This window comes from Crotalus tigris, unplaced genomic scaffold (genome assembly GCF_016545835.1).
Source record: "Crotalus tigris isolate CLP2741 ecotype Arizona unplaced genomic scaffold, ASM1654583v1 scf7180000024364.846960, whole genome shotgun sequence".
Lineage (NCBI taxonomy): Eukaryota > Metazoa > Chordata > Lepidosauria > Squamata > Viperidae > Crotalus > Crotalus tigris.
Window position 1 is genome coordinate 106,588 of NW_024100532.1, and position 72,089 is coordinate 178,676.

Sequence of the window (72,089 nt, forward strand, 5' to 3'; positions counted from 1 at the left end):
GGGCTGTGCTATTGAATTCAAGCCTGGGGCAAAGCTCCTGAAGCCCAGATTATACTCCATGAGCCCAAAGGAGAAGGAGGAAGTGGAAAGATTCATAAAGAAAAACCTAGAAAGGGGGGTCATTGAGCCAGCCAAGCCTAAAGTGGCCGCCCCGATCCCCTTTAGAGAGAAGAAGGATGGCTCTTTACGCTTATGCATGGATTATAGGCTCCTGAATACAATCAGTGAAAGCAACCTATGCCCCCTGCCCCTTATGAAGGACATGTTGTCACACCTCTCGAAAGGGATTTTTTTTTATTAAACTAGACCTAAGAGAAGCTTACTATCATGTGAGAATTAAGGAAGGAGATGAATGGAAGACCGCATTTAACTGCCCAATGGGGTGCTACGAATTCAAAGTCTTGCCATTTGGATTACAAGGGGGGCCTGCAGTATTTATGCAATTAATCAATGACATTCTAAGGGAGCACCTATTTAAGGAGGTCCTAGTTTACTTAGATGACATTCTTATCTTTCACCGAATCAAAAGAGGAACATGTCAACCTAGTCAGAGCGGTCTTAAAGAAACTGCAAGCCGCCCACCTATATGCCAAACTCTCGAAATGCAAATTCCACCAGGAAAGGATAGACTATCTAGGTTATTGCATATCCCCACAGGGCATTGAAATAGACCCAGAGAAGATCAGAGCAGTATTAGAATAGGAACCACCCTGCACAAGAAAGCAACTGCAAAGTTTCCTGGGCTTTGCAAACTTTTACTGCCAATTCATCCCCTCATTTGCCCAGATAGCCCTGCCCCTTATAAACTTACTAAAAATGAAGGGAGCATCCTCAGTAAAACCTAGCCAGCCACTAACATGGACAATGGAGTGCCAAGCGGCGTTTGAGAGATTAAAAAGACTTTTTTCTGCCGAACCAGTACTGAGGCACCCAGACATGGATAAGCCCTTTGTAATACAGGCGAATGCAAGTGATGTGGCAGTGAGGACTGTACTATTACAAGAAAACAATGAAGGGGTATTGCAACCCTGTGTGTATACATCCAAGAAACTCACCAAAATAGAACAGTGCTGGCCCATGTGGGAGAAAGAGGCATATGGGATACATTGGTCATTATTCACGTGGCGCCAGTTCCTTGAAGGCAACAAAATCCCTTTCCAGGTGTGGACAGACCACATAAATTTGGAAGCATTGAAAATACCCAGGAAGCTCAACCCCAAACAAGCCTGCTGGTCCCAGCATTTTCACCAATTCCACTTTATGCTCAAGCATTTGCCAGGGGAAAAGAACTTCCTGGCAGATGCATATAACAGCACGTGAGCCACTGACTCTAAACCATGATGGTAAAATCACAATTGGCAGTGCCAGTAACCAGCAGAGCCCAAGCTAAATTAAAACCACAGCTGGGCAGCCAAACCAGAATTCTGGGAAAGTTTGGAAACAGATGAATGGTTCCAGAAAAATAAACATGTGTGCACAATGAAAGACGGGCTGCCTTAGGTGGGGGAAAAGTTATAAATACCAACAACCCAAAGAGTCACATTCATGCAGCATTGCCATAACACAAAATCAGCAGGGCATTTTGGATTTGTAAAAATATTGCACTTAATTAAACGGCAATTTTGGTGGCCATCCATGAAAAAGGACATAGAAAGTTACGTGGCCAGCTGCCCAAAGTGTGCAACTGCAAAGAGGCTGCAAGGGAAATCGCCAGGACTGTTACAAACAGTGGCAAATCCCTCAGCCCCCTGGAGAGACATAGCCATGGATTTTATAGTGGAATTACCAAAAAGCAATGGGAATACTGTTGTCTGGACGGTTACGGACTTGTTTTCCAAACAGGTGCACTTTATCCCTTGCCTAAAGATTCCCACTGCAAAAACCTTAGCGAAAATTTTCATCCAGCATATTTACAGATTGCATGGGGCACCCCAACACATCATATCTGATAGAAGAGTGCAATTTATGTCTGCATTTTGGAAGGAATTTTTATCCCTCTTAGGGACCACTCAGGGACTGACATCTAGCCATCATCCACAAGGGGATGGACAAGCAGAATGTTGTAACTCAGTACTTGAGCAATACTTAAGATGCTTTATTAATTTCCAGCAGTCCAATTGGATGGACCTACTCCCTTTTGCAGAAGTTGCCTACAATAATGCAGTCCACTCCAGCACAGGTTACACTCCTTTTCAAATAGTACCAGTCAAAGTTTCAATCCCATGCCAGAACTAACCCCAAATGAACCGGCAATCCCATCACTGAAAGAATGGAAGGAACAATTACAAAACATCTGGCCAATAGTTAGAAAAGCACTAGATGAAAGCACAAGCCGATAAAAAAAGGCTTGAGCCTACACCATTCATTATAGGAGAGATGGTGTACTTATCTACAAAATCCCTAAAATCCCTACACCCTGTAAAAAACTTGGACCAAAATATATAGGGCCTTTTCCAATTAAAAGAGTCATAAACCCAGTAACAGTAGAATTAGAATTACCGAAAAATCTCAGGCAAATGCACCCAATTTTTCATTGCAGTTTGCTGAAAAGAGAGCATCAGTCACCTTTACAGCCAAAAATCCCCCCACCCCCACCTCCAATCATGGTGGAGGGCGAACAACACTTTGAGATAAAGGAAATCCTAGATTCTAGGAGATATCATGGAGCAACTCAGTACCTAGTAGCATAGAAACACCTCCTGCCTCACAAAACAAGTGGGTCAATAAACGTCATGTCAGAGCCTCGAAGCTATTAAAGAAGTTTTATACAGAGTATCCTATCAAGCCAGACTAACTTTTATACCTGTTTTGTTTTCTTTTCAGGTGGATCTCTCTTATTTTTAAGTGGGCAGGATGTCAGAATCCAATTATATTTCATTTCTAGTTATCGACTATGGAAAACCCCATTTCTGCCCTCTCTGGATTCTGTCATACTATGAAGGGGAAGGGGAATGAGCAAAGGGGTTTTATGGCTCTCAGTTCCTTCATTAAAACTTCAAAGGGACTGAATGTGGATCTCACCAAGAGGACTGACCATAACAATATGGCCATCACCTTTCATCTACTACTCTTTGAAGTCTCCATTCCGCCGGCCGTGAAGAAAAGGGGGTGAAAATGTAACACCTGGGATTGTTGTTAGAAGGATGGTGGGGTGGGGGGCTGCTTGGGAACACTTACAACCTCGAATGGTAGGGGTTGGCCCCTTAGATCCTGTCTAGAATACTTGCAACCATCTTTTCTTAATAAAGATGCCTGTTGGAAGAGATATTCCAAGAGTTCTGTCTTCTTAAGATGTAAAGTGGGGTGGGTCCTTACAGTTAGTGACTGGATGATTCCAGACTAATTTTGGGAGCTTCTCTAAATAGAAGAGCTGGGACGTAGGAAATAAAACTGATCATCTTAAACTTTCTCTTTTGAGAAAGCAGTACTACAAGAGGCTTGAGATATGGCTTGAAATATGGCATCGCATGTATTCTGAGCCAATGTTCCCATTCACTCAGAAACTGTCAACCCTTTTATATGATTGCCATTTCCTTTAATACAATAAAGATATATGAACTTGGCTGAAAGTTAGTTCTAAGAACAGACCGTTTTGTCTAAAATCATTTCTGTGTGTGTGTATGTGTGTGTGTGCACGTGCATGCACATATGCATGGAAAGTTGATTTGAATTAAGCTCATGATAGTAGAGTGATTAATAGCTGATTGGGGAGAAGAATTTATATAGAATATAAAACCTCAATTGTTTGGATTCAGTGGACGTTGGATATAACAGAAACATTTTCTTTTGGATTTCATCCTTATACAACTTAAGTCCATTATTTCTGAAGTACTCCAGACTTAATTTTCTAATTTATATTTATGTTATTTGCATCAATTTATATCATTTGCATAAATTGCTATAGATAACTTACAATCATAGTTACCCAAATAACAAAAATGGCATGAACAATAATAAACACTCCAATTTAATGGAACCCTTTTAGCAATTGGGCTGAAGGCATTTTCATGGGTATAAAGCAGATGGTTGGGTTGGATGGTTGCAGCAAGGTAAAGGCTGTGTCAGTGAAATTGTCAAGCAGAGGATCAAGGCAAAGTATGGGCATCTATTTCTACAAAGACAGAAAGCTAATATTTATGCCGTTTACAGAAAGCATACGCAATAGGGCAAAATAAGTACAATTCTAAGTTAAAAAGATCTTTTTTGTTGTCAGGAAAATTACATAGACATATCCATAAAATAAACAGAAATTTTATTCATTTGGAGGAGACATAACCTTCCTACTACCTCTATTACAATTGGCTCTGGGATTAGCTGGTTAGAGTATTCTGATGCTGTACTGTACATATAAGTCATTTTGTTGACCAATCTGAATCAGAACTGTGACCAGCAGGCAGGGCAGAGCTGAGGGTTGGGGGTTAGGGGTTAGCTAGGAGAGGTCCTGAAAGGCAGTTGGTTTCTACCTCCCTCTCCTTTCCACCCTTCATTCAATTAATTGTTATATATTAACCCTGCTGTTTTTACTTGGCAATGTTTTTTCTTTGACCTCCCAGGGTATCACTGTGCCCTTGACATTTTTCATTCTCAATCGATTATTATTTCCGAAGAAATATGTTACATGCTACATGGGGATGCTGGCCAGATACCTTATTGATCTAACCTTCATGACTCTGTCATCCTCATTTAGTCAGTTCAATGTTTGTAGCTCTTCTCCTACAATTTTCCATATTGTAGAAAGATAAAGTTTTAGAAGAGGAATATGTATTGTTATTACCATATATACTGGGTATATTTCCTAAAGATTAGTCAACCATAAATCCTCAGATTTTGTTGCAAGTAAATCTCATACATTCTCTAGCTATGCTCTTCAACATCTTCATCAATGATTTGGATGAGGGGATAGATGGGGAACTCATCAAATTTGCAGACGACACCAAGCTGGCAGGAATAACCAACACTCCAGTAGAAGGATCTGGACAGACTTGAACATTGGGTGCTATCTAACAAAATGAAATTCAATGGTGAAAGATTTTAGCCTGGAATTATAGTATAATAAACTAATCACTTTTGTGCATCTTAATGGAGATTTCAAAAATCAGTATATTTCTATGACCAGGGCTTTTTTTCTCATAGAACGCTCAGAACGGAGTTCCAGCACCTTTTTTGGATGGAACCTTATACAGTAGGCAAGGCAGGTTGTACAACGTGTGTGAGTTCCGGCACCTTTTTTTTTTTTTTTTTTTAAGAAAAAAAGCACTGTCTATGACCATTTGAAAGCATTTAGTGCATTCTAATTATCATTTAACTGAGCAAGTCCTTGCTGGATTCTGTCTTTGATATGCAAGACAAATGATATCCTGGCTCAATTTAGATCCCGACTAATTTTCCATAAGATGAAAACTTATACATGCTGGAATATTTAGAACATCAGGTAATGACAACCATAGAGAAGGAACACATAGTTGCCTAATATAATATAGACATAATGTATAAAAAGAGTGAAGCATCTGTCAGCTGAAAGCAGAAATTCTCCATTGAGTTAGTGTAAAAAAATCCCAGCCTCAAAGTGAAAACACTGAGAGGTGATCAAAAGTAAGGGACAGAATAGACAGAATAAAAATTTGGAACAAGGAGTGCTCAAGCCAGCCATCCTTTAGCTTTTACATTAAAAAAAAGTTAAACCATAATATAAATGTAGATTCTTCTTGTCATGGACTTGTTAAGTTCTCAAAGCCATTGTAAGTGAAAGGAGGTAGACTGGGAAAGCATGTGACTTTTTGTTGCAAGCAGGCAATTTGGTTGATCTCACATTTCTCTGCATCTTCATCATCTCTGAAGTAGATGCTGTCAAGGGAGCTGCTAGAAGGATCAACATCGAAATAGTTATAGGGCCGAAGTAAAAAGCCCACTCCATTGCCAACTGTCACTGTAGTGGGAATGTCCTCAGCATGTGGCACATGTAAAAATCCAACTGAGATCCAGGCCACAAGATCCTGGGAAAAGAAAAATTAGCAAGATTAATGATTAGCAAACCCCCCATTTGGTCATGATACTTTTCTGATAATATAGAATGCAGTTATATTTCATGGAGCAACATCCTTTGTAAATGATGCTCTTCTTGAAAACTGGCTGCATGTAAATGAAGCTCAATTCATATTGTTTGTTGAGATGGTCTGCAACCACATTGTAATTCATTCATGCATCAGACATGCAAATACACTGTCAACAGAACAATATTGTAAGATTTTGTGTTATTTTTCTTCATTTCCTCTACTGTATACATCTTAAAATTATTTGATTCCTTTCTTGATTACTTGCATTACTTTTCCATCTATTTAGCTCAACTTTTTGGTTTTCATTTGCAAATTGTGCAAATTTCAATTTTTTTAAAAGAAGTCTTTTTGTCTTGAGGGAAGTTAGCCCCCCCAGAAGGAAATATTAAAAAGGAAAATATATTTTTCACCAAAAGTATTTTTTGAAAAGCAGAAACCAAACCTGCCCCCAAATTTCTTTGCCCCAAGCAAGAGCTAACCTCATAGAAATGCAGATATAAGACCATTAGGAAGGTTGGAGCCAGGGAACTCAAGACAAAGAAACTCTTAAGAGTCATTAGCCCAGCCCCAGGGAAGCAGGAGATGACTTTTGGAATATAACCCATTACCATCAAGTATACCATAGAGGCACACCTAAAACAGGTCAAAATACGTGACACAGGAAATAGCCTCAAAGTTCATGCCACAGGAACAGGAAACTATTCCAAACAAAAGGCTAGAGGGGATATAAAAACCTACAACACCATGTGCTCAACCTTTCTCTCTTCTGCTCTTTCCTGAAGAACCATCTTTCTGCAATAAACTGTAACCTTCTTCCCAAAGCAGTCGCCATGTTTGCTTATTTGTTCCCGGCTTGGATGAGCCAGGATGAAGACTTTACTTCTAACAGTCTTGAATGGCTTTTCTGATCACATAGAACTCTCTCTCTCTCTCTCTCTCTCTCTCTCTCTCTCTCTCTCTCTCTCTCTCTCTCTCTCTCTCTCTCTCTCTCTCTCTCTCTCTCTCTCTCTCTGAAAAGCTGCAAGATGGTCAGTGTACAATCACCCCTTTGCCTACAGAGGGGACAAGGCTTAGCCTTAGATTGTGACGTTGTGCCTTCCATCTTCCAAATTTGGCTGAGCTTTGAAGATGTTCCTAGGTCTCACATTAAGCAAATTCTTCAGTGGAGTACCACCTTTCCTAGTCTGGGATATATTTACTAGCTGGACAACTGTTATCACAGTTTTGAATAACCTCAAAGCATTCTGAAGGAATGTAACCAATTTTCCCTTTGAATTTATTCTTTAATTTTCCTTTTCTAGTCAAATGAGCTTTTCTTCATACATCAATACCTCTCCCCCCTCTCCCCCTCCCTCCCTCCCTCCCCCCTCCATATCTTCATAATGTTGCTTTCATCTGAATCCTGATCCATATTTGTGGCAGCTTTAGGATAACCCTGGCTTTTCCAAGGCTAAAATAGGGGCTGTTTCTTAGTCTGACCCATTTGGTTTGACCATCTTTCAACTACCTCTCAAGACTCTCTTCTCTTGAAAATTTGGTAGTGCTGATGCATAGCAGACTTCTTCTTGTTCATGTTTCAGCTCCTCCTCCATGTAAAGCAAGGCTGGGTCATCTCAGTACTTACCTCATTGACTATGGTCTCATTATCTATGAAGTTTGAAAAGGTCACCAGAGGTTCCCATGGATCATTCTGGTTATAAATGCAGGTGCTTGTCAATTCTTCCTCTTTTTGCTTAGTGACAGACAACTTGTACCTAAAGTGGACAGAAAATAGGGAAAATAAGAAAGAAAATGGGAGGAGAAAAAAACAAGGTTTTATTGTGTTCCTGTGAGGGAAGTTAGCCCCCCCCCCAGAAGGAAATATTAAAAAGGAAAATATATTTTTCACCAAAAGTATTTTTTGAAAAGCAGAAACCAAACCTGCCCCCAAATTTCTTTGCCCCAAGCAAGAGCTAACCTCATAGAAATGCAGATATAAGACCATTAGGAAGGTTGGAGCCAGGGAACTCAAGACAAAGAAACTCTTAAGAGTCATTAGCCCAGGCCCAGGAAAGCAGGAGATGACTTTTGGGATATAACCCATTACCATCAAGTATACCATAGAGGCACACCTAAAACAGGTCAAAATACGTGACACAGGAAATAGCCTCAAAGTTCATGCCACAGGAACAGGAAACTATTCCAAACAAAAGGCTAGAGGGGATATAAAAACCTACAACACCATGTGCTCAACCTTTCTCTCTTCTGCTCTTTCCTGAAGAACCATCTTTCTGCAATAAACGGTAACCTTCTTCCCAAAGCAGTCGCCATGTTTGCTTATTTGTTCCCAGCTTGGATGAACCAGGATGAAGACTTTACTTCTAACAATTTGGCACCCCAGATGGGACTCCAAGCTAACCTCTCCAATAGACTGAGACTGGTAAGCCCCATCTTGCCGGCAGCAGACCCCCTTGTATCTGGGTTTCCCAGGCCTTGCCCATATGGAACTAGGGTAGTAAAGGGAGTTTTGAGAGTTTGAGCTCAAGGGCTGCTTTGGAAAGAAGGTGAAGGTGAGTACCTCTAAATTTTAAGTTTAAAGCCCAGGGGAACAAAGAAAATGTGTGTATGTCTGTGTGTGTGAGTGAGAACACCCTTTTTCCCCAATCACAGTTGGATTTTGCTCCTTCTGGTCTTTCCTAGCAACAGAAAGGATCTGTTTAATTGGCAGAACCTGGAAAGCATGGGGGTAGGTCAGAGTGTAGGACCTTTTGTTAAGGAAAAGGGAGAGGCTGTGTGAAAATGGAATGGAATGAGTGAATGAAAGAATTGGATTTGGGCAACCAGCTGGTAAGGCCTTGTAAGCAAAGCCCACCTATATGAGGGGCCCATACTCAAGTGCACAAAGCACAGGTCCTCAGCAGACTTCTAAGTCTGTAAAACTGATAGGCGGTGTGGAAACAGAGGTCGGGTACCTGTGCGCAGGTCCTCCTCAGACAACATATTTTTGAGGCCCGCAAAACCACGAGAGTCCCTAAATTGGAAGGGCCACTTACTCTGTGTGTAGGGACCGGAGTCCTTCCTGGGCAATTTTTTTAGTGCCCAGAAACTGAGGCGGGGCGGCAGGGTTGTTGTCACTGAGAGCGGATAAGAAGTGCTGCTAAGGAGAAAAACCCAACTGAGCCAATTTGAACCCCACATCGGAAGGGGAACATGGGTAGCTGCAGTTTGAGGGTTGGAATTAGGACACTTATTGGAGATGTGCTTGAGGTGTGGGACGAGAGGCTGAGTGCCTGTCCTGGATGGTAAGAAAAAGAAAAAGGGAGCAAGACAAATTTGTGAGGATGAGCTTTGCTTAGGGCTTTGCTGAAGGATGAAATTGGGAAACCAATTTGGCTAAATAAAGATACTTAAAAGGGAAAATAAGATAGTGATTCTCTCTATCTATCTCTCTCTTCTCTATGCAACCACGTGGTATGTTTAAAATGTGTGCCTTTCCTTGAGTTATCTGAAATCTATGGTGGGAATGACTAAAATGTGTAAAACTAAACTTCTGTTTCTTTCTCTGTTTTCCTTGTCTTTGTGTATATGTTTGTCAAAGTCTTTGTGTGTGAGGTAAATGTGACTGCTAATTGTTTCAGATCCAAAGAGAAAAGAATTTTAAAATTCTGCTAGAAAATTTGCTTAAAATAAGCCACAAAAAAGGAAACACCTCATTCTGTTTGTCTGGCCAACAAACAGAGTGGAGAAAAATGTGTTTGTTTGTCTTCCTCTTTCTCTCTGTGTACTCTTAAGAATAGCCTTAAGTTAGCAGGAGGGAATGTTTTAAGTTCATCTGCTAGAGGGACCCTGGAGGTAATCTAGTCCAACCCCCTGCTCAGGCAGGAAACCCTATACAAACTTTATCAAATGCCTTACTGAAGTTCAAGAAAATTATATCCACAGCATTCCTCTAGTCCACTAATTTTGTAACTGGGCCAAAGAATGCAATAAGATTTGTCTAGCATGATCTGTTTAACAAACCCATGTTGGCTTTTAGTAATGACTTTGTTTGCCTCTAGGTGCTCACTGATTATCTTTTCCAGGATCTTCCCAGGTATTGAGGTCAGGCTGATAGGTCTATTGTTTCCTAGATCTATTCTTTCTTTCTTTTTTTTTTTGAAGAGGGAAACTACATCAGCTCTTTTCCAGTCCTCTGGTAATTCCCCAGTGCTCCAGGATCTTTGAAAAATATAGTTCAGTGGTTCTGAGATCACATCTGCCAGTTCCCTGAGAACCTTGGGTTGTAATCCATCTGATCCTGGTGATTTCAACTCTGCTAGGCTGGATAAGTGCTCACTTACCATTTTTTCTTGCCTATCTTAACTTGTGTTTCTAATCTATTTTTCTTATATAGTACTGTTTTTGATAAGTTGGACTGTTTGCTTTTTTAAATTCTTTTTGACTGTGGTCACAAGCCTTAGTTCATTTTGAGCCTTAGCTTTCTTCACAGGCTAATCTTTGCAGGCTCAGACTATTTGCTAATATTCTGCTTTAGTTACGTGTTCCTCTTTCCACTTTTTAAGTTTATTGAAATTAGCTCTCTTAAAGTCCAAGACTCTAGTTTGACTGTGTTCTATTTTCATGTGCTTCCTATGCACCTTAGTTAGCTGACTAGCAAAAAGTTCATCTATTTCTCCTTTTTATAGTGATCCAAATGCATTCAAGACAGTTTCCACACTGTTGTGCCCTAATTCTGTAGATATGTAGTTATTTCTTATATATAGAAAAACTCTGCCTCCTCTTTTATTTGGTCTGTTCCTTTTAAACAATTGAAATCCCTCTAGTTGAGTTTTCATTTGTGGGTTTTATCCCACCATGTTTCTATAATGACAACTATATTATATTTGCCCTCATTCTTTATGACTGACACTTATGTGTTAATCCACTTTGTGTGACACTCGCTATTAAAAGCTTGATTTTGCTTGATAGCAAGGTTGATATTCTTGTCCACACACATCTATGTTACTTGCACTGCTAACCCTGTAATTTTTTGATCTCAATTAACTCACTGTCCCTTGTTTAAATATTCCTCCAGAAAATTTGTGAGTTTATTGCCAAGTAACTCAGTCCCTTTCTTTGATGAATGCAAACCATTTTTTGTACATTTGTTTCATTGGAATGCCTTTCATGGTTTCCAAAATTGTCATTTCTGATTTTTTGGTCAGTGTCTGTTGTTGGGTTAATTTCCTTCTCAATTCTGTCTAAAAGGTGTTAATTTTGTTCCAGGGAGAATCCAGTGTTTTATTTCATTGTTGTGTACCTTTTGGTGTTTTATTCTAATCCTGTCAATCTTAATTGCTGTTACCCAGTGTGTGCATTCCTTATAGCCAGTGTGTGTTAAGTGTTTGTGAGTCAGACTAGTTTGTATTGGGTCCTCCTTATATTTGCCAAGATATATTCTCTTTGGAGTGAGGAGGGAGTGTCCTGCCTGTTGGGTGCCCGTCCCAAGCTCTGGAAAATCATTCTGCAATGTGTTATAAATGAGTTTGTGTCCTAAATGGGTTTTATCTGTCTATCCTTTTCCTGAAAAATGTGTGTCTATCTACAAGAGCCTTTTGAAATTCAAGTCTGCATGTGTGGGGAAATAATTTTCTTAAATTACTTTTCTTATCCTATCACTAATTGATGAAGCTACTATGAAACTTTTCTTATCTCAAATATATAAGCATTTCTCAATCTCTAAAATGATGTGGTCTATTTTAGAATAAATGTTCCCCTACCCTTGGCAAGTTGCACATCTTAAAATATTAGGCTTTTAAAATTATTTGGAGTTTTCAGCATTCTCAAGCTGCCTAGCATTTTTTTTCCTTTCCCTCTTCCTTTCAAGTTGCAAGTTCTTGTCCTTAATATGTTGCAAATGGTCAAGTTCAAAGGTGAAACATTTCATTTTGTTGTTCCCCATTTGTCTATGTTTAATAACTGCAGTATTAATGCCCTTTTCAAACTGCCTGCAAGCTACCTCCCTTCCAATTCTTTTCCTGCCCTTTGTTCTCCATACCTTTTGTCTGCCTCTCCTGGTAGAGTCCACCCAGAAAGGGGGGGGAGACCTTGTTCTTGTATCTTTCAGCCCTGCAATCCTCTCCCAAACCTTTGGAAGCAGAACATGCAGACCCAGATGCTGTCTCCATCCATTTGAGCCATGGAATTGGGTTTGAATCCAGCCATCCACTAAAAAGCCACCGTGCAATCTGAGTGGAAAATCTTCCCAAGTTCTACCATTCCCCAGATGCCTGTGAGAGCTTCAGAAGGAAGGATTCCTGGTGCCATGTAAAACCTCAGAAGAGAAAATTAGACTCTGGAGGGGAGGGTGGAAAGTAATTGTAAACTTTTCTTTCTTGCCCCATTTGTATTGTAACAAGCCAATTGAATGTATTAATGGAGAGATGGCATTTGGGAATAGGTGGCAGAACAAGTACTGAACACCTTGGACTTCTATCTGGTGGGAGGGAAAATTTATCCAGAATGTTTGTATTTACTATTTTGTAAAAGTAGCTGCACATACATGCACACACACACACACCATTCAGAATCACACTTGAGTCTATCCCCTCCACCTACCTTTAGTAAAGTTCCCCAGGCTGGTTTTTGCTCTATTGCACCAAAGCTTTGTAGGAACAACTTCCAACAAATTCCAAGGGGGAGGGAACCAGCCCCTCTCAGGTGATTTGCAATTCATATGCACTGACTAAGGAAGCAACAGGAAAGATCCCCAAACCTCAGCCCTGAATATCTTGCACTGTTGGACTCAGATTGGCATTCCTAGAGCTCATTATGTGCAATTTAAAGAAAAATTTAATAGCCTGGCATATTAGCTAACCTCAATTGTACTAACCTGGATGCACTGAACTAAGAGCTAAGGCAGGAAACAACCCCTGAAAATGGGCAGCCATGTACTGAGGAAAATCATGGCTGTGAAGAAGCAAACCTGACTGGAAGCTAAAGGTGACATCAATATTTGAAAATGATTGGCATAGAATATTGGACACTATAAATTTCTTTTACACCTAACAATTTTTGCCTTGACTTTTAGAACCTTATGAGTTGCAAGCTCTCCTTTTGGGAGCAGGGATCTTTTTCTGCTGCCTCTATTAGTGTCTTATTTTTTGGCTTAATGGTTTAAAAGATTGTTTACCAAGTTTCCCTGGCCAGATCAATTTTAATCTTGTGCCATTTAAGAGTGTCAAACACACACTTAAGGCACAAAGTGGGGATTGAGGGAAGTTAGCCCCCCCCAAAGGAAATATTAAAAAGGAAAATATATTTTTCACCAAAAGTATTTTTTGAAAAGCAGAAACCAAACCTGCCCCCAAATTTCTTTGCCCCAAACAAGAGCTAACCTCATAGAAATGTAGATATAAGACCATTAGGAAGGTTGGAGCCAGGGAACTCAAGACAAAGAAACTCTTAAGAGTCATTAGCCCCCTCAAGACAAAGAAACTCTTAAGAGTCATTAGCCCGGCCCCAGGAAAGCAGGAGATGACTTTTGGGATATAACCCATTACCATCAAGTATACCATAGAGGCACACCTAAAACAGGTCAGAATACGTGACACAGGAAATAGCCTCAAAGTTCATGCCACAGGAACAGGAAACTATTCCAAACAAAAGGCTAGAGGGGATATAAAAACCTACAACACCATGTGCTCAACCTTTCTCTCCTCTGCTCTTTCCTGAAGAACCATCTTTCTGCAATAAACTGTAACCTTCTTCCCAAAGCAGTCACCATATTCGCTTATTTGTTTCCGGCTTGGATGAACCAGGATGAAGACTTTACTTCTAACAATTGAGCAGTGCAAACTACTTCTCTAATTTCTTTAATTCTTTTAAAAATATAATACAATGATGAGTCTATGACCAGATGATTCTGGTTATAGATTTTGTTAATTCAATTGTATTGCTTTTTAAAGTTTTAAATTTTTAAAAATATATTTGGATTGTTTTTCTTTAGTTTTTAAATTGTTAAGCCATTAGAATCATCCAGCTGATCAATAAACATCAGACAAATGAATAACTTTTCCCCTGGCATCTTCCTTTAATTTAAACAAAATGCTATTTCTCTAAAAGACAAACATAGGGACCTACCTGCCCCAGCTGATGGCCTTCTCCATGGAGCTACTTTGTGGTAAGTGCTTGCCTGCAAAGCTGATGATCTGGATGCGATAGCTCTGTTTGTGACCCCACTGGTTTTCATTGTTAGAACTGAAAAGCAGGTACCGTGGGATTTTACCATCAAGTGGGAAAGCAGCTTTTTCTTCCGTATCCAGGACTTGCTGGGTGAGGATTGGTCGCTGGATTGTGTGCTCTGTGCTCCAAGGGGCCTGCACAGATTCATAGGCCATATCAAGGTCCACCAAAGAGTTCTTGACTCCTAACAATAAAAAAGAATGAGAGAAACACTTCCTGTTTGGACTCCTGCCTAAGGATACACCTACTTAGAAACAATGGATTAAACACCAAAGTCAGTTTAAGACTGTGGACAGAATGGCTTATCTTATATATGGGAGAGTTTCTCATAGATTCACCATACAACCTTGTTCAATTATTATTTTTCAGCATCTGTGGCTCAACTTTACATTAGGAACAATGGAAGCCTACTCAGAGAATTGTTATAATATCTTACATTACATTATAGATCTCCTTCTTCCTTGCAAAGAAGAGTCAACCAATAAAATCTTTGTCACAGGGACCAGTTCTATTTGGAAGATAACACGAGAGATCTTTTCAGAGGCTGCTTTGAAATTTCCTTCCCCCAATGAAGATAAAACTGAGATTTATTGGGTTTTTTTGTGGTCTAACATAATAAAATATTATATGTGAAATAATTATTTATATTGTACAATCTTTTTGTTCTTATTTTCATAATAACTCCCATATGATATGGATTGACTTCAGCTGGTGGGATCCAGGTGAGGAAAATAAATTATATCAGTGATACAAAATGCTTCCTGGGTAACACGGCAGGATATGTTATTATATTTATTATTCCATGGCTGGTTACATACTGTATGTACAAATGGGTTTAAATTGCCATAGGTTCTAACAACTTGAAGTATAATAATAAACAGGATTTTGGTTTGGTTCATATTTTAAGAAAATATATTCTTTGACCATAATCCAAAATCATACAAAAAGGGTGTTACCAGGAAAAGTGCATACAGTATTATGCTTATTAATAAAAAGCAAGGTATAAAAGTGCACTGTCGGGCCGTAGCGGAGGCCGCCCGAGATACCTGTACGCGCGAAGCCTCTCCTTCCTAGAACGGCGTCCGAACGGCCTGACATCCAGATGACTGGCGCGCATGCGCAGGAGCCGCTCCGACGCTCAGCTGGCCCAGCCGAAGCCGCACATGCGCGAAAGGCTGGTATTCCCAACAGACCTTGCCGCTCCGACGCTCAGCTGGTCCTGCTGAAGCCGCACATGCGCGAAAGGCAGGAAATCTCATTGGACACCGGACGGAGGCTGTTTGCCTTAATTAAGACTATGAGGCTGTCGGAGCATCGGGAAGCGGCCAAAGCGTCGGGAAGCGTTGGGAGGCGGTAGTTACAGCTTTAATTAATTGGATGCATGGCCATATAGGGGGTGGTGAGTGGTCCGGAAGAGGGCGGTGGTGCATGGGTGGTAGCATGGGTGTGGGCTAGGCGGGGTCGTTGTAAACTGTATAAAGAAGCCATGAATGTAATGGTTATCAGTGCTGACTTTAATTTGTTACTTTACTGGAATAAATCTGAAAGTTCTTCGTTCCTGATGTGGTGGTTTTTGTATCAGCTGATTGTGTAGTCAAGACGAGGCAACAGTAAGTCAGCACTCACTCTAAACTCGTTCACTAGAGCAATCTTGGAGCAGACGGGAAACAGCATGGCAGAAGGTGTGCAGGACGCTGTCTTGGCTGCGGATGCTCCTGAATTGGTGGAGGACCAGGGCTCGTCAGTGGATCCAGGTGCAGTGGTGGAGGGTCCGGTAGTATGCCTGAAGGAACGGATTATACCGCCAGCTGTGGCAGTGGGTCCTGAGACTAAACAGGGGCCGGCGGCGGCCGAGCTGGCTGAATGGTGGGGGAGTCCCGCATTACAACGTGTGGACACTGGTCAGTGGTCTATGCTGGGCGACAGAGACTATCATGCAGGTTGGAAGGAGAGGAGAGTGGTTGGTGACGAGGAGGGTGATTGGAGTTACTCCACCGCTCCTGGACAGTACACCCTTGACGTGTTAAGGGATAGATTTGGGGAGACAGGTTTCCTTCCCAAACAGGGGGTTGCCTCCCAGCATCCCATCGATACATCTGGATTCCATTTGACTAGCCCGCACTTGCGGGTGGCACCAGCACCACTGGAACAAGGGGGGCAGGGAGGTGTGAGAATGGGACCCACACATGCCAGTCATACTACCCCTATTTCCCTACCTTTGGGGTCTGGGGATCTTGGCCGACATTCCACTGTCATTGGGGGACAACAGGGTGGCCAATCGGCTTTAGTATGGCCCACGGGTATAGCATGGACCCCTCCGCCTCTTGGAATTACATTTGACGGTGACCCGGACAAATTAGCCATGTTTTTGGGTCATGTGTTGAATCATCTGGATCGCTTCGCGGCCCATTACACCTCCCAGTGGGCCATCGTGGTAGCAGTGACTGCCAATTTGCAGGGTGAGGCGGCCACCTGGGCAGCGGACTTGTTTGGAGATCACGCCAGCGAGTTGGCTGATATAGGCTTTTTTCTGGAGGCCTTGAGGATTCGGTTCGAGGATCCTACTAGGGTCCAGAGAGCGGAGGCAGAAATAGTATGCTTAAAACAAGGGGGGAGGCCAGTAAGGGAATTCATTAGGGAATTCCAGCGTGTGGCAGGCCGGTTAAGATCATGGCCTGAGAAATTACTGGTACATCACTTCCGGCATGGGCTAGATGTGGAGTTCCGTCAGGCTTGTCTAGTGCGGGGGGTTCCAGCCTGTTTACATGAGTGGTATAAGACGGTTACTGAGCTCTATGCTGGACTGCAGGAAATAACTCCAAGGGTGCCCACCTCTCTCCCCGCGTCCACGCAGCTACCAACCAGTATACCGAAGGCCGTGGGAGTTCCAGCACAACCAGCCCTACAGGGGGCGCCAAGGGGGGTATTCCGCTGTTTCAGATGCAATAAACCAGGTCACAGGGTGGCCCAGTGTCCCATATCTCCAGGAAGGGGCGTGTCTTTGGGACAGTCTGGACTTACGACGAGAGGACAGGAAGTCACGCCATTTCGGGGTGCGGATCAAATGAGGGCTTTACAGCAAAATGAGGACAGCACACCCTATGGGCCTTCACCAGGAGTGGTGGTTTCAACCCCGGAGGTGGTGGCCGACAAGTACGATCGGGAGGATCCGGAACAGGATCCTATGGTAAGTAGTTCAGTAGTACCATTCACCATACCAATCTTCCTGGCCAATTGCAAATCTGGTCAACGCATGGAATGTAAAGCGCTGATAGATTCGGGGTGCACACGATGTCTAATCAGTAGGAGAGTAGCGGATGCGCTGGGACTCCAACTGATAGATTTGTCTCGGCCAATCAATTTTGAACAGGTGGATGGGTCCTTGTTGGGAGGGGCACCGGTGAAACAAGTAACTGAACTGGTACGGTTAGAGATCAGGGATCATTGGGAATTAGTACGTTTTATTGTGATTCCTGCAATGACCGAAGAAGTGATCCTGGGGTTGGCCTGGCTTGACAAATGGCAACCAGTCATATGGTGGGCGGGTGGATGTCGCCGTATGAGATTAGTGGTGGGACCCAGGCCTCCAGAGGTTCGTAAGGATGATAGGGAGAATCCATATGTGCAATCATCACCTGTCAAACAACTAGGTAAGGAAAGGATTAGAGTGGCGGTGGAGGCTAGTACAGGGAAACATTTGTTCCCTGTGGAGTATGAGGACCTACGAGAAGTGTTTAGCGAGCAGGAATGTGATGTGTTGCCGCCACATCGCCCTACAGATTATGCAATAGATATCATACCGGGGGCAAAACTGCCCAAACCCCGGATGTATCCCATGTCTCCCAAGGAATTGGAGGAACTAAGGAGGTACATCGATAAGAACTTGGCGCATGGCTTTACACAGCCAGCCCGGTCTCGGATTGCGGCTCCTGTGATATTTCAGGGAAAGAAAGATGGAGGATTGAGGCTTTGCGTGGATTTTAGGGGATTGAATGCGGTATGCACTGAAAATATGTATCTATTACCTTTATTGAAAGACATGCTAACTCATTTATCCCAAGGGAGGATTTTTACTAAACTCGATCTTCGGGAAGCATACTATCGCATCCGTATAAGATCAGGAGATGAATGGAAGACCGCGTTTAATTGCCCTTTAGGGAGTTTCCAATTCACTGTCATGCCTTTTGGATTAAAAGGAGTGCCTGCAGTATTTATGCAAACCATTAATGCGGTGTTGCATGAACATTTATATCGCGGGGTATTGGTGTACCTTGATGATATTTTGATATATTCCAAGACAATAGAAGAGCATATACGGATGGTTAGGGAGGTTTTACACAAACTCCTCCAGGCCCAATTATTCGTGAAACTCTCAAAGTGTGAGTTTCACAAAACCTGTATTGAATATTTGGGATACAGAATATCAGCCTCAGGGATAGAAATGGATCCGGCAAAAGTGAAAGCAGTACTTGAGTGGCAGGCTCCTAGGACGAGACGCCAATTACAGAGCTTCCTGGGGTTCGCGAATTTTTACAGGCAGTTCCTGATTTCGCACAGGTGGCTTTGCTACTTACGGAATTGCTGAAAACACGGAACTCCCCTGTAAAGGCACGGCCTAGCCAGCCATTGGTCTAGTCCAAGGAAAGTCAGGCTGCGTTTGAACATTTAAAGGCTTTGTTTGCCAAGGAGCCCATTCTGCTGCATCCAGATCCTGATAAACAGTACATCGTCCAAGCAGATGCGAGTGATGTTGCGGTGGGGGCTGTGTTATTGCAGCGGAATAACGACGGCGAGTTACAGCCTTGCGCATATACCTCACGCAAATTAACAGAGACGGAGAGGAGATGGGCGATATGGGAGAAAGAGGCCTTTGCTATTAAATGGGCTCTGGTAACGTGGCGGCATCTTTTGGAAGGGGCTAAACGGGAGGTAGAAATATGGACGGACCATAAAAACCTAGCAGTATTGCAATCGCCCCAACGTTTAGCCCCGAAACATGTGAGATGGGCGCAATACTTTAAACGATTTACATTCCAGCTTAAATATGTCCCTGGGGGCCGTAATTTCTTGGCAGACGCATTATCCAGATTACCCCAGTATGAGAGCCAAAGGGAGGAGATGGTGCAGGCTATATTACCGCCATATACACAAGGAGTAGGTAGGGTAAGTACCCGTTCCGATAGCAGAAATATCGAATCAGAGTTAAGGGCGGCAATATCACAGGACCCGTGGTACAGGGAACATAGTAATCTATTCACTCATAGAGACGGGTTCTTGTGGTACGGGGTGAAATTGTATGTACCACTTGTGTTGCGGTCAAAGGTCCTTCAGCGGTGTCATGATGCAAAACTGGTGGGACATTTCGGATTTGTTAAAACGTTACACCTGACCAGGCGCCAATTTTGGTGGCCTACATTACGAAAGGATGTAGAACACCATGTAAGATCATGTTCTGTATGTGCCACATGCAAATCTCGGCCAGGAAAGCCAGTGGGGTATTTACAGTCGGTGGCTGACCCGGAAAATCCATGGCAGGATATTGCCATGGATTTCATTGTGGATCTCCCGAAGAGTAAGGGATATACGGTAATATGGACGGTGATCGATTTGTTCTCAAAACAAGCACATTTCGTTCCATGTAGGAAGTTGACAACTGCTCAAAAATTGGCCCACATGTTCATGACACATATATACCGTATTCATGGAGCCCCTCAGCGGATAATATCAGATCGGGGGGTTCAGTTTACCGCACGATTCTGGAAGGGCTTCACCGCCTTACTAGGGGCGTTGCAGGGGCTTAGCACTGCATACCATCCTGCCACCAATGGAGCCGTGGAACGGGCTAATGCTGCTGTTGAACGGTATTTGAGAAGCTATATGTCTTACCAGCAAGCTAATTGGGCAGACCTGCTGGTGTTTGCGGAAGTTGCGTACAATAACGCGATGCACGCCAGTACAGGGTATGCACCATTTAAGGAAGTTTCTGGGAAAGATTTTGTCCCCATACCGGAATGTCGAAATCTGGAGGCGCAATCATATATTCCACAAGAGTGGGCCCAAAGAGTTTCCGGGGCGTGGGCGGCTGTAAAAACAGCGTTGGTAGAATATGGACGAAAAATGAAGGAGCAGGCGGACAAAAAACGGCAGCCCTGTAAGCCGTTCGTCGTGGGTCAATTTGTTTACTTGTCCACCAAATATTTGAAACTGAAAATTCCATGCAAAAAATTGGGACCTAAATACATTGGCCCGTTTAAAATTGTCAAAATCGTTAATCCAGTTACTGTACAGTTGCAATTACCCAGGATGTTGGGGAAAGTGCATCCGGTGTTTCATTGCAGTCTAGTAAAGCCAGTCTATATGTACAAAAAGGGAACTGAACCAGGCCCTGTCGCTGACGGTGACTATGAAGTACAGGAAATACTCGACTCCCGTATTAAGAACAGTAAATTGTACTATTTAATTAGGTGGAAAGGCTATCCTTTATCTGAAGCTACATGGGTACGGGTAGATGATGTAAGTGCCCCTCGATTGGTTAAACAATTCCATGATCACAATCCTGGGAAACCGAAATCCAGTAGCGTAGTGGGGGTCGGAAAGGTGGGGGATAAGGAATCGATGTAACATGTCTTCTCTTTTCCTCAGGGGGAGCCTTGGTAAAGGGGGGCAGTATGTCGGGTCGTAGCGGAGGCCGCCCGAGATACCTGTACGCGCGAAGCCTCTCCTTCCTAGAACGGCATCCGAACGGCCCGACATCCAGATGGCTGGCGCGCATGCACAGGAGCCGCTCCGACGCTCAGCTGGCCCAGCCGAAGCCGCACATGCGCGAAAGGCCAGTATTCCCAACAGACCTTGCCGCTCCGACGCTCAGCTGGTCCTGCTGAAGCCGCACATGCGCGAAAGGCAGGAAATCTCATTGGACACCGGACGGAGGCTGTTTGCCTTAATTAAGACTATGAGGCTGTTGAAGCATCGGGAAGCGGCCGAAGCGTCGGGAAGCATTGGGAGGCGGTAGTTACAGCTTTAATTAATCGGATGCATGGCCATATAGGGGGTGGTGGGTGGTCCGGAAGAGGGCGGTGGTGCATGGGTGGTAGCGTGGGTGTGGGCTAGGCGGGGTCGTTGTAAACTGTATAAAGAAACCATGAATGTAATGGTTATCAGTGCTGACTTTAATTCGTTACTTTACTGGAATAAATCTGAAAGTTCTTCGTTCCTGACGTGGTGGTTTTTGTATCAGCTGATTGTGTAGTCAAGACGAGGCAACATGCACTCACCTGGAGAAAATGGCTTGCAAAAATCTGCACAATAAAACTGTATTCACATGGTTTATTAGCAGGATGGTCACTGTAATGTATTGAGTTAAAATCTGAGAATTGAGGTGCTGAGAACTCTGAAAAATAGTTAGCAGGCCATGTGACCAACAAGCCAGACAGAGTTTTGCAGCAGTTAAATCACTGTTGTCATCAAATGCAGTGTTGACCCATTTTAATGAACAGCTGCCAATTAACATTGCATTGATGCATCCCCGTATAGGATCGAAGCTGTGTTAAGCCATCTTAAGGCTGACGGGACACAGGTTCCCATAGCCTATTATTCTAGAACCCTCTCTTCAGTGGAACACAATTACGCACAAATTGATAGGGAGGCATTGACCATCGTGGCAGGTATAAAAAAGTTGCATGACTATTTGTATGGCTGCCATTTCACAGTCTTCACAGACCATAGCCACTTCTGGAGTTGTTCATTATGAACAAGCAAACACCCCAGATTATTTCTCCTAGGATGTTGAGGTGGTCAATATTCCTGTCCGCTTATAGTTATTATCTGATTCATAAACCAGGCAAAGAAATGGGCCATGCAGACGGCCTTAGTAGGTTACCCCTACCGCACTTAGAGCCAGACCCTGCTCCAGCTGATCGCATCCTGGCTATCCAGGATTTGCCGGAGTCTCCCCTTAACACAGGGGATGTAGCTTCTGAGACAGCTTCAGACAACACGCTGAGTCGTGTGTTGAACTGTGTGCTCACAGGATGGCCATAAACGTGCCCAGAGCCTAACTTTCAGAGTTTTTGGAGAAGGAAGAATGAGTTATCCGCTCATAAGGGTTGCATTTTGTGGGGCAGTCGGGTCGTAATCCCGACCTCACTGATGGCTAGAATCCTTGAATCTCTGCATGAGGGAATCCGGGAATAGTCCGGATGAAGGCACTCATGCAAAGCTACCTTTGGTGGCCTGGGCTCAATAAAGATATTGAGGCCCAGGTCCATAGCTGCATTATTTGCTAGCAGTCAAGGCCAGAAATGCCACATGCCCTGGTCCACAGATGGGAAACCACACAAACCCTGTGGTCAAGGATTCATATTGATTTTGCAGGCCCCTTTCAGGGGCAACTCTTCCTCATAGCAGTGGACAGCCACTCCAAGTGGTTAGAGGTCGCTCCTGTATCCACTATGACTACTGCTAGGACCATCCAGGTTCTGCGCAGCATCTTTGCAACGCATGGGCTCCCTGATATCATATTTTCAGACAATGGAGCTCAATTTACTTCTGCAGAATTTCAGTTCTTTTTAAGGGCTAATATGATTAGGCACGCCATCTCGGCTCCTTTTCACCCGGCCTCTAACAGCCAAGCAGAACGCATGGTCAGAACAACCAAGGAATCCTTGAAGAGGATTGCAACTGGTAACTGGCACCATAGGCTGGCAGATTTCTTACTCTGCCAACACACAATGCCCTGCACTTCTACAGGAAGAAGCCCAGCAGAATTAAGATGGAGGTGGCGCTTGATCACAAAGCTGGATCACTTACATCCAGACAGGGTTGCTTCATAAGCACAGCAGCAAAAGGCTCCAAGGCACTTGCAAGTTGGCAAACTGGTGTGGGCATGAAACTATGGGCAAGGAACACTGTGGGTGGTAGCTGTGGTTGGTAAAGTGTCAGGGCCGTTCTCATACGAAGTGGTCCTGGAAAACGGTCATGTGCTTTGCAGGCACATTGAACAGCTGTGACAGAGGCTAGCAACCCAGCTGTTAGCTCATGATTCTGTTCAGGGGGAGGGGGAATGTGATTGTGTATCCGAGTCCCCAAGCGAGGGTGAGACTTTTTGATTGCCAAACGGAGGGTTTGCAAACAGTGAATCTGCCCCTAACTCAGGCACTTTGGCTACGGGACAATGCTGACAATCGACTCCACATGTTAGTTCGGTGAGTCCTACTCCACTGCGGGACACTGGCTCAGGTCTACCAGGACAGACCAGCCACAGAGAGATGGACCCAAGCTCGGGTCTACCTGGTCAGACCAGCTTCCAAGAATCGGCTCTACCCATGACGAACGGACACACAGCCCCGGTCTACCAAGCTTGGCAGGCGAGCTTCTAGACTGGGAGCTAACGGCAGCTCTGAGACGTTCGGAGCGGGAAAAAGGGCCACCGAAGTACTTAAATGACTACATAAGATTTCTGTCATTGTAAAATTGAATGCTTATGTATTTTTGCCATTGGAACAGTGTAATGTTTATGCACAAAGATATAACATTTTGCCATTGGAACAATTGTAATTTTTTTGCACAATTTGGTAAGTGTAATGATCTAGGGAGAAGGGGTGTAATGTATTGAGTTAAAATCTGAGAATTGAGATGCTGAGAACTGTGACAGACAGTTAGCAGGCCACATGGCCAACAAGCCAGACTTTCTGTCTGCAGACTACTTATTATGCATTTAAGTGGGAGAATACTGTGTTCCTATTGGCTGCTGCCTTTAGGCTGAGTTTATAAGTATGGGTAAAGCATTGGTTGTTAGTTTCTGTTTTGACTTTAAAAATAAAGAGAGTTGTTCTTCACCTACTGCCTCTTCAATGCCGCATCCGACAGAAAACTTAACAGTCACAATTTTGAACATTTTGTTTTGAAAACTACAAACTTACACAAATGGATTACAATGAGTTCAAGTATTGAAAAATGCAAAATTGAACAAAATTAAATTTATGTGTCCTTGATTTAAAAGAGAACACTAGCCAGGCTTTGCCAGGAAACTTTTGCCAGTGTATAGTTAATCATACATAGAGATCTCTGGAATTGATCAGTGTTATTTTCTGCACAGAGTGAGAAAGAGATGAGATGTACCTTCCCAAGTAAATTCTACTCAGGGAAAAGGTAAAACTTTCTCAGATTTAAAGAATAATCTGCATATTAGTTCTGCCTCTTACAAGAAGGGAACTATAGTTGAAATGCAGCTTTTGGAGAGAAAAGACTTTCCTGTTTACAGGATGAAACTAATGATGCCATCTGTATATAAACATATATAATAATGACACTTCTCTTCATGGTATCCAGTTGTTAAAATTAGCTCTCTGTTGCTTATCTAAAGTTCACATATTTTGCTGGCCCAGAGCAACTCCTTAGTACTGAATGACAAAAGCCATTGAATACCAAATCCATTGCAGCTTCTTGGCACATGCATGCAGAAAGGCATCCAAATTTAGAACATGGGAGAAAATTCATATGGTGATGGTGGTGGAAGCATTTGTCATACATACAGGGATGCACAATTATTTTCAGGCTGAGGACCATGCTGGGTTTTATCTTCTGGAGCCTTCATTCCAAAGAAATATGTAGAACCAAGACAAAATAAGCTTGACACAAATTAAATTTGACTTCACTACATTTCCATTTAAATATAAATGTAATTTACAGAAGATTAGAGTACAAGCAGTTAATATTATTACATCCCAAGCACTGAATAATGCATCATTTCTTCACAATAAACGTTTACAACTTCTGAGGCCATAATTAAGGCTTTCAGACAAAGACATCTGGCCCTGCAGTTGAGGTATAAAAACAATTGCTGTAGAAAGAAATCCACATATTTGATAATCTTCTGGAGTCTTATCTGCTTTTATGACAAAGGCATATCCACAGGCCCCAGATTTACAAACTGTTACTCTCTCTTGCCTAATTCTTAGCATATCAACATTCCAGGTGTCAATATTCAAAGTAAAGGTGATATCACCTTATTACAGGTAATCCTCAACTTAAAACACAATTGAGCCCAAAATTTCTGTTGCCAAGCAAGACAGTTGTTAAGTGAGTTTTGCCTCATTTTATAACTTTTCTTGCCACAGTTGTTAATTGAATCACTGCAGTTGTTAAGTTAGCAATTTGGTTGTTAAGTGAATCTGACTTCACCATTGACTTTGCTTGATAGAAGGTCGTAAAAGGTGATCATGTGATCCTGGGACACTGCAACCCTCATAAATATGAGTCAGTTGCCAAGCATCTGAACTTTGATCACATGACCATTGGGATTCTGCAACAGTCGTTAAGTGTGAAAAACGTTCATAAATCACTTGTTTCAGTGCCGTTGTAATTTCAAACAGTCCCTAAAGAAGAAATGGGATATACAGGTAGTCTGTTGTAAGTCGAGGACTACCTGTATTTCACTCTTTCAACTGCAGTCTCTCATAACTTTCTTTGTTCAGGAGCTGAAGACAATATGCATAGAGCCTTTTCCTCCATTTCCCTCTGTTCCTTCCCCCACCAAAAAATAGTCCTCATAGTTTAGGGCAGGGGTAGGCAACCTTGGCTCTTTTACGGCTTGTGGACTTCAACTCCCAGAATTCCTGAGCCAGCCATGCTGAGGGGAAAGGGAGAGGGTTCCAAGCTGAGCAATGCTTGCTCAGGAATTCTGGGAGTTGAAGTCCACGAGTCATAAAAGAGCCAAGGTTGCCTACCCCTGGTTTAGGGTGAACTTAGCTTAAACTTATCCACTTCCAGTTCAACTGTTTAACCACTAAACCACACTAGTTCCATGAATGAACATAATTTGAATTTCTAAATCATACATGATTAGTTGTTTCTAGCCTCCATCTACTCACACTAAAACACAGTCATGTATAAGACACACAGTCTATGTTTACATTTTAACCCTAAAGTATAAATATTTATAATGTACAGTATTTTTACACACACATATGCATTTCTCTCCCTCTCCCTCCCCCCCCCTCATCATTTATCTATAGTATCTTCTGTGTGTAAAGTCACAGAAAGCTCAGGATTTACTTGAATTTCCAAACAAGCCAACCTAGACCTGTTGCAGGAGAAGGCTGACCAAATCACCAGCTCTTATATAACTCTAGTAAGTTTTAATAGAATGGCAGTTTGTGGGAGTTAGGGAAATATAAGAACCTACCTTCTACATCCAAGTCAACTTTGTAGTTTATCAGATGGTTGTGCATGGTTCCAAGTGTGTACTCCCCAACCTTGTTTCCATACTTAGTCCCACCGTCCATAAAAAATGAAGAGCTGATGTATCCTGTAGCATGGACCTTGACTTCTATGGCACCATTTTGATAGAATACAAAATCCCAGACATAATCATAGTTAATGAGGGTAGAAACAGTCCTTAAGACCAAAGCATATTTGGGTAACCCCTCATAGTAAAAAGAACCTAAATTAGAAAAGTGGCGACGCAGAGGGACACCCATGTCATGTTCAAAGATGCAGAAGGAGTTCTTGTTTAGTTTGGGAGTGTCAGAGTCTATTAGATAATGCCGATTCACATAGGTGGCCATGTAGGGGCAGTCCACACCCTGGACTAGTTCATAAGAAAACTTTCCAATGCCAAGGCTACCATCCATGTATCTGGTCACCATTCCTCCAGGACAATTGGAACCATAAATGGCAAGAGCTTCTTGCAGACTCAACTCATAGACAATTCTCTTATCATTAAATCTGATATTGAAAAGACGTGGCCCTGTGTTCACATTCATCCCAAAGGTAAATTTCCATAGCTGATAGGTAACATGGTTGTCAGTTACAGCGTAGCGCTTTCCTTGGGTCTCAAACTGAAATGGGCCTAGAGGAGCTGCGGGTTCAAATCGCTTCCTGGAAGCAAATTCCATCTGCAGCTGACTACTCTTTATTCTTGCCTCCTTCACCTGTCCATTCTTGAACTCTTTTTCCAGATGGGCCATATCCTGAAAATAGTGTCCATTATAGAATACTTTCTTCAGCTTCCATTCAGAGATGTTCAGACTGCTGTGATCCACCAGCATCTCCAAGCCAATAGGATGAATGTAATATCCACTGCCAATCACATTCTGAAAGAGGACAAACCAGGTGGCTCTTTCACCAGATACAAATCCTCTAGGAGCTGTGGTTAGAGTAGCTAAATCAGACCTCTCATAATTGCAGCATATTTTGAGGAAGTTGGAGGTGTTGAAGAGCTTATGGAAAATGAACAAATCAATATCTTTATATTCTCTCTCAGTCACCGGTCTGCTGTGATATGGAATCTTCTTGCCAAATTTCCGCATTGTAATGTCTCGATGGTACATTGGATTTGGAAGTGGACCTACTACAAATTCTGTAATGTTTGGATCTAACTGACTTCCAAAGTATACCACAGCCAATGCCTGCCGGGGTAGCTGTTCCCTTCCACGATCAAGAAAGCCCAGAACTTTGGCTTTAGGTGGGAAGTACACATCCATATAGTAAATGCAATTATCTGATGGTTTTGCATGAAATGCATCTTCCAGGTACACCCCGAGATTCTTCCTGAGATACTTCACCACCTGAGTCATTTCATCAGCTGTCAGATCAGCAAAGACCTCACTTTGTTCTCTGTTGGGCCTCTCAGAAGAAATTGGTAGTTCAGAGTAGACACAGCTGGTGACTTTTTTTTCCTTCATTGTCAGCAAAACACAGACTAGAGAAAAAACAGTAGCCAGAGCTAGCACCAAAACAATAACTAGCACTTTCATGTTCATGTCAGCACAGTAAAAGAAGCAGTGATAGCACACAGCTTGTCTGTGCTTTTCTTACAGGAAAGTGTCCGGATGGGTGGATGGGAGGAAGAAAAATTATTGCTCCATTCAGAGTAAGAGGAGGGACCTGAGCTACGAATGCCTGTGGGGACTTTACAAGGGACCATAAAAAGGCAGATTTTGATTTGGTTTCTTCTTCTCCCCCCCCCCTCCCTTCCTCCCACTGTTTCTTCTGTATCTGCTTTGATACTAATCTTATAAGCTGTTCTGGACCAAGGGTGCTGGGGAACGAACTGGGCTTGGGTCCAGAAAGGTTAAAATGAAGATAAGTTAGTGCACAGAAGCTTCCCAAGAGCACTATGAATGTCCCACTAACTGGGAAGAAGGTTGGCAGAGCCAATTCACATTTAAATCCAGTCAGACTATTCTAAGCATATTGTGTTCCCATTATTTCCTTGCTTATTCTCAGGAATACAAATCTAATTCTGCCAGTGATGATCTAGTTGCCCTCTATTTATAATCTTGCTGTGCTAGTGTCTTAGAGGTTTTGATTGTGAGACTTAAAAAGTTGATTTGAACAAGACACTGTGAATTTGAATATAAAATAAGGTATTTTGGCCGGGGGAGCTAAGTCATCTAGCCTAGGAATATTTTGACTTGTAGTCCAACTACTAAAATTCATATGTCTATAAGTAGGCATATTATTATTAAATAGGAAATAATTAATATTCAATATTCCACATGGCTATGTTTAGAAGAATGAGAAATTGATATTGCTTATAAGCAATACATAGTAAGGCTCAGGTCAGTAATCAGGGTGGTTTAGGCAGGCCATACACTAACGACTAACCCTTTAAAATTTGTCTTTAAAACCCAGATAAGTTTTGGTGTGGATGGGGTGGCTCCAGGCCTGGCAAGCATTTTGAGAGGCATGTTAATAATCACAGACTTGAAAGCTAATGTGTTGTATGGTTATATTTTTTCAAGTCTATTACTATATAGTACAAGGATTTGTCATCACAAAATGACTATTTTCTAGGCATTTAAACCTCTTCTTTTAGATTGCTTTTTCTTAGGCTGTATCAGTGCAAAAAGTAACAGCGTTCAATTCCTATGTCTGAATTCTCGATCTCTGAAATGTTATTTTGAAAAGTACAGAATTTGGATCCTGAAATTCAACAAAAATAAACCCTAGAAGCGATGGCTTTGCAGGTCTAATTGCAAGTATTTATATTCTACTAGAAAAAAAGCGAAGTTTTACACACCAATGATACATGTCCCTCTGCCTAAAAGGAAATCAAGGTCCTGAGACTCCATGTTGGTCGCTTGCAAGAAATTCCCTGAAGGTGAAGCTTGTTAGTGCATCTAATAAAAGTTTCACTACATGGACTCTACCTGAATTCGGTGATTTGGCAAATAGGCAAATGGCCTGAGAAAAACAGCAGACCAAAGCAGCAATGCAATTTCGAGGATGTAGCCTGGATGTTGAAGACCAGTGAGTGAGCTAGTTTGAGATCACACTAGACCAGAAACCAGTCACAAGGTGAAACTTGCATAGCAGGTAGTGAAACCTACCTAGCCAAACAACAACCAGTTAAGAGCACAGCCGAGGTGAAAAATAAAGCATGGGGTTATTTTAAAAAGGGTCTAGATAGGAGCCTAATTGAAAGTCACACAATACTTGGATCTTGAGCCATCTGCCTCAGATTTCTTGGTGAGTATGTGAGAGCCAAGGAGTGTGTGTGTGTGTGTGTGTGTGTGTGTGTGTGTGTGTGTGTGCATGTGTGCATTTAAAGCACAATCTTGCTACATTATAATAGAAAAAAAAATTAGGGGATTAACAGAACATTATTTGTGTGCTGTCTCATCAGTTAGTGAAAACTATTTGACTGTTCCCAATCTTACAAATCAAGTAGCTTAAGGTTGCAGAGTGAAAAATCCCAGAATGTGAGAATGATAGAAAATGGGCCACAGATATATTAGAAATGGATATGTTGACTGCTACACTCAGGACTTATTAGATACGGCTTCACATCCACATAGACAATAAATCAAACTACTTGAAAAAGTTTCAATAAGTTGTTCCTATTACCTCAGGTTGCAAAGTTGCAAATTCTTTCTGCTTTGATAGAAAATATATAGTAATGTCATATATTTATTTCCCATACATTTCCACCCATATAGAGAGGTAAATTCCATCTTTTAACATAAATATAGCAAAGAATGATAACTTAAATGTATGAAGACTTTACAATGGCCACCAAAGGTTAGGGGAAGATTTAGAGTTGCCCATTCTCTAATTCAAAGACAAAAATATGGAGTGTTTAAAAAAGGACTATTCTGGAAGAATCATCTAAGTTTCCATCTATCACAGCCAGCTGGAACAGAAAGCTAATCTTTCTCCTAGGTTTGGAAAACAGTCACTAAGTATACGGATACAGAACTCTAGGATTAGTCCTAAGTATGTTTACAATTGGGTCATAATTCTAATCTGAAGTTAGTTACCAGTTTTGGAAAACCAGTTTAAATGTCCCAGTGGTTTGTTCTAGGTAGCAGTTCGTAGTTTGAAAAACTGCAATCATGAGTTACGGTAGCTTTATTATATGTGCAAAAGATGATACAACACATAATTTATTCATAAATCCTGGTTCATTGATTTTTATTGCCACATAGAAGCTTCCAAGCAATCCCAGGATACAAAACAATAGCAGCTAAACAGGCAGAAAAAAAGTTAGAAATTGGCAAAACAACTAGTACAACAACATCTGGAAGACTAACTGTAGGTTAACAAACCACATCTTAGCATAATGTGTGTTTATTAAAATAAACATTTCTTATAGATTTCTTAACACAATGTATCCACAGTGACACTGTGGTCTGTCTAGATGCAGTATATTTATCATCATCTGTACTAACTGGAGAACATGCTTGTATCTATGGATAATAGTCAGAGCAACAATAATTATGAATTCTGATAAAGAATCTTGGTCAATCCTCCTTAACAGAAGATTCATCAAAGAAACTGGGCATGACTCGCGCAGCTTTTAGAACTGAGGTATTAGAAGAAAAGTTGGATCAGCAACTGATAGAAGATTCGCAGGTTAAACCTTTGCAACAATCTTTTTTGACAGAAGATTCATTAATGAAATTGAGTACTTGTGGACCTTTTAGAAGTAAGATAAAGGTGGAAGAAAAGCCGGAAGAGCAGCTGATTGAAGAAGATATGGAGGTTGTACCTTTGCAGCAGTCCTCTTCAACAGAAGATTTATCAAAGAAATCGGGCATGACTCGTGCAGTTTTTAGAAGTAAAATAATGGAACAGCAGAAGGTTTTTCGTCATCTTCTAAGTAACAGATAATAGAAGGAGAAGTTGGAATATCAGCCGGCTGTTATAAGGAGTTTTGTTAAATTTTTGTTATTTATGATTTTTGCCTGGGAGAAGACTTGATAGGCTTTAATCTAGGGATTTAATATCTGAGAGTATCTACTATGATTTCTGTTCGAGAGAATAGTTGATAGGTTTTAATTTGGTGATTTAATATTTAAGAGTACTTATGATATATCAAAAGTGAATAAGAATGTTATAAGGTTTTGATTTGGGAGAAAAGGGTATTACATTCATTTGGGTCTGGGGGGGAAAGAGTTAAGAGCTAAGTTTATATTGTTTAAAAGAAATACACATCTCGGTGTGGAGAAGGTGGATAAATTATATGAAGAATAAATATGGGATTTAATGGGTAAATTATGATTAGAGTAGATATGATTTAAAGTATTGTTTGGATGATGAATAATTTCCGTTTTACTTATTGTGATTTAGTTTGTATTAGTTAAAGTTAAAATATGTTTGAAAAAAAATGGGTAAACTTTGATTAGAGTAGATATCATTAAAAGTATTGTTTTGATTATGAATAATTTTTGTTTTAAATTTGGCATTATTTGATTTTGATAGTTGACTTTCTTTAATTTGTTTAAATTTGTTTTGTATTTGAGTTAAAGTAACTTATTGGTTTTCTTATTTGTATAGTTGGATAGGTTTAGTTAGATTTAGTTTGTATTAGTTAAAGTTAAGTAGATTTTGTTTAATATGTTTGAAAACCCTGTGCCAAGCTCTGGGAAGTGGGGGGGAGGGGAGGTTGGGGTGGGTGGGTTTTTGGGACTGGGAGGGAGGGGGGTTGGGATGGGGGGGGTAGGTAGGTTAGATGATAGGATTAAGGTAAGATAATAAGGGATAACTTATGAGACAGATGTTGCTTGGGCATTTCCCCGGTACTGTATCCGAAAAGGGATGAGAGAGGAGGAGAAAAGTTAGGGAGGAAGTAGGATGGTGAGAGGAGAGGGGGAGGGGAGAGAGAGAGGAGGAGAAAGGCTTGGGAGGAAGTAGGATGGTGAGAGGAGAGGGGGAGGGGAGAGAGAGGTGAGGGGAGGGAGAAGGAGGAGGGAAGTAAGGGAGAGTATAAGAGAGGGCGGATGCAGTTTCGGGGGGGGTGAGCAGGCGACATCTAGGTATATTTACTTTATCTTGTTAAATGTGAAATTTCTTCTTTTTTGTTTATGTAATTGATAATTGGAAAATAAAAACTTTTTTTGAAAAAAAAAGAATCTTGGTCAACTTAATTTCATGGCATTTTAAATTTTTTTTAATCAGATTCCTAGAGCAAGTGTAGATAATAAAATATAATGTACTTGTAAATACTATTAAGAAAATCAAAAGCCTTTCCTTTTCTTGGTACTTTTTTCACTTATTATTATTTTTTCTTAATTTTCTCTTTTGAAATTTGTATTTTTATTCTTTTAAAAATTCTCTTTTATTCACACACTCACATATAAAAGTCTACACCCATCTTAAAATGCCAGGTTTTTGAGATGTAAAAAGAAATAAATCAGGCCAAGATAAATCATTTCAGCTTCTTTTCTCCCTTTGATACACATAAGCTGTACAATTCAACTGAAAAACAAACTAAAATTGTTTAGGAGAAAAATAAAACCACAACACAGTTGCATCTTTATTGAAGCACCTTTAGATTTTATGCCAAATCTTTGAAGGGAGGAGCCCATCAGCATGGCACATCCTGCTCTGGGAATCTTTGCCCAGTCTTCCTTGGAAAAGCGCTCCAAATCTGTCGGATGGTGAGGGCACCTCCTATGCACAGCCCCTCTTCAGATCATCTATCAGGTTTTCAATTTGATTCAAGTTTCATTCCAAAGTTTCATTCCAAAACTTTGGTTTTCTTCTACTGAAGCCATTCTTTTGTTATGCTAAAGCCTAAGGATTTTGTGCCAAAGCTGACTGATATTTGGAACTGTTCATATTTCCCTTCACCTTGACTAAAGCCATAATTCCAGCTGCAGAAAAGCAATCCCACCATGCTTCACTGTGGTGTCCTTTTGATGATGGACAGTATTGTTTTTGCACCAAACATACTTTTTCGAATTATGGTCAAAAAATTCAACCTTGCTCTCATCAAACCATAACAAAATTTCTCACATGCTTTTGTTAGAGGTAGTCGTTTGCAAAATTTAGCCAGGCTTGGATGTTTTCTTTTTTAAGAAAAGGCTTCTGTCTTGCCATTCTACCCCACAGCCCAGACATGTGAAGAATATGGGACATGTTACAGGTGGAAAAAATTCTGAATGATTTATCTTGGTCTGATTTTTTTACACCTCAAAAACTTGGCATTTTAACAAGAGAATGTAGATCTTTTATATCCAGGCAGGCAGGCAGGCAGGCAGGCAGACAGGCAGGCAGGCAGACAGACAGATAATAGAGCAAATTACAAAAATACAGACCAAACCATTACTTTCAGAATGGGGATTTAATATATTTTACAGATACATTTATTATAATCTTCAAATAAAAAAATAATAGGAAAAGCAGTTGGGTAAAAAAGGTAGAAGAATTTGGCTGATACACATAAAAAGTTGCAAACACAATTTCCAAGTGAGTACAATGCCAACAGAACTAAGATTTAGGTGAAACACAGTCAACAATAAAGGTCTCAAGACTGCTATTTTAAACTCACAGATTTATGCTCAACTATTTCCATTACTGTATTCACTCAAATACAAAGAGCAGCATTGACTCAAAATCTGGACAGTATTAGAACTTTGACAGATTTTGGAAACCTTCATAAGTGAAAGGTGGAAGGTTGGGTATGCAAGTAGCTGTTTTAGGGAGGCAAGCAATATGATTAATCTCACAGGAATTGAAGTCATCCTTGTCAGTGAAGAACACACTATCAGGCGAGTCAATGGAAGGGTCATTGTCAAAATAATTATAAGGTCTTAAAATGAAGCCAACTGCATTTGCAAGTGTCACAGTGTTAGGAATATCCTCAGCATGGGGAATATGTAGAAATCCAGTGGTGATCCAGGCAACCAGGTCCTGGTGAAAGACCATAAAACAGGGAAATCTGATTAAAAAACATGGAAGGGAAATTTTGGAAATAGTCACTCAGTCTGAGTCACGCAATTAGGAGCTTAAGAATGGAGCACTCAGCAATACTCCAAGGCACTGCCAATTGCCTCTTACAAAAGGAAGCTTTGGGGAATTTATTCCTGTTTGTTTGTTTCCTGCAGAGGTCCCAGATTGATCTGGCCCATTTTGGAAGTCCACTTTTTTTGTTAGTTTCCCCCATCATATTAAATTTAGTCCCTCTTCTCTCTATTTTGTTACTTCACTTTTGGAGAGTGATTGCGCTGATTAGAGAGAATTTTAAGCCCAATTTCTTTTTAACATCCCACTGAGTATTCATTTCTGCAATTAAATGCAAAAAAATGAATAAAACAACAATTGTGACATCATGTTGAAAAACCCAGCCTTTCCTGTTTGTGTTCCAAAGCACTTTTTTTTTATCTGCCTCATCCCTGACTGCGTAGATGTTTCAGTAGGAAAAGTACACCAAGCATGGCTTCTGGAACTGTTGCTAATCCCTTATCTAGCTGTGAACATAGGACACTGTATGTTCTTCTATTACTGAAATAACACATTTTACGCCTGTGTGTTCTACATGAAGGCTGGGAAGATAGAGTAAGATGCATAAGCTTCATTTTGGGTCACATGACCAGGAGGAAAGAGGAACTCCATTATGAGGCAACCCAACCAAGTGCATCTATGAGACTACAATAAGTGGGAGTGAGGGTGACAGACTTTTCTGAACGACAAAGATCTTTGAACTATTGATAAAAAGGAAAGAAACACCATTTTTTTGGTACCCCTCTCTATAAGCTTGTTACTGAAAAATAAACTACCTACCTAGCCTCATTTCATGCATGCCTGCTGTTCCCTGTTGAAGAGAAGGGCAATTTTTTTTGTTGTGGGAAAGTAGATTTGTTTCTTTGAACCCAACTTCAGACTTTCAACTGAACTCTCAGCTAGACCTCACTCTCCTGAGCCTTTTTCAGCCGTGGGTGCAATTGTGCAATAAACTCTGTATCTGCCTTTGCATTGGACTCTTTGCTCCTCTTTGTAAACTGCTTGTAAATCAAGTTGATATGTCTTTGCTCAAGCTGAAATAGGACAGTCAGCACAAGACTGGCTGCCTGAGATAAAACAGAAGTCCCTTCCAGCTGCCTGATAATAGAACACACTCGGAAAGCTGTAGGCTGGTCAAATTATTTTAATACAACGAAATAGAACTTTATGGAAAAACACTGTGAATTTTGGCTACAAATCATTTTGAGTGCAAAATGTTCCAAGTTTGGAATGGCTATTTCAAGCATTCAAACACTCCCCCCCTCCTTAGAATTTGTCCTAATTTGGGATAAAACAGTGCTTTCCCCCGTTATTTTCAAAATTCAACTGTCCTTTTATATATATAAAAAAATCCTCTTTCCAAGCCATGGAGATTTGAAGAATGTGATGGCAAGAATTTAGGGGAAAAGAAGAAAAGTGGGTAAAGGACAATCAGTTCAACCCATACTGAGATGGGAAATAGTTCGGATTTTTTCTTCATGAGAGGTCACAGATTAATTTGGAAGGTGAACTTCATTAATATAATCAATCAGCTTACCCTATTTCATTAATATAAACAATTGATTACACTAATAAAATTCAGCTTCCAAATTAATTTGGCCATCTCTCCTCCTATCCTATTTCCTGTATCTAATATAGTAGTGTTATAATACTAATTACTTAAGCAGTGTAGACAGGACTTTATGAGATGAAATGTGATGTAGCTGTTTTTGTGCAGTGTATGTGTGTAGTAGTTTCTTTTTCAAGAAGCTTGCCAGTGCAAAAGTACGTGCTGTTCATGTGCGTAAACAATTCCTGTTGCTGTGCTGTCTTTTGTAGCCTTGTTGCTGTCTGCAAAGAATGTTAAATAGTACAGAAAGAGACACTATTTCTGAGCTTTATTTGTATGCTTAAACTTTTAGTCAAAAGTTTTTTTGGGGGGGGGTTGTTGTTGTTTTGCAGGTATATTGCCTAATCAAAAAAGCATGCACTGTGAGTATTTTTCTGTTGTTGCGTTGTTTGTGGAGGGTGCTGAAGTGAATTGATAGTTGTTACTTGCTTCTTCATTAGGCTAAGTTCTGTGGCCATTCTGGATTGCAAAAAGCACGTTTATCTGTTGATGCTAATGTTCGCTATAGGAATTTAATTTTCTTTTAAAGCAAACTTTTTCATTCTTTTGGTAAGTCAAATGGCATGTGGCATTTAATTGTGAACTACTAGCCCACTTATTTTCTTATCTGACATAAAAGATAAAAGATATGAGTTTTGCTTTGTGTTCTCATTTTGGAACATAGCCAGCTTAAAGTTTGCAGAGTACTTTCTAGTAGCTGAATTTCAGGAGCATGATTTTCAACTTGAAAATATGTGTGACCTATGAAGGATAACTCTAGTTTACATAGAAATTAATATAGCTTCTCTGTAAAAGAGAAGCTGTATTAGTTTCCATGTGAACCAGAGTTTTCACTGACATTTATGCTGAATGCTCAAATGGCTTTAGGGAAGCCCCCAAGATTTCTCTAATGATCTTAGTGGAATAGGGGAGATTATCCAGTGTGCTCACATAAATATACTGGATTCATAAAACCCAATGAAGGTTGTTACATGAGAGGAATGAGGTATTATGTAGGAGAATATGTAGGCAGAACGGAATTGTTTCTTTAATCCTTTCATAAATGTAGATTGTTTTCTGAAATTACATATTTCCAGTCCTGGGACCTCATTGCAGGGAAAAATAGATATAAAATAGAAGATATAAGATATAAACATTGGGGAAAGAAATGGCATTCATAGTAGGAAATTTATTCTGCCTTGAAAATGCACCTTTTGTCATTGTGCATTTTCTGAAAAATGGAAGTTATTTTTTTTTATTATGGCCTACAGAGAATGTGAACGATTTCCTGTGTGATCAGATGTTGGATTTTTGCCAGAAAGGAAATCTGGCCAGAACAAACATTAGCTATATGAAAAATTGAGTGTTCTTCATTCCCACCCACTATCATTTAAAACACTCCTCCACAACCCACAAAGGGATTCTGTGGAGTCTATTTATTTTCATTTAATGTATTTAACAATTACGGAATTCTTATTGTAAATGTAAAAAATCTGATTTGCTAACAATATGCTTAACTATTAGAAGTTCTCTAGATCTGTATCCTTCCAATGCAGGTTGCTGTGATACATAGCAGAAAATAAAATACTGTAGAGACTAGAAAAGTAAAAATTAAAAACACATCTTTTTGGGTAGCTCTGATCATAAAAAATAGACTTTCTAACAGTGGAATATGGAGGTATACCGCAAACAAATTTTAAATCACCCATCACAACCACTTCACTATACGTAACAAATCAAGTTAAATACAATCTTTATGTGGTTACCAAATTCATTCTGAATTTTCAAAATATGCTGGAGCAGATAGCAAAAGGAACATGTTATCTTAGAATTGCACTTTGCTCTTCCTAAATTACTGCCAATAAACAGCCATAGAAAAGAGAGAGGGACAATAGGTTTGTTTAGTATCCAGCCAACTCCTGTGTGGGTTTGTTTGGAAAAAGAGGAAATATCCCCTCTCATCTCCTTCAGGATCTGACAACTCACCTCATCAACAATGGTCTCATTATCTATAAAGTCTGCAAAGGCAACAGTAGGTGTCCATGGGTCATTCTGATTATAGATGCTGGTACTGCAAGGTTCTTCCTCCTTTCGCTTGGTGACAGCCAGCTTGTACCTAAGAAGCAGAATTGCAACAAAAGAAACAAAGAATTGTTGAGCTGGATGATTTCATCACTTTTATAGGCATGCAATAAGTTTCCTTAATGCTTATAGGCAATAGTAGCTCCAAAGCCTATGGATACACCTCAAAAATTGGCAAAGCTTATCTGAATATATTCCTTTCCACAGTTGCTCACAATGTAGTATATGTACAGATAGTCCTTGACTTACGACCATTCATTTAATGACCATTCAAAATTATACGGTGCTTGAAAATATGATTTATAGCCAGTCCTTACATTTATAACTGTTGCAGCACACATACACCCCAATCAGATTATCAAAATTCAGGCACCTGGCAGCTGTCATGCATTTTAATGGTTGCAGTGCATCAGAGTCACATGACTGCCATTTACAATCTTCCCAGGGGTCTTCTGACTAGCAAAGCCAACAGGAGAAGCTGGGTCCGTTTAATGACTATATGACTCACTTAATATCTGTGACAAAAAGGTTGTAAAATTGGGCATGATTCACTTAATGACTGCATTGCTTAGTGACAAAAAATCTAGTCCTAATTGTGGTCATAAGTCAAGTTGCCTGTATGACAATAAATGCATTACTAAAACTATTGTGCAGGTCGTAGTTGATTTACGACTTTGTATTTAATGACAGTTCGAAGTTATAATGACTTATGACCCATCCTCAAAGTTATAATTGTTACGCTATTTCTTTGGTCACATGATTGCAATTTGCAACCTTCCTAGTTGGCTTCTAACAATCAACGTCAATGGGGGAAATCAAGTTTGTTTAAAGACTGCATGATTTGCTTAATGATCGTGTGATTCACTTAATGATGGAATGATTCACTTAATAATCATGGTAAAAATGATGGTAAAATTGAGTCCAGTCACATGTGATTCACTCACTGACCACATCACTTAGCAACTGAAATTCCGGTTCCATTTGTGTTGTAAGTTGAGGACTATCTGTAATGAAAACTGTGACAAAATTATCTTAGTGCCAACATAAAAAAAATATGTTAGTCCATAAAACACTGAATAAAAGAATACAAACAAATGGATTCAGTCCAATAATTTAAGATTAAGTTGAAAACAGAAGCACAACAAAGTTATGAAAGGAAAAAAAAACTCACACACTGACAAATGGTTTTCCATTTCACAAAGGAGTATAGGACAGCGTGATTCAAGCTTGGCAACTTGAAGATGGGTGGGCTTCAGTTCCCACAATTGAAATCCATCCATCTTCACGTTGTCAAGATAAAAAGCCCTAGATAGTATTATTTAATTAATCTCTATGCCCAACAATTTTTTTCTATTAAGATATTGCAAGCACCTCAATTCATTACTTATATATTAATTATGCTGTCAACTCTCTGAACTCTGATGGTTTATAATAAGCTATTAAAGCAATAATATAGATAAATATAGATTATATCTGAACAATTATAACTTCATAATAATAAAACAATAAAAATAAGAAACTATTGGCACCAACCCAACAACCCAGTAACATTAACTCCCACAGAACCTATGGACCTGTTCTGTCTTGGCAGCCTTATAAAAGAATGCTGGGGAATTCTGCAATTGCACAAATTTTAAGCTTGCCAAGTTGGAACAACACTGCACTAGAGCAACATATACCATTCCTACCCTAGGCTTGAATTCTGCATGAAAGGAACTAAATAACCATCCTCTAGAATACTTTGTTGCTGCTCAGTAGCACATCTTCTCCGTAACTTTCCCTAAAAAGGGAACAATGGCAATGTTGTGATTATTGTTTAATGTCAAATTCAAAAAAAGGCTCTTCTGATAAATCTGCTCTCAAAGGCTTATCTACCAGGTATACAGAAAGGACTTCCTTCTTTTTCTTAGATTCTAGAATATACTTTGGAGTTGCATTGGGCTCCAGATCTCTCTGCCTTGAGAGAAAAGTGGTAAAAAGAGTTAGCAGTTAATGCTTTCATAATTTATATTTTAGTTATCTGTTTTAATCTTTTTTTTTCTCTGTGTATGTGTCTATTGCTTTAAACTGTAACTTATCTGGAGTACTAATTTTGAACAGGAAAGCCCCATTTCAAATCAAGCAAGCAAATTAATAAATAAACAAAAGCCTTGGCCATTGGTGCTTAGAAAAGGACTGCTTACCTGCCCCAACTGATAGCTCTCTCCATTGGATCTGCCTCTGGGAGATGATCTCCGGCAAAGCTAATGGTCTGGATTAGGTAGCCACGCTTATGGCCCCACTTGTTGGTGTTGTTTGCTGCAAAATATATGTATCTTGGCATCTTATCATTATGGCGGAAGGCAGCCTGATCTTCAGTATCTAAGACCTTTTTTACCAGTTTCATTCTCCGAATCTCATGGTCTGGATTCCAGGGAGTCTTCACTGTCTCAAAAGTCATATCATTGGTAACCAAGGAATTTTTTGCACCTAGAAAGAAAAAGGGAAGAGGAAGAAAACAAGAGGGTGAGATAGGGGATTTTTCTCATTTACCCCCAAATCACAATACAACCAATTTTCTACCTTGTTCTCATGATGTTTCCTTCAGCCCATCTCCAGTCCATAGCTGAGTTTTATCCTAACACATTTTTTTTCTGTGGATATAATCTGGCATACTTCATTGACAATTTAGGAAGTGACATGCTCAGGAATTGTGGTATGTCCAGTTTATATTCATCACAGTACTTTAAGCTGCTGTAAACATGACTTCTTTCCTCCAGTTGTTGGGTTCCCTCCAATTTTGGCTTGGGCTGCAGAATGAGGAGACACCTGAATTCCACAGAGGCATCAGCCCACATAAAGGTCATCCAAAGCTTAGTGCTCTTTTGAAAGCTGCATGTCACTATTTGGATGCAGTGTGTGTGTGTGTGTGTGTGTGTGTGTGTGTGTGTGTGTGTATTGCCATCTGGAGCTTTATATGGCCATGGTGTGTGTGTGTGTGTTTTTTTTTTTAGAGTTTAGTGTTTCAGTATATTTTTATTACTTTGGGAAACTTGAACATAAGCCTTAGAACTAACCACTCCTAACACCCATCCTATTTCATGAAGCTGCAGTTCCTATGACTGCTTATGTGATATACCATGGTTATTTACACTGTCCTGATGGGGGAGTGATATCATGTAGTTATGTACTCCAACTTTGGTGGCATTATGCGCTGTGGGGACAAATGCTGTTATATATGGGCAGATCAAATAGTGTGTTCTCTATGGTTATTAACTATATTTGAATACTGCCAGAGTTGGATTCTTTTCTCATTTGCTGCTAACACTTCCTTCCATTCCTTGACGTACAAATAATAATAATAATAATAATAATACAGAAGTTGAAATGAAAGAACTAGTAATAACAACAAAAATGGTAGAAAATAGAGCAAGGAAAATCAAAAATTGGTCAGCACCAAGTGAAAATGAACTGCATGGGTTTTGGTTGAAACATCTAACTGTTATACACCCACTCATTGCCAAGCAGTTCAACAATATACTACAAGGAGAAGAAATTGAAAAGTGGCTAACAACTGGGAAAACCTACCTAATAATGAAAAATCCAGCAAAAGGGGCAACACCAGGCAACTATAGGCCAATTACCTGCTTACCAACAACTTTCAAGTTACTAACTGGTGTGGTAGCTGATGCAGTACAACAGCATCTAGTTGAAAACAATCTCTTTTCACCTGAGCAGAAAGGAAACCGCCCCAATAGCAGAGGAACAAAAGATCAACTCCTAATAGACAAAATGATCTTGGAAAACTGCAAGAAAGGAAGACCAACCTGAATGTGGCATGGATTGACTACAAAAAGGCATTTGACTCTCTGCCACATGATTGGATAATAAAGTGCCTAGAAATAACAGGAGTCAGTAGAAACATCAGAAAATTTGTGCAAAGATCGATGGCACAATGGAAGACACAATTGCAGATCAATGGTGAGAGGCTGGGAGAGGTTAATATCAAGAGAGGAATATTTCAAGGAGATTCATTATCACCATTACTATTTGTTATTGCACTGTTTCCTCTGTCAACAATACTGAATAACTCAGGACATGGCTATCAAACATCAAAAACATCTGCCAGACTATCCCACCTCCTTTACATGGATGATCTGAAGCTGTATGGAAAAACATCATCTGAAATAGAATCGCTGCTCAACACTGTCCGTATATATAGCCAAGATATTGTAATGGAGTTTGGCTTGGACAAATGTGCCACACTTACTATCAAACAAGGAAAAATAGTGAAAACTGAAGGAATCAAGATGCCCCACGAAAATAACATTAAGAGTCTGGATGAGGAAGAGTACTACAAATACTTGGGTATCCTTCAAGCTGACAACATCAAGCACACTGAAGTCAAGAAAAAGATTAGAGGTGAATACATCAAGAGAGTGAAGAAGATCTTAAAGTCCAAACTCAATGGAGGAAATACCATAAAGGCAATCAACTCCTGGGCAATCCCAGTCATTAGGTACACAGCTGGAATAGTGGACTGGACTCAAGCAGAACTAAAAGCAATGGATAGGCAGACCAGAAAAATAATGACAATGAATCATGCCCTTCATCCACGCAGTGACATTGATAGACTTTATCTACCAAGGCAAATAGGTGGGCGTGGAATGCTACAAGTACATCAGATGGTTGAAGAAAAAAAAATGACTTTGGAAGAATATCTGAAGAACAATGATGAAGATGTACTGAAATTAGTATATCAGGAAGGCTTACTGACTACTGGAGAGACCAAACTGGCCTACAAGAAAGACCAAATGAAGAACAGAATAGAGGCATGGGAAGACAAAGCACTACATGGCCAATACATGAAAAAAATAGCTGGGAAAGCAGATAATAATAAAACCTGGCAATGGCTAAGAGCAGGAAAATTGAAGAAAGAGACCGAGGGACTAATTCTGGCTGCACAAGACCAAGCCTTAAGGACAAATGCATACAAAGTCAAAATTGAGAAGACAGCAACAGACAGTAAGTGCCGCCTATGCAAAGAAGCTGAAGAAACAGTGGACCACTTGGTAAGCTGTTGCAAGAAGATTGCACGGACTGACTACAAGCAGCGGCATGACAAAGTACCAAAAATGGTGCATTGGAAGATCTGCAAAAAATATCATTTGGCTGTAAACAAAAACTGGTGGGATCATAAAATAGAGAAAGTCATAGAAAATGATAAAATTAAACTTCTCTGGGACTTCAGAATTCAAACAGACAAGCACCTGCAACATAATACCCCAGACTTAACAACTGTCGATAAGAAAGACAAAAAAGTCTGGATAACGGACGTGGCAGTGCCTGGAGACAGCAGAATAGACGAGAAAGAACCGGAGAAGATAACAAAATACAAAGACCTACAAATAGAAATAGAAAGATTGTGGCAAAAGCAAGCAAGGGTAGTACCAATAGTCACAGGCTCCTTGGGTACAATCCCAAAACAACTGGAGCACCACTTGAACACCATTGGCATTGACAAATTCGCTATTAGTCAATTGCAAAAGGCGGCCTTGCTAGGAACTGCTTCCATCCTGCGACGATATCTGTAATACTATCAAACATCCACATCTGCCTATCCCAGGTCCTGGGTAGGACTCGATAGGTAGACAAAATGCCAAACCCAGTCTGAACATCTGGCTGACTGTGCGATGATCCATAATAATAATAACAACAATAAACTTTATTGTCATTTAATGTGTGCTTCATATAATAATTATCTGCAGTTATGACTAATTCTTGCTTTTACAAGCTTTTCAGTTTGGTAAAGCAAGGGAAAATCTTGATAATTATCTGCAGGGTTTTTTTTGTCATAGAATGCCCAGAACGGAGTTCCGGCACCTTTTTTGAATGGAACCTTATAGGGTAGGCAAGGCGGGTTGTATGACATGTATGAGTTCCGGCACCTTTTTTTTTTTTAACAAAAAAAGCACTGATTATCTGTTTCTTCTTTTGTGCTTCACTTACAACTTTTCTCCACATCTGTAACCTATCAGCCAGGCTATTTTTGAATATACTTTTAGTGCTGTTTCAGAAAACTAAATCTACTGACATTTACAGATACAGAGAAGGAAGTGCACCAAGCATCTCTTGCTTAGGTAGGTTCATGTGACTATACCCCCTTCAGTGAGACTAGCCTCATCTAAAGTCATCCAGCACCACTCTCCTTTGGTCAAAAATGAAAGCATTTGGTAGTGGTTGCACCTGCAACAAGTGAGTTTGGTAGGAAAAGAAATGATGTCCAGGGAGTACCCTGATTATTTTCCTGGAATTGACATATTATGTAAGTAAAACCAGTACAACTGGCCAGTCTCTGTTGGTAGAATAGAAATTAACAATACGAGCACAATTAATGCTAACACGCTTTGTTCCTGGTTCAAGGACTACTATATCAAACAGAACTTTAATGTGACTGTGTGGAAGAACCCTGAATCTTGAGCTGTTACTTGTAGAGACATTCCAGGCACAAAGAAATCTTCTCATATAGGCTTTATCAAAATCATTATAGCTAATCCTCAGTTAGCAACTACTTTAATAAGTGCCCATTTGCAAATTAGACTCTAATAAATGATAATTAAAATTCATTTTCCACCCAATGCGTGCATTTAGGACTAAATTTTGGGTACTTGACAACAAAAGATTTCAGAGTGAGACTGATGAAGGTCTGGTCAGTTTCAGGCAGTGTGAGCTGTTTGGAGGGATTAAATCAACTAATTCAAGGTCACACAGCTGAGCTTGTCAACCTGCAGTTAACACTTTGGGGAGAAAAGTGGCTCAGGAAGAGATAGCTTGTTTAAGCAATCTTTCATTCCTGTGAGGGGGCAAAAAAAGGGGAAGCAATGAGTCATAGAACACTGTTGGAGAGAAATGAAATGGCAGCAACCAATAATCTTCTATTCCATTTTCCTTAAAGATCAAATCACTGCAATTTCAATCACTAAAGAAGAAGAAGAGGTGTATAAATATATGTATTCAGTTACAAAAAAAGTAGAAACTCAGGGTTAATAAGTACAGGCAGTCATAGATTAATAACTGTAGTTGGGACTATTTGCTTGCTATTCTATCAGCAAGTAAAGCTATTCAATAGTTATAAAAATGCTGGGAATTCCAGCATTTCCAGTTGCCATCAAATCCTGTGCGGTCATTAAGTGTGATGTCACACAATTGTCATTTGTGATCTCTTGCCAGCTTCCTCATTAACTTGTCGGAAGTGTACAGTGAAGATCACCAATGGTGATCCCATGAGTATGGAATATTGCATCAAGGGCCCAAATTGTAATCACATAACTGTTGGGATGCTGTGCCAGTCATAGTTATAAGAACTAGTCACTATTCAGCCTCATAACTTTGAACAGTTGTATATTTGCTTGAGCTATCTGTACCATCATAGGCAACAAAGGCCAAATTAGGTTTACTGAATTTTTACAGGCCAGATTTTATTTATTTATTTACCTATTTATTAAATGTATATGCCACTTGATTTGGGCAGGTTTGAAGCTTATGCAGTCTACTTTATTTTATTTATTTATTAATGCTAAACTCAGAGATCCATCACAGTTTGGATCTGGATTACGGAATATAGCCATAAGACATATATTTAATCTGTATATACAGGTAGCTTTCAATTTACAACCACAACTGAGCCCAGAATTTCTATTGCTATGCAAGACAGTTGTTAAGTGAATTTTACCCCATTTTATGACTTTTCTTGCCACTTTTGTTAAGTGAACCACTACAGTTGTTAAATTAGTAACATGATTGTTACTTGCTGGCTTCTCCATTGACTTTGCTTGTCAAAAGGGTGCAAAAAGTGATCACATGATCCTGGGACACTGCAAATGTCATAAATTCATACTAGTTGCCAAGTGTCCAAATTCTGATCATATGATCACAGGGAGGGTACAATGATTGTAAGTGTGAAAAACAATCATACGTCACTTTTTTCGGTGCCATTGTAACTTTGAACAGTCATTAAACAAATGGTTGTAAGTTGAGGATTATCTGTATTTAAGTACAAAACTGCAGCTGAGTATATATTTCAACAGTTTAATCAAAGGAGCACTAAAAGAATGAAAACAATTTAATGGTTATTCATTGCATAGCTGTACTATATATTTACATTACTAATTCTCATTACATTATTTCTGATGCCTCTAAAATCATGAAAATACAAAACATGTCCACATTTATATTTCTTTTCTCTGCAGACTAATGTTCACAATGCAAACAGGCAAACTGTGAAAAGTATCCAAATATACAGTGATAATAACAAACCTGGGTAGTTTTAAAAGGGGGTTACAGGCTTATATAAAACAAAGCTGTAAATTGTTACCAGGGATAATGGCTATATATTACTATTATCTCTAGTAACCATTTATAGCCTTACAATCTATAAGATCAGAGAAAGTTACAATAATAGTAGAAAATAGCATTATTATGCTATATTATAATATATAATAAAAGTTGTGCTCTGCATTAAGCTAAATCAAAATCTTTTCCACATTTTGCAAGAATTCAATACATTTTGCAATTTTTTTATTAATGTCAGTTTTTGTTCATTGATATCCTATAAATAATGTTCAGTCCTGAAATAAACTTGTTTTCTCATCTTTAAAGGTTCAATTTATCTTAATCCTCATTGTGTTAACATTTTCAGTTTTTGTATAAATATCACAGTATTTAGTTATTTTCTGTAATGTATTTCAGTATTTTAGTTTAATGTATCCAAATTCTATTCTTATTTCATAATGCAGTAAAACAATTAACTTGTAAAAGTAATTATAGTGCTGCTATAATCTATTACTCTAAAATTATAATATTAAAGAAAACTAGTCTTTCTATATGCAAGTTGTGAAACGGGAAGAAAGGAACTCTTATTGCATAAATGTCAAAGTTTTACCAGATGTTAGACTAGATAAACCTTGATCTGGACCAGCAGGGTTCTTATATTCCCAAATCACTCCCTGCGGAGCAACTATGGCATGACTAATAGTGATCTGGATTGCTGGCATAAATCGTGGAAAATATCTGTGTTTTATAAGAGTGGTGTTTTTTTTTTTTAAGGGTAGCTGAAGGCAGAAAAAGAATTGCCTCTCTAGGCCTTTACAGCCATGAGAATGGTAAATATGCTTATAGGATTATAAAATGTTAAGTATATTACATATATTGGAATATGAGTAAATACCCAAAATACATTAAATCCAGGACTGACACAACAAAGGTTATATGAAATTGAGTATGTATATTATACAAACTTAAACTGAGAAAATCTTTTAACTTGTTATCTAATTCTAACTGCTCTTACCCTAAGAACTTTAAAAAGCTGAACCTAACCTATTGTAAATTATTGCTTATCGTCGACATTCCTATTCTTGCAGCCACTGACCAGTGCAAGATAAGAAACTGGAACTGAAGAAGATAAGAATATGGGGAAGAGGGAGAGGGGGGGAGGGAAGGAGAAAGGAGGAGAGAAAGAGAAAGAGGGAGAGGGAGGGAGACAGAAAGAGAGAGATGAAAACATTTTCAATGTTCAAATGGTGCCCTCTTCAGGTGCAGGTGCAGAGATACTTTGTTCTGGAACTTGAGTCACAAGCTTTGTATAGCAGGTGTGGAGATTCACTAAAAAATATTAATATATTAAATAATTCTGCAGTTCATCAATATTGACTATCTGACCGAGGTGGGCAATCATCAATTTCTACTCTGGCCTCTAATTCTACTAACCTTATGGCTTTTCCATAAGAAACCCAGCTTAGATAAAGAACAATAAAAATAAGCAGTGGGGCAGAGAGTTGCCAACAACAGCAGAAAATAGTGCAAAATTGCAACAATCAAAACTATTTAAGACTTCCAAGGACTTACCTCCAACATCTAAATCAACTTTGTAGTTGATGACGTGAGTATGGACTGTACCAAGTGTGTGATCTGCAACTCTATTTCCATAATCCAGCCCATCACTATAGAGGAAAGATGAGATTATGTATCCAGTTGCTTGGACTTTGCTTTCAATGGCACCATTTGGATGAAAAATAAAATTCCAGACATAGTCATAGTTACCGATGGTAACTATAAAACGCGTAACTAATGCAGAGCTGGCCAGTCCCCCGTAATAGACAGACTGAAAATTGGAAAAATGACGCCGGAAAGGGGTCCCTGCACTCTGCTCAAAGACACAAATTGAGTTCTTGTGTACCTCTGGTTTGATGTTTTCAATTAAATAAACAGCATCGAGGTAAGTGGCAGAGTAAGGGCAATCAACTCCACGAACTAATGAATATGCAAATCTTCCCATTCCAAAACTTGCATCCATATATCGGGTTAACATTCCACTAGGACTATTGGAGCCATAGATAGAAATGGCATCCTGCACACTGAGTTCGTATACAATTCTTTGATCCTTAAATCGGATATCATAGAGATGGAGTCCTCTATGTACGTCCATCCGAAAGGCAAAACTCCAGTTTGGGGTAGTTACTTGGTTGTTTCTCACATTGTAGTGTGGCTCAAAGGGCTCATGATAAAAGGATCCATGTTTTAGATGGGGTGTCCTTGGATGAAGTGAAGAAAAGCCCCCATCAGAAGAAACTGGCTTAACCTTTGCAACAATCACCCGCTTTGCTTTGAATTCTTTTTCCAGTTCTGCCAAACTGTTAAAATATTGGCCATTATAAAATACTTTTGGAACTTTCCAGTGAGAGATATTCAGGCTGCTGTGGTCAACAAGCACCTCGAGTCCCAATGGATGCAGGAAAAAGCCACTTACATTCTGAAACAAACTAACCCAGGAACAGCGATCTCCAGACTGAAATCCCCCAGGTACTGCGAGAATACCTTCAAAATTGCTTCTATTATGTCCAAATACTTGAGTCATAAAAGTGGGTGCCTCTAGAAATTTCTTATCCACTAGGAATGTCCCAATATCCCCAAACTCACTGAGTATTATAGTTCTGCCATGATAGGATAATTTCTTTCCATACTTTTGTACTGTTATGTCCCAATGATGTGTGGGCACTGGAAGTGGCCCTACAACATACTCAGTGATATTTGGTACTGGTTGATTTCCAAAATACACCACAGCCAATGCTTGTCGAGGAGGGCGTGGTCCATCATGATCAAGAAATTTCAGCACCTCTTCCTTTCGGGGGAGATTGACATCAACATAATAAATAAAATTATTAGAAAATAGAGCATGAGAAGCGTCTACCAAGGGCAACCTTTGTTGCAGATATTTCACCACCTGTACCATCTCTTCTGCTGACAGGGCAGCAAATATCATATTCTTGTTCTTCTGATTTTCATCCAAGGAAATAGGTGACTTAGCACCACAATGACTAGACTTCTCCCTCCTGGTCATCAACACACACACCAAGGCAAAAATTGTAACCAAAGCAAGTATAAGAAGAACAAGGAGAGCTTTTGGGTTCATTGCTGCAAAGATATGGCTTGAAGACTCACCAGCTATTTAAATAAGACAGCCCCAAAGACAATTCAACAGCTGCTAGATGGCAAGAGACTTTTATCTATTTTCTGCAGGAAATGGGACCTCACTGGAGTGGGTCCAAAAAGTGCAAGCTTAGACTTCATGGCTTCGATTTAAAAGTAAACGCCCTTTCATGACAGTTTTAATCTTTCACTGTGCCAAAAATGGACAATGCATGTACTAAAAGACTATGGATCACAAAAAAGGAACTAAATAACAGATTACCTCATTTTGAAAAGATTCCTGAACTTATTGCTACATTGCTCTTTTATGCATTTTTATTATTCCACAAACAAATGAATAGGCTTCGCATTACTCTTAACAGAGTAATGTTGCTCTATTAAGTACATAGTACAACTGCTACTTGTACAAAATGTCAGTTAAATCTCAAATGTGCATGGGAAGTAAGTTGGAAGATCAATTGAACTACAGTTGCAAAGAACAGCTGATGGGCCGCAATAGCAGAGTTTGGAGTTATCTTCAGAGTTTGTTTATCTGATTGCAGAAAGTTAGAGGAAAACTCCACCAATGCAATGTCTGGGAGAACTGCAAGTGCTGCAGCTTGAGAAACTGCAGCCTGTGCTGGAAATAAATTGTTTAGGTCACTAGTACTAGTAACTATTGTGTTTTGTAGTCTTTCAAAAATGGCTATGTCAACATTATATTAATGAGGATGGGCTTTATATTACTTTAGAATGGTGCTCTGAAGATGCTGTAAGTCATTAGTGAAGAAACAGCCTTAGCATCATTGTAAGCAAGCAATAGGTAAATCAGAAGTTAATCAAATTCAGAATATGTGAAGAAAAACTACCCACTATATCAGAGATCCTCAACCTTTTGGGCACCAGGAACCAGTTCTGTGGAGAAAGGTTTTTCCGTGGACCGGAGGGGGCATGGTTTTGTGTGCTGCCTACATCTCGCGGATGGGGCTTTGTATGTTTGCGTGGACCGGTTGCTGGCATGAAACGGATCAGTACTGGTCCACGGACTGGGGGTTGGGGACCCCTGCATTACACCATGCATAGTTTACAAAAGTGGAGACAGGCCACTAAGACTGCTATGCTCTTAAATCAGGTTTCTTCTATGGGAGCAACTGGGAGTTTTTGTGAAATAGGGATTTGAGATTATCTCAGCATACTGGCATGGTGGAAAGGAAGATTCCAACAATAAAATGCATACTATAATAATGTAGGGATTTAGGATATTCAGGTTGAATAAAAATATATATTAACCAGATACAGGAATCAGTTTTGAAGGGTAGAGAACAAACAAATGAGCAAACAGATTTATTCCATTGTTTGCCAAAGACAGCATAATTTTCATCAGTTGGCAGCAAGAACAGTCATGACATACTGTATCAGTCAGCTCTAGGACAAATAACTATGTGCTTAAAGTAACTATGTTCTTGGAATTTTGTGATTTCCCTATAGAATGGCACATGAACTCAGGAAATTCTGATTTTTACTGCAGTGCAATACATTTTCCATGGAAGATAAAAGCATACTATCTTTATGTAAACAAGGCTGTCAGGAAGCATCTGTCTGTGAAAAGCATAGGGAAGAGGCTTAACCCCTGTAAACACTGCTGAGCACTAGAAATGCAATTGTAAACAATCATTCCTGTTCCAGGAGGTCTGTCATTATAGGTAGTCCTGGACTTACAATAGTTCATTTAATGACCATTCAAAGTTACAACAACACTGAAAAAAATGATTTATGATCGTTTTCCACACTTATGACCTTCGCAGTATCCCTATGATCATGGGATCAAAATTCAGACACTTGGCAACTAACTCAAATTTATGATGATTGCAGTGCTTCAGGATCTTGTGATCACCTTTGGGGCCCTTTTGACAAGCAAAGTCAATGTGGAAGCCATATTCACTTAACAACCATGTTACTAACTGAACAACTGAACAAGAAAGGAAATAATGATGATGATGATGATGATAATAATAATAATAATATTAGTAATAATAATAAAGTTGGAAGACACCTTGGAGGTCTTCTCGTCCAACCCTCTGCTCAGGCAGGAAACTCTATACCATTTCAGACAAATGGTTGACCAGTCTCTTCTTAAAAATGTCCAGTGCTGGAGTATTCACAACTTCTGGAGGCAAGTTGTTCCACTGGTTAATTATTCTTTCAGGAAATTTCTCCTTAGGTCTAGGTTACTTCTCTCTTTGATTAGTTTCTATCCGTTGCTTCTTGTCCTGCCTTCAGGTGCTTTGGAGAATAACCTGACTCCCTCTTCTTTGTGGCAGCCCCTGAGATATTGGGACACTGCTATCATGTCCCCTTCCCCTCGGCCTTCTCTTCATTAGACTAGACATACCCAATTCCAGCAACCGTTCTTTATAAGTTTTAGCCTCCAGTGCCTGTACTCTTTCTAGAGTCTCAAGATCTTTTTTATATTGTGGTGACCAAAACTGGATGCAGTATTCTAAGTGTGGCCTTACCCAGGCATTGTAAAGTGGTATTAACACTTTACATGATCTTGATTCTATCCCTCTGTTAATGCAGCCTAGCATTGTGTTGGCCTTCTTGGCAGCTGCAGCACACTGCTGGCTCATATCTAAGTGATTGTCCACTAGGACTTTGAGATCCCTCTCACAGTTACAATATTGAGCAAGGTACCACCTATACTATACCTGTGCATTTGCTTTTTCTTGCCTAAATGTAGAACCTTACTTTTTTCACTATTGAATTTCATTTTGTTAGATAGCACCCAGTGTTCAAATCTGTCAAGATCCTTCTGTATCTTAAGCCTGTCTTCTGGATAACCTATTTTGTAAAATGGGGTAAAGTTCACTTAATAATTGGCTTGCATAGCAACAGAAATTTGGGGCTGAATTGTAGTCGTAGTTGAGGACTACTTGTATTTGGCAGTTAGGAGTCATACTCCCATGCATATTCCCATGCATAGTTTTTTTAAATCTCCTAGTTTTGTTGCTGAAATAGGGGGAAATAAAGTTCCTTGAGAAAATGAATTAACGGGAAAAACAAAGAAAAGGATACTATACCAGATCCAGATGACCAAATTCCCAGAAATATTATACACCTCAAGGCTCATCATTGAGCAATGTCAGAATAAGATTAAGAATTGGAAATCTCCCTCCCCTCCCTTCCCCTCCCCTTCCTACAGGCAGATAAGTGGTTGCTGCTGGGTGGGAGGGGTGGTGGGAGAATTGATTGGGTGGCCAGGAAGCTGTTAGGGGACGTTGAAAATGAGGATCACATGACTGCAGCAGTGCAATATTGGTGCTGAAGCAGCAGCAATCTGACAATGTTGAAGCAGTTACAATTTCCCCAGAGTTTATTACCTTGGGAGTATAGAGCCCTGGCATTCTTTAAGTTAGCCTATTTGACGTACCTTGGTTGAAAAAGTTTAGGCCCATCATGCATTATTTCACACAGTTAAAGGTTATCAGCACAAGAGCTTTAGTATATATGTGACTTTGGTTTTCTGGCGGTGAGGTCTGCTACTCCTAGTTCTTCAATGCCATTCTGGACTCTGGCCAGTGCCTGCAGCCATGAGCATCACAGTCTCCCTCTCCAAAAATAAAAGCAATCCGGCAGATTGTTCAAACTATTGACAAATTCGCCTTCTATCACACACAATGAAAATTTTTGAGCAGATCATCAATCAGTGCCTACATGACATAAAAATTAGTACCCATCAATGTGGCTTTGTCAAAGACTCTAGTACTATTGACACCATCTTTGCAGTTAGTTCGCCTGCTTATGGAGAAACTCCAAGAAAAGAGGAAGCCATTACATTTTCCTTGATCTTGAAAAAGCCCTTGAATGTATTTCGCATCAGTTAATGTAGTACGTGTTATGTGACCACAGTGTGCCAGAATAGCTGATAACATGGTACCAGATGCTGCTTACAAATACTAGCAGTTGCGTGAAATGTACTGTCGGCCTTTCTGATAGCTTTCTTGTGAAAGTTGGTATTCATCAAGGTTCAGCATTATCACAGCATAGATTTTCTTCTTCTTTTTTATAACCCTGTAATCCCTTAATTCAGGGTTGAGTTGGGGCAACTGAATGGAGCTGAGCATTTACTGGCCAGATGCCCTTCCTGACATCTATGTAGAGTTCACAACAGATATTTTTATTTTGTGCCCTAAGAGAGAAACATCTGTTGCTATCTAGGATTGAACTCTCAACCTTCCAAGTGGGAGGCAAGCAACTTCATCTCTAGGCCATTATGCCACTCACTTGTTTTCACTATCCTGAAAAAAAAAACATACAACATGACATCCCCCAGACTTTGTTCTATGCTTATGATGTAATACTCACAGCTATCACTAGATAAGAATTGCAGTAGTATCTGCAGACCGTCTTAGCCAATTTAGCCTGTGCCTCAACATCAGAAAGACTGAATATTTAGAGATCATCCCGAGCAACACACCATACAAGTCAGCAGTGAAAATCTAATGAAGACCAACTCCTTTTGTTACCTAGGATCCCATCCACAAAGTGATGGCAGCATCAAAAACAATGTTTGTGCAAGAGTGAACAAAGTATGGTTACAGTGGAAGGAGATCACTGGTATGCTCTGTGATCAACACATGCCAATCAATCTAAAATGAAAAAAGTATATAAAACATGGCATTCTACTTTCTGCTTGGTTCAGCATTGAAGAGGCAGCAGTAGTAAACAGGTATTTCTTTATTGAAGGTCAAAATAGAAACTAACAAGCATGGCTCCGCCCCTATTTATACATTCAGCTTTGGGCAGTATCAGCCAATGAATACACCGTATTCTCCCATTCAAATGCATACTAATCAACCTTGCAGATAGCAGTTTGGCTAGCAGGCCATGTGGTCTGCTAACAATCCTTGCACAGATCTCTGCAACTGTTCCATAAGTTTAACACAATACATTACAGCCTCCCCCCTAGTTCTTTGACACTCACAAAGCATTATTGGTTGTTCAAAGATCACATACATTCAAAAGGGCATAATGGCACTCAGTGGTACAAAAAACCTTACAATACATTGTCAGTATTAAGAATACTTAACATTGCAGGTTATAAGAAAGCACATACATTTAAGAACATAGGCATTCAAAAGTTCCAAGAACCTACATAAGCATTTTAGTTGCAATAAAAATACATAAGCATTTTAAGTTTGCAATGACAAAAACCTCACGTAGTCCTTCAAAAACTTTGGTGGGCCTTTTGCCCACTCTGAGCGTCTCAGAGCTGCTTCTAGTTCCTGATCTGCAAGCTTGCCTGCCAGGCTCAGCAGACTGGGGCTGTGTGACCCGTCCAATACGGGTAAAGCCGGTTCATGAAGGCTGGCCTGTTTCGATAGACCCAAACCTTTGTCCATTTCCCTATGGCCGGCCTGTTCTGGTAGGCCCGAGCCAGAGTTCTGTGGTGGAGAAGAATCCACCAGATCGGCATAAAAAGCCGATTGAGAGCAATGTCCCATTGGCGTAATGCCTGAGGTAGGAGCAGCGTAAAAAGCCGCAAGACAGGTTTTCAACTGATTCCCCAGCTATGAGGGCATAATCGAAATATGGGCATACACAACTTCCGGTTCCGGATTGCAGCGTCCCTAATCGCTAGTTTTCCCTCTGCCGGTAGACCCTTATGCAGGTCGAAAGTCTCCCTGGAGGGTACGACTTCTGTTGACGAGGCTTCGCTCGGCTGCAGAGGAGTGGCAGCTCCTCCAGCTGTCTGAGCCATCTCTGAGGGCCAACGGAGAAGGAAGATCGGCCAGTAAAATGGCCAATCACCCAGCTGCTCCAAACCGCAAGTCAAAGAACATCTAAGCCACCGTAGTGAATCTGGGTAAGACCTTTTTTTGGCTCCTCTCTTTACTCTATTTTGCTTCTTTTTTGCCTGTAAGAATTTTGTTGGAACTATTTCCCTGTTTTGAAAAAGCAGCTTCTATATGTTTGGGAAGAAAGGTGTTGAACAAAGGAATAGAATAAAATTTTAGAGACTATATTTTATTTTCATCTGTTTTTGGGGTACAGAAAAAACTCTTTTTTAAGAGCTGTACTATTACTTTATGCTTGAAGATTATTTCTTTTTTCACATCATATTTTAAAAGATAGAAAAAAAGGGGGGGAAATGATGTCTGGAAAAGATTTTTTTAATCTATTGAGGACATCTACTGGCGAAAACCTAATATTGCATCCTCTGTTATTCTTTGGAGATGGAATAGACCTGATCTTCAAATTTTTTCAAGAGAAAAGATAAACTGATGTAGCAGTGGGAATTGTGGGGGTGGATACTGCTCAACTTTTATTAAATACAGCCTCCACAAAAAAGGAAAAAAGAGACTCTCTTCAATTACTATCAATATGGAGAAAGCTCAGTTACAATTAAACTGCAAACTTATATTGGAAAAGATTTATGAGGCTACTGCAGAAATATGTGCTACAATAAAAGAGTTTACTACAGAATTAAGAACCAGAAGTTCCACTTCAAACCTTCAAACTGATGTCCAAACTATATCTGAACATTCTACAAATCAAAACTTACTAGAAGAGGAAATAATTGAGATAAAAGAGACTTTACCTTATAAACATGTCATTTATACTTTTGAGGATCAGAAGAACCAAAGATTAAGACTTGAAACTTTAAAGCAGTGGTTCTCAACCTGTGGGTCGAGACCCCATTTGGGGTCGAAAGACCATTTCATGGGGGTCGCCAAACAACGCAGTCCACCATTTTTCCCCCTTTTCCTTAGCTGAATAGAGTCTAATTCTATTGGCTTTCAAAAGCCAATAAAAATTGTCCAGGCTGTCTCTGCCCTGCTGAGCCTGCCAAAAGTCCCATTCTGCAAACGGTGCTGTACCAGTTGAGTAGTCCTCGACTTACGACCGGTTGAGTAGTCCTCGACTTACGACCGGTTGGGGGTCGCGGCATTAAAAAGGTTGAGAACCACTGCTTTAAAGCAATGAAGCTTTAAGGATGAGAGAAACAGAGGCCTAACACAGAGGATGGGATTCCTATTGCTTCAAAGGGCACTGCAAGCAATAAAGAGAGATCTATCGGTTGAAAGGGAAGCTTGATTATGGAAGCCTGCCTGGCATAGAAAGAAGGCCAGAATAAGACTGAAAAGAGAAATTTAAAATGATGTGTAATGGATTAAAAGGCACTGTTGATTTATGGACTGTTTTAAGGACTAAGATTCAGACTTAGAAATAAGGGGTAAAAAATAGGGGGGTGATTATTAGAACAGATATCTTAAAATAGATTAAGAATGTAATTGGTGGAATAATAGGTTTATTTTGATGAAAATTATTATGTACTGGAATGGGGAAAATGGCGGGTTTTTTTAGATCAGGATTGTTTCAATAATCAATTGAGTATTTTAAATTAGTGGATGATGTTTTTGTATGATAATATAGATGTGATAAGGCATGATAATCAATTGGATGAAATTTGAAACTTGCTTAACAAACTGAAATGATTTAAAGCTTAATATTATTTTGTCACTTTAATTATATAATGGATTAAAGATCTAGAAGATTAAGAATGTATTTTTTAGAATAATAGGTTTTTTTGTATGAATGGAATGAAGAAAATTGAAGAGATGTTTTAGATTTGGATTGAATTAATAATTAATTGAGTTAATTTATCAAGGTGATGTGTTTGTTTGATGACATGGATGTTAGTAGTTATGATAATTAACTGGATGTAATTTGAAGTCTGTCTAATGGATTGAAATGATTTAAGGTCTGACATTATTCTGTCAGCTTAAAGAGATGGATTAATTGATGGATTAGATATGTATAGGATAGATCAATATTTTATTTAAAATAGGGGATATTAGTGGAAGAAGAAATAAATAAGATGTATGTTAAAATTAAGTAACTAGAATATATTTGGAAGGGATATCTGAATTGATAATGTTTTTATTTAAAGTTAATTTGATTACGGTATTTTAAATTCATAAAGCTTTAAAACAGGTTCAGGTTGAATAAATTTAAGCTAGAATTGGATTATTTTAAATATACTATGGTATTTGAGGGGGAAAGAGAGGGAATATTTGATGTATTGATTGTACTATATATATATGTTTTGTTTTTGGATGTTTGATTACCCCACCACCACGGTGTGTCCTGAGTACTTTGTCTTAAGAATTAAAAACCCCAATAAAATTTGTTTTTTTTTTAAAAAGAAATATGGGCATACACCTGGAATATTGTGGAGTGTGCGCTCCATTACGCTTTGAAAGATGCCAGGGGCTACATTAACGTAGGAGCTCCACCTCTCTGGATGAGTGACGTCGAATTCCGAGAGTCGACTTATCTTTGCCATGGTGAGTCTTTGGCAGCCTTTTCAATGCCTCGTGCTACGCAGGCTTCCGTGGGACTTCCAGGGCGGGTCCTTGGAAGCACTCTCCTCCAGCATTTTTGTACTGGCAGGATAGAGTGAGTCGGGGGGGGGGACTGGAACTCCGTTCCGACCAAGCGCTTGCTAGGCCTTTTCTTTGTAGTGACTAGCTCTTTGAATTGCAGCATCACGATCCCTCCTTCATTGCCAATGTTCTGTTTTCTGCTTGGTTGAAGAGGCAGCAGTAGTAAACAGGTACTTCTTTATTAAAGGTCAAAACAGAAACTAACAGGCATGGCTCCGCCCCTGTTTATACATTCAGCTTTGGGTGGCATCAGCCAATGAATGCACTCTATTCTCCTGCTCAAATGCATACTAATCAACCTTGCAAACAGCAAGTCTGGCTAGCAGGCCATGTGGTCTGCTAACAGTCCTTGCACAGATCTCTGCAACTGTTCCATAAGTTTAACACAATACATTATACATGGTGTGCCCAGCAGTTCTATATGTTGCTGGGCACACTAAATGTTAATTGAATGCACTATTCACACCATGGAGATGTGCATGCTTCCTTGGTTGGAAGGCACTTTTCTCCTTGACTATGCAAGCCTTAACACAGTTCAGAAGCAAAGAGGCACTGTGTCAATATCAGAAAAAATGCAGGAGAAATGCTTACCTATGAGCAGCACCTCACAAGATTGCCTACATCACCTTCCACTTTAATATAGACGGCAAGTGCTCCATGGAAGACCACAGAGAAGATGGCAAGACATGAAAAATGTCCAGTTAAACCCAGATGCTGCATTTGATTGTGCAAGATGGTGATTGTTGAATAGAGAAACAGACATTGCAACTGCAGGAAAAACACTAGGATAATTATGACTTTTGTTTTGTATTCTGATAGTTCATATTTCCCAATTTTCAGAATAATGTATAAGTCCTCTCTGCCATAATTATGAAATGATAACCTTATCCACATAAAAGTGGATTGGGATATTCCTCTCAGCAAAGTTATGGGAATGAAAGCACCAGTTATTAAAATAGGAGATGATAAAATTGATAACAAAATTTAATAATGGAGCAAAGAGAAATCCTTGTTAAACATCCAGGGTTAGAGGAATTGAATCAGTGCATTGACCTGGGGCACTGCACATAGCTCTCAGAACAATATAACTGTAGATATTATTAATAAAAGGAGTCTTCAGTTTATAATGATAGGCAACAAATTCTTCCATAGAATTTGTCCTGTTCTCAAACGTTGATTTCATGTCTGTGAGGGCTGTATACAATGGAACTTTGTATAGGCATCTTTTTCTACCAGGTGGGATAAGACCATTGCTCAATCAAGTGCACATCTACCTTTAAACCCTGCTTATTCTTCTATTAAACATTATTATCTTCTGTTCAATCCAAATATTTTTTTCATACATAAAACACAAACATTCATATAGGAAACATACTGTATATGTTGATCTGCATTTTTAGCATGCATTTCACTATGTTCAGGAGGTTAGCTAGTTGAGACTAGCAAAGATGGGCAACAATTAATTAAACTATCCAGCATTCATTCCAGCTAGAAGTGACCTAAAACTGACCTTTTGTTAATGGGAAAGGCAATCACCAGAAATGGAAAACTTTATACAGAATAGGAAAACTCTTTTTCATTTTTATTTTCCAAAACTAATGACAATAAAGACTATTTTTTTCACAACTTTCTCTTAAATCCACTTCCTCTCTTAGGGCACATCTATATTTGTGTTACTGGAATTTTCTTCCTTGTCCAGAATGAACACAACCCAAGAGAATAATCCTGCAAAGAAACTTTCTCCATCAAAGATCGGAACAAAAACTTGGTTATTCAGAAATGTACTAATCATTACATCTTAAAATGAATAGATATCATTAACTGATTTTCAGTTCTTGGCATTCTATTATATTGCCAAAATATCAGTCCTAGTACAATTTTGAGAATTTTGAATCCCCCTCCAAATGATCTCACTTTCATCTTGCTGGGAATTGTGAGAATTAAAGTTCCCAAACCAGTGTGCCAAAGTGGAGACCCCAAGAATAGGCCAAGTTAATCTTTGGGAACTTTGCCCATGTGCCTCCAACTATAGAAAAAAGTTTTTTATTATTGTGTTCTATGCTGTTTTAATTGAGTTGCTTAACCCTTTTCTTTCTTTTGCTTTTTAATCACTGGTCATTTCATCCAGATAGGTGGCAGCACTGAACTGCCCATGGCTGATCTCTCAAAAGGAGTATTTGCATGGAAGTTCACGAAGAACGAGTAAGGTTGTAACCTAGATTAGGCAGTTGAAATATCGAGGAAGAAGGCAATGAAAAGACAATACTTTTGCCAAGGATGGGTCTACTGGTCAGCAAGAATTGGACTCAACTTAAAGAGGACATTAAGTTGAATTCTTGACATGCCAGTAGTATTTCTTAATATTAGTTTAACTTCCCATAAATAGTTAATTAAATGTCAAAATTATTTTTTAAAATCCATATTTTTATTATGTTTACTGATTTATTGGATTTAAGGTATGGGGCAGGAAGAGGAGGCACAATGTAACCAACTGAACTAAAATCTTTAGAAGCCATTACTGTTCTATTTGAGCAGTTTTAATCTTTTTCCTGAAAGGAAGAAAAGGATCTAAAAGAGACAGATGTCAAATAAATTATATAAATTAGTGATTTAATTTAATATGTAAAATAATCTGAAAATGGTGAACTATTGGCTTTCTTATCAATAGCAGACAACATAAAAAGTAAAATGGTTCAAAATCTTTGGAAGATGCATTTAGGTTAAGCATTTAAGAACATAAGAATTCTTATGAGAAGACTTCTGGTTCCAGTTCACGGCGACTGTGGTTGTGCGAAGAGACTTGTCTCTTCACTGGCTGATTATCCTTCGCCAGTAGACCCCGAAGGGGGTTGAAAGTCACTCTGGAGGGGCAACCACCAATGAGGAGGCTTTCTGGTGACTGCAGGAGGGTGGCAGCTTCTTCCGCGGCTCCAGTTAACTCCTTAGGGCCAACGGAGCAAAGATCATCCTGCAAGATGGCCGATCATGCAGCTGCACCAGCCGAAAATCACAAGAATATCTAAGCATTAAGAACCACCGCAGATGATCCGGGTGAGATCCTTCTTTTCCTCTCTTCACCCTATTTTTCTCTTTACCTGTAAAAAGCCTTTTTGGAACTATTTCCCTGCCCTGAGAGAGCGGCGTTTGTTTACGTGGGAAGAAAAGCACTGAATAAAAGGACAGAATAACTAACTTTAATGACTATATTTTACTTCTAACTGGGGTCCTGAAAAAAATCTTTTATAGAGCTTTTTTCTAAAAAAAAAAAAAAAAGGAAAATTCATTTTATTGGTGTCTGGGAAAGATTCTATAACCCACTGAGGACATTTTGTAGTGTAACTTAATATTGCAATTGCTGCTTCTGTTTGGAGATGAAGTTGGCTTGACCTTCAAACTATTATAAAAGGGAAAAGATAAAGAAGTTGATGCAGCTGTTAGAAACTGTGGGAGTGGACATTGGTTAACTCTTATTAAATATAGCCTCCACTAAAAGATAAAAGGACTGCTTCTAACTATTATTGAAATGGAGAAACCCCATTTACAACTAAACTGTAAACTTATACAGGAAAAAATTCATGAAGCCACTGAGCAAGTATGCGCTGAAATAAAAGAGATTATTACAGAAATAAGAGTCAGAAACCTTACTACAAACCCTCAAGCTGACTTCCAGACTTCAACTGATTATCCTATAGGCCAAAATACACCAGAAGAGGAATTAACCTATGTTAAAGAGGAATTTATATTACCTCATAAGAATCCTATTGAGATTTCTAAAGGTAACCTTAATCAAACTACATACAACTCCAAAAATAACAGGAATTGATGTACAAACACGACTTACTGAGAATGATGACAACTTTGATAACCAACTACTAACCATAAAACTGGATACAACTGAATGTTTTACTCAGCTGAACCAAACATTGAGACTTGAATTTCTAAAGCAACAAGGGTCTAACTACAAAGGAGTCAGTCTCCTAAAACAGAGGATGGGATGTCTTCCATTGACCCAAATGACATCACAAGGAATAAAGGGAGACCTAGCTGCTGAAATAGAGGCTTTGTTATGGAAACCTGCTTGGCACAAAAAGAAAGCCAGAATAAGACTGAAAAAAGAGACTTAAAATTACATGTAATAGGTTAAAAAGGTCTTGTAGAGATATGGATTGATTTAAGGTTTAAGATTCAGATTTAGAAACGAGAGGAAAACTTGTGATTAGTAGAATATATATGTGAAATAGAGTAAGAATGTACTTTTTGAAATAATATGTTTATTTTATGTATGAAAATTGTTTTGTAATGGAACAAGAATAAGAAAATGGAAGAGGTTCAGAGATTTGGACTGATCTAACAATTAATTGAGTATGTCAAGTTAGTAAGATGATATTTTGTGTAATAATATGTGTGTTTTAGATATGATAATTATTTGGATGAGATTTAAATTCTACCTAATGGACTGAAATGATTTTGTGTTTTGTTCTGTTATAGAAATAGATTGACTGATAGACTATATATACATAGAGTAGAATAATATTTTTATCTTAACTAGGATAATTATTTTGTAGTGGAAGAAGAAATGAGAGATTTGTGATAAAATTAATGATTTATTAGATTAAGAATTAGAATACATCTGGAAATATTAGAACGTTATTGCTGGAATATTATGTGTATTTTAGAAGGGGTACCCGAAGTGCTAATAATATGTTTATTTAAGAATAAATCAGATTATGGTAATTATAAATTAGTAAATCTTAAAAACAGGATCTGGATCTACATAAATTTAATCTAGAAATGAATTGTTTTACATATATTATACTATTTGAGGGAAACAGAGAGAGAACATCTAATATATTAATTTGAGTTTTTAATATATATATGACTTTGTTTTTGGATGATTGATTACCCCATCACCACAGTGTTTCTCGAGCATCTTGTTGTAAAAGTTAAAAAACCAATAAAACTTGTTTTTTAAAAAAGAATTCTTATGAGAAGTCTCTTTAAAGTGGAATGCCACTTGTTTATGTTTTAGGTAAAATAGCTGGTTGTGAAAGAAAACATACTGGCCTTTTTAATCCACTCAGCTAGTCTCCAATCTTGATTGCTGATAGATCAGGGCTTTTCAATCTTTTCACAGATTATACCACTTTTAGGACATGACAATATTCGAATACCACTTGTGCTTAGCAAGGTGTCAAAAACTTGATGACTGAAAAAAAAGGGGGCAGAATTTTTGGTTTTACTGATTAGATTGATTTGTTGTTATAAAACTGGCTAGTTTATACTATTATGGAAAAATAAAAAATTGACTTCTGGTTCCGGGTTGCAGTGTGTGCAGTCAGATGAAGAGACTTCTCTCTTCATTGCCTGCTTTTCCTCTGCCAGTAGACCCTTAATCATAGTCACTGGAGGGGTGACTATCGATGAGAAGGACTTTCATTGATCGCAGGGGGAGGAGGCAGCTCCTTCTGCGGTCCGAGGCAGCTCCTCAGGGCTGACAGAGAAAAGATCAGCCAGTAACATGGCCAATCATTTAGCTGCTCCAGCCAAAAATCAAAAGAACATCTAAGCGTTAAGAAACCATCGTGGATGATCCCGGTGAGACTTTTCCCTCTCTCTCTTTGCCTAACTACTCTCCTGTAAAAAGCCTTTTGGAATTACTTCCCTGCTTTGAAAGAGCTGCCTTTGTCTATTTGGAAAAAAGAGCTTTCCATAACAAAGGGGAAAAAGTTAACTTTTTATTGACTATTTTTATTTTTGGTTACTTGGGGGCCCTGGAAAAATCCTTATCATAGAACTTTATTATTATATCTTCTAAGCTGGAGAATATTGTTTTCCTATGTCTTGGACTTATTTTTTTAAAGGATAAATCTTTATTGTTTGAAAAAAAAACAACTCTATGAGAAGCCGGAAAAGAGATTTTACAGCTCTCTGATTTTGATAACTCATTTTTTGTGTCTGGAAGAGACTTTCATAGTTTACTGAGGATACCTTGTGGAGAAATTTAAAACTGCAATTGTCTTTTTTTTGTTTTTTTGGTCTAATGATGAGATTGGCTTTGATCTTCAGACCATCATAAAGGAAAAGAAAAAGAATTCAACAGCTATTATTTGCGGGGATGAACACTGACTAAATGTTTTGGAATACAGCCTCCACTAAAAGATAACAGGATTGGTCTTAGTTACGATTGAAATGGAGAAATCTTATTTACAACTCAACTGTAAACTCATACTGGATAAAATCTATGAAGCTACTGAGGAAATATGTTTCCAAGTAAGAGAGAGTACTACAGAAATAATAAACAGAAATTCTACTGTGAACTTACAAACCGACCTTCAGACTCTATTTGATCATTCTACAGACCAAAAAGCAATAGAAGAGGAATTAATTTACACTAAAGAAGATTCTATCTCATCTTACATACAATCTATTGAGACTTTGAATGACCAAAAATAATTGTAACTAAACTATCTACAATTGCAAACTAACAGAAATGGACTTATAACTGTTGGAGAATTATGACAACTTTGATAATCAACTACTAACTATAAAATTGGACATGATTGAGTGTTTTATTCAGCAGACAGGAGCCAGGCATCAAAAACAGAGGATGGGAGGTCTTTTACTGACCCAAATGACATTACAAGCAATAATGGGAGATCTATTTGCTGAAACAGAGGTCTTGTTATGGAAACCTGCTTGGCATAAAAAGAAAGCCAGAATAAGACTAAAAAGAGAAATTTAAAATTATATGTAATGGATTAAAAAGATTTTGAGAAATACGGATTGAAATAAGATTTAGAGTTGAAAATCTGTGATTATTAGAATATATATGTTAAACAGAGTAAGAATGTATTTTTTGGAATAATATGTTTATCTGTATGAAAATTATTTTGCAATAGAATAAGAATATGAAAGAGATTTTTAGAGATTTGGATTGATTTAACAATTAATTGTGTTAAGTTAGTAAGACGATGTTTTGTGTAATAATAGGTGTGGTTTTTTTTTAGACATGATAACTATTTGGATGAGATTTAAATGCTATCTGAAGAAATAAGAGAGATTTGTGATAAAATCAATGATTAATGAGATTAAGAATTAGAAGATATCTGGATTTGTATTTTAGAAGGGATACCTGAAGTGATAATATGTTTATCTAAGATTAAATTGGACTATGGTAACTGTAAATTAATAAAGTTCAAAAACAGGATTAGAATTTATAGAAATGTAATGTAGAAATGGATTATGTTAAATAGGTTATATTATTTGAGGGAAATAGAGAGGGAACATTTAATGTATTTACTCGAGGTATTATATGATTTTGTTTCTGGATGATTGATCACCCAACCACCATGGTGAGTCTTGAATATTCTGTTGTAAAAGTTAAAAAACCAATAAAATTTGTTATAAAAAAGAAAAGTAAAAAGTTGAGGTTTGATGTTAATACTTCATTCTACTGCAACAGAGGAAGTCAGAAATCAATGCCTTTTCTTTTTCCCTTCTCCCCCTCACTTCCCCCCTTTCTTCCTCCCCACTATGTCCTACTATTTGCTTTTGTATTTTTGTAATAAAATGTTACAAACCACAAAAATAAAAGTGAAAAAGTACCGGTTTTAATTTCTTCGGTGGCAGTTCCTTTGCTCTTAGGCCACATGGAGAACCCTCGGTGGTGCAGGCTGCCCAGAGCCCTGGGCAGTGGAGGGCAAACACCCAGCTCAGCCCAGCCTTCCCCAAGAGGGTGCTCGGCTGCACTTACCTCCTCGAAGCTGCTGCTGCTTGGCTTGCTTTCCTTGGCCAGGTTGCTCATGGTGTATGCAGGAGGGCAAAATATGGGGGTCAGAGGGAGGCCCACTCTCTCTCCATGCGAGGAGACCGACTTTGTAACCAAAGCATCAGCGATAGGATGGGAGACCACCAGGAGAGTCAGAAGGAGGGGACAAGGGGATGGCAAAAGGGCAGCAGGGCTAGTCGTGGCCAAGTGCTAAGGCAGGACTTCCCTCAGACCCTCCATCTCTCTCATTATAATCTTCCTTCCCCCTTTTCTTTTTCCTTCCCTCTTCATTCTCTTTCCTTTTTCTTCCTTCCCCTCTTTCCTTGTTTTTCCTTCCTTGCTCTCTTCCCCTCTTTCTTTCTTTGTTTTTATCTTTCCTCTTTCCCTTTCTCCTTTCCTGTCCCTTCTTGGATGTTCAAATGCAAAAGGGGAAACATTTCTCGATGCCTCTTTGCCTTGTGATCAAATGCCACTTTTGCTAGTAGTTGGTGGCCACTTAAAAGACTGAGAACAAACCAGACTGTTTATCCTGTGCTTGCATTTAGTGGGGGTATCCACAGACACCAGTACCGCAAAACTGTCAAAATGGTGGCTGTGATAGTTGATCAGAGCTCCTCCATTTTTTATGTGCAACAGCTTTAGCGTTTAGGAACAGAGGTAGCTTAGTTGCTTTTCTATTAATACATAATCCTTAAAAGGGCTCTTCTGTAGGGAGCCTGCCTTGGTCTAATTCAGAGCCTGCCTTGGTCTAATTCAAGTATAGCAAAGGAAAATATTTTCACCCAGTCTGCTTTGTCCTGTTTTCCCCACTGGAAATGGCTGTTAGCAACACACAAGGAGGGGATATTTTCCTAAGAGCTCACAATTCAAGAATACCAATGTTAACTTGGATTGCCAACAAAGTTCTGTCTGTGACAAAACAGAACACAAAATTGCTTTTTCCTATGAACTGGGGCATTTCCAACCAAGTTGCCTCTCCTTCCTTTCTTCCTCTTTTCTTCCCTCCCTCCTTCCCCTCTCCCCTCCCTCCCCTCCCTCTCCTTCCCCCCTTTTTTAAGCTGCCAGAGGCTCTGGGCAGAGGTGGCAACAGGCAGGAAGAGGTGGGCAGAGGCTTCTTATTTTGGCTCTCAGCTCACCTCTCCCAGACCCTTGCATGTGTTTATGTGTGCACGCAGGGGGGGGGGGTCTCAACCCTTACAGCCCCACGCCTTCAAAAAACCTTCTGAGATGGCAGGCTGCAAACTACTGAAAGCTGGTTTTTTGGAGTACCTGTTTCTTTTTCTCAATATGCTGCCAATTGCATCGCGCCCTGCACCCCTCAGCTCCCATCCCCAGCCCTGTGGAAGGCTGCAAGAAGCTCCCATTGAAACTTCTCTTATCTCTCCCGTTCTTTTAATCCCCAATGTCAAAGCATGGGGCTGCAAAGAGTGATACCCCCCATGCAAACACGCACGCGCGCGCACACACACACACACAAAACACATGCACGGGTCTGGGAGAGATGAGCTCAGAGCCATGCAGAGGCCCTTCAGGCACAGAGGCAATGACAGAGGGAGGGTTCAAAATGGGAGGCCTCCTCCCTGGAGCCTCAGGCAGTTTTAAAAAATGAACCTGCAAAGCGCTTAGAAAGCAGTCCCCTGGGGCGCCAGACCCCACATGCTCACCGCCTCCTCCTGTGGGCATGCCCAAGGGGTGGGGTGGGGGTGGGGCTGAGACAGCGGGGTGGCCCGTCACTGGTTCCAGGGCTGCCCCATGGATCTAAGGCTGAGCGCATTCTGGCTTTGATGGTAGCTACAAGGTTGTAAATCAGCACCCCGCCAGCCTGGGCTTGCCTCTTTTCTTTCTGAGCGGCCATCAGGAACAGTAAGCAGGGATTCCGGGTGCCTCCTATGTGTGCACCCAGGGGGCGGGGCGGGGCGGGGCAGCCTCTTACTGGCCCTTTCCTGCCAAAACTTCCTCTTTTTATATCCTTTCCTCTCTCTCCCCCCTCCTTTTCCGTGAACCTCTAGCTATGCGCTGCTTTTGGAAGTGCCAATCAGCTGGAGCTCAGTGCGGAGCCCAGACAACTCTGCAGAAGTGCCAATCAGCTTGTAGCCGTGCGTACAGATTCTGCCAAACCCTGACAGCCCTGCAGTTCCAGCTGTCTCTCCCTCAAGGCTTGTGCAACGCTGTTGCTGCTTCACTCATTCCTCTCCCCCCCCCGCTACCACTTCTGTAGGACAGTTGCGTACCACCTGCCAGGTGCCAAAGTACCATCGGTGGTACACATACCACCAGTTGAAAAGCCCTCCAGTAGATGATATGAAATTGGTTAGATCCTGCTGTGGATTTCATTATTTGACAATGTGATTAAACTAGTGGATCAGCGAAATGCTGTGGACATAATATAGTTAGATGTCAGCAAGACATTTGTCAAAGTAGACCACAACCTACTTCTTGATAAGCTAGAAAATGTGAAATAGACAGTACTACCACCAGATGGATTTGTAACTGGCTGAAAACAGTACTTAATGTGTAGTGTTTAATGGAACTACAGCCATATGGAGGGAAGTAAGCAGTGGGGTACCCCAAAATTCTGTTTTAGGCCCAGTACTCTTCTACATCTTCACAAACAATTTAGATGAGGGAATAGAAGGGGAACTTATCAAATTTTCAGATGACACAAATCAATACCCCAGAAGATGGTCTCAAGATCTTGATGGATCTCAATAAACATGAACATTGGACCCTATCTAACAAAATGAAATTCAAAGTGGATAAAAGTAAGGTTTTATACTTAGACAAGAAAAACCAATTGCTCAGCATTATCAAGAAAAATTGTACTTGAGGTTTGCCAGCTGGAGTTGTATGTACAATAAAATTAATATGTTTGTATCTTCTGCTTATAAAAAAACTCAAAAAAAGGCCAGCTTCAGAGAACAAAGGCATTATCATCTGGAAACCAAATTGTAAATGATAGATCAGTGGTTCTCACCCTTTTTAATGCCGCGACCCCCAACCGGTCGTAAGTCGAGGACTACTCAACCGGTCGTAAGTCGAGGACTACTCAACTGGTGCAGCACCGTTTGCAGAATGGGACTTTTGGTGGGCTCAGCAGGGCAGAGACAGCCTGGACAATTCCTATTGGCTTTTGAAAGCCAATAGAATTAGACTCTATTCAAGAGAGTCTATTCTATTGGCTTTCAAAAGCCAATAGAATACAAGGGAGTAGCAAAGCTAAGGAAAGGGGAAAAAAATGGTGGACTGCATTGTTTGGCGACCCCCGTGAAATGGTCGTTCGACCCCAAATGGGGTCCCAACCCACAGGTTGAGAACCACTGTGATAGATCATTGGAATCTCATAAAAAGACTATATATCAGCATGAGATCATTTCTGAAAGCAGAGGGTCAAGGCATGCTAAGATAAGTATTCTGGGATAGATTAGCACCAATATTCAGCAGAGCCCAGCTTCTTACTCTGTAATTATTAACAGTACAAAGCCTGAACTTATAGGATTTGCTAATATAGGAATTTGAAAAGAACAGTGAATTATTGACAGGCTACAGGAAGAGTATAAACATAAAAGAGGCTGATACTCTGAAATCAGTCTCTTAAATAGCACAAAATATATACTGCAAACCATCCAAATGTCTGTCAAATATAGTATCTACTGTAAATGCACACAACAGAAGAGATAGGATTCAGGATTTATTTGACAGAAACAGAAAATCTGCATACTTACCAGCGACATCTAGATCCAGCTTGAAGCCAACAAAGTGTGTATGAATTGTTCCTAGAGTGTGGTCTCCAACTCTGTTTCCATAATCTAGGCCATCATTATGGAGATGAGATGAACTTATATAACCAGTGGCACGGACTTTGTTTTCAATTGCTCCATTTGGATAAAATACAAAATCCCAGACATAGTCATAATTGCCAATGGTGGACACAGAGCGAAAGACCAAAACTGTGCTTTGTAGCCCTCCATAATACAGAGAGTGAAGTTTGGAAAAATGACGGCGAAATGGAACCCCCATATCCTGTTCAAAAACACAAATAGCATCACGAGTAATGAGAGGTCTTTCTACTTCTGCTAGATAGGTAACATTAATATAAGTAGCAGAATAAGGGCAGTCAATCCCTCGCATAAGAGGAGATGAAAACTTTCCAATTCCAAAACTCCCATCCATGTACCTAATAGACATCCCACCAGGGTTGTTGGAGCCATAGACTGACATTGTATCTTGCACACTGAGCTCATACACAACCCTTTCATTTTTGAACCTAATGTCAAAAAGTTGTGGTCCTGTATATACATCCATTCGGTAGGCAAAACTCCAGGATGCAGAGTGGACTTGGTTGTTTTTCACACTGTACTGTGGTCCAAAAGGTTCATAATTCAGGGAACTGAGTTTGGCATGATGCACCCTGGGTTTCATTGAAGAGAATCCCCCATCAGCTGGAACTCTGTTCACCTTTTCCACATGCATATGCCCCTCTGTAAATTCTTTTTCCAATTGTGCCATATCCCTATAATATTGGCCACCATAAAACACTTTCTTCACAATCCAGTGGGTAATATCTAGGCTTCTGTGGTCTATTAGCACTTCAAGCCCAACAGGATGTAAAAAGTAACCAGTTACATTCTGGTACAGAATCAACCAAGTTGCACGATCCCCAGATTTCATTCCCTTTGGTGATGTAGTCATTGCTGCTAGGTTGGCTCCATTGTAGTTCAATACTTCACGCATGAAGCTTGGAGCAGTGGGGAACAATGTACTCTTCAGAAAGTGGGCCATCTGCTTGTGTTCAGCAATCAGTGAAGGTCTGCGATAATATGGCACTTGTCCTCCATACTTCTGCACTGTCACATCCCGGTGATATATTGGCTGTGGGAGGGGACCCACCACATATTCAGTAATATTTGGATCTGGCTGATTTCCAAAAAACACTATAACCAAAGCCTGCCTAGGTGGGCATCTTCCTCCATGATCCAGAAATGACAAAGTCTCTGCTTTAGAGGGCTTCTCCAAATCAACAGAATAAATGCAGTTATCAGAAGGCTTTGCATGAGAAGCATCTTCCAAGGTTGCTCCAAGATTGTATTTCAAATATTGTACTACATGGACTAATTCCTCTTGTGATAAATCAGCAAAGAGCCAACTCCATTTGCTATTTAGATGCTCGGATAAAACTTGAGACTGAGAAGCACAGCTATCATATTTTTCACCTCTGGTCAACAAAATACACACTAAAGCAAAAATTGCTAGAAAGGCTAAAATGAGCATGAGGAGAAGAACTTTCTGATTCATCTTTGCAATAGCAGAAACAGAGGAGTCTAGCAGTGGTGTTCCAATTTCAAACCACTCTCTGGAATTGTAACTAGTCAGAATGAAAGACAGAGAAGACAGACTAGGAGGAGGAAGAAACTTGAAAGGAGGGGTTTGTTAAAGGTCAGCAAAGGCATATAACCCTCCTCTTCATGCTTGTGGAGATATATTTGTACTGTGTGGCACAGACATCCTGGGGCTAGAGAAAACAGTAGTGAGTCACGGGATAAATCACAAACCACTTATTTCAGTTTGCTCCCGCAGTCAGTTTCCCAAGGAACGACAAAGTCCACATGATAATAGATACTAGAATGTCTGATAGGTTCAGCATGTTTCGGAAATAAAAAAAGCTGTCTCCTTCTCCAAAGTTAGTTCTTTGGGCTAGCAATTAAATCCAACTGTTCCTTGAGGAAAGGATTCAAGATGGCTACAAAAATTAAAACACAGAGGATTGATGGCAACAAATAACAGAATATATTAATAGCAACACACTCTATAAATATTGCTTTGAGTGGTTTATCAGAATCGACGTACAGTATCACATTAACTCATAGAAAGAAAGGTAACGTTTTTGTTGAGGTACATCCACATGCTAGAAGGGTAAATGCTTTGCCATGCCTTATGGTTGTTTGAGAAGGAATGCTGAGCCAATTTGTCCTGCCGCAAGGCAAGGAAGCGAAGTCATGACTTGAGAATTGTATGGTCTGCCTACAGGGAACTGCCAGATAGCAGTGTTTGAACAACATGTATACTTGGATGTCTATTGCTTTATTTTTCTCTGGATTGAGACAGGACCTTGTGTCATGCTTCGGGAAACCCAAAGGGCTAAGAGGTTTGAAAGGTTCCCTCTTTTATACAAGCATTTTCCATTTCTTCTTCAATTTTTTTTTTAGGGGAAGGAGCACAGCTTGACAGCCCTGAGACTGAATTTCCATTCATCTCAGCCAGAAGACTTCAGTTTT

At 39.8% G+C, this 72,089-nt stretch overlaps 3 protein-coding genes across 4 annotated transcripts in view; all 3 read right to left on the bottom strand.

Moving 5' to 3' along the window:
• Positions 1-4,233: 4,233 nt before the first annotated feature.
• On the bottom strand, positions 4,234-28,018 carry LOC120301029 (membrane primary amine oxidase-like). The gene is made up of 4 exons (XM_039327687.1): positions 26,440-28,018; positions 14,154-14,439; positions 7,678-7,807; positions 4,234-5,993 (listed from the first exon to the last, which is right to left on the bottom strand). The coding sequence occupies exons 1-4, from the start codon at positions 28,016-28,018 to the stop codon at positions 5,709-5,711; spliced, it is 2,280 nt and encodes a 759-aa protein (XP_039183621.1). The 3' UTR covers positions 4,234-5,708.
• Positions 28,019-33,809: 5,791 nt separating this feature from the next.
• LOC120301030 (primary amine oxidase, liver isozyme-like) lies at positions 33,810-49,661 on the bottom strand. Of its 2 annotated transcripts, none has more exons than XM_039327688.1 (4): positions 48,040-49,661; positions 40,341-40,626; positions 38,062-38,191; positions 33,810-34,397 (listed from the first exon to the last, which is right to left on the bottom strand). In XM_039327688.1, exons 1-4 carry the CDS (start codon positions 49,601-49,603, stop codon positions 34,113-34,115), a joined length of 2,265 nt encoding a protein of 754 aa, XP_039183622.1. In that variant the 5' UTR covers positions 49,604-49,661; the 3' UTR covers positions 33,810-34,112. The 2 variants fall into 2 exon arrangements, with proteins under 2 accessions (XP_039183622.1, XP_039183624.1); XM_039327690.1 differs by lacking the exon at positions 48,040-49,661 and adding an exon at positions 40,720-40,855.
• Positions 49,662-69,145: 19,484 nt separating this feature from the next.
• LOC120301028 (membrane primary amine oxidase-like) overlaps positions 69,146-72,089 on the bottom strand; it is an 8,442-nt gene continuing 5,498 nt past the window's right edge. The window contains exon 1 of the mRNA XM_039327686.1: positions 69,146-72,089. This exon is cut by the window's right edge and continues 5,498 nt beyond it. Coding sequence (XP_039183620.1) covers positions 69,499-71,109 — 1,611 coding nt within the window. The 5' untranslated portion in view covers positions 71,110-72,089 and the 3' untranslated portion in view covers positions 69,146-69,498.

Excerpts from the sequence above, each read along its gene's own strand:
- LOC120301030 (XM_039327688.1), bottom strand. The coding sequence starts at position 49,603 with ATGAACCCAAAAGCTCTCCTTGTTCTTCTTATACTTGCTTTGGTTACA. Across the intron at positions 38,192-40,340 it reads AGAGCTATCAGTTGGGGCAG|GTACAAGCTGGCTGTCACCA; the intron begins GTAAGCAGTCCT and ends TCTGCTTCTTAG. Across the intron at positions 34,398-38,061 it reads ATGAGACCATTGTTGATGAG|GACCTGGTTGCCTGGATCAC; the intron begins GTGAGTTGTCAG and ends GTCTTTCACCAG.
- LOC120301029 (XM_039327687.1), bottom strand. The coding sequence starts at position 28,018 with ATGAACATGAAAGTGCTAGTTATTGTTTTGGTGCTAGCTCTGGCTACT. Across the intron at positions 14,440-26,439 it reads AGTTGACTTGGATGTAGAAG|GAGTCAAGAACTCTTTGGTG; the intron begins GTAGGTTCTTAT and ends TTTTATTGTTAG. Across the intron at positions 7,808-14,153 it reads AAGGCCATCAGCTGGGGCAG|GTACAAGTTGTCTGTCACTA; the intron begins GTAGGTCCCTAT and ends TGTCCACTTTAG.